Source organism: Cryptomeria japonica, chromosome 11 (assembly GCF_030272615.1).
Source record: "Cryptomeria japonica chromosome 11, Sugi_1.0, whole genome shotgun sequence".
Taxonomy (NCBI): domain Eukaryota; kingdom Viridiplantae; phylum Streptophyta; class Pinopsida; order Cupressales; family Cupressaceae; genus Cryptomeria; species Cryptomeria japonica.
In genome coordinates this window covers 54574462-54646550 of record NC_081415.1, presented here as the reverse complement: position 1 = coordinate 54646550, position 72089 = coordinate 54574462, and positions in this window count along the sequence as shown.

The following is a 72089-nucleotide window of genomic DNA, read 5'->3' as shown; positions in this document are numbered from 1 at the left end:
AGTAATATTCATTTATTGGCCAATGAGTGAATATTGCGGGTCACAAATCCCACCGAGGTTTTTCCCACACCGGGTTTCCTCGTTAAAAATATTGTGTTATGGTGTGTTTTCTATGTTGTGGTTATTGATCTTATTTACTGCATTATTTCTGGTTTATCGGTACAGTGTTTTGGAATGTAATTTGTTTAATAAGATTAGAAAATTTGTTAACTGGAAAGATACTGATTCACCCCCCCTCTTAGTATCTTTGGGAATCCTAACAAAATCAAGAAACGATTGTAGTTGTACTAATATTTCCTTTTATAACAAAAAGAAATAAAGTTCCTCTTGTTTCCACAGGGTCATGCTCTAAAAAGTAAAATCTAGACTCCTATCGTTTAGTAAATGTTCCATTATTACAAAAGTTATTTCATATTATCTATCACCAAGTTTATTTGGAAAGTTGTTATATTTTAAAGTTTAATTAAAAGATTAAAGTTTGAATAATGATTTTTATTTTTGAGTATATTTTTATTTTTTTGTATTGAACAAAGCAAAATGATACAAAGAAAATAAATAGCAAACCAATAAATGACTGCCTAGAAAGAATAAGATTACAATATCATAAACCACACATAACATCCAAAAACACTGGCTTACAAAACAAGTACTTGAAATTATACGCCTAGCTGATCCAAACATCTCCTTAACCATAACGACAGATACAAAAACTTCAACCATATACATGAAAGCATTGAAGGATATGACCAACAAAAAAGTGACTGATAAGGACATTAACATAATTTAGCACATGAAAACTCTTCAAACTTGAAACTTGAGAAACTTATGTAGTTGACTTGCACATTTGATCTCTCCCTCATGAAGCTACAAAAATTGGTATTTGATCTCATCCAGTTGCCTACTAAGCCTGCCACCATTTCTTTAACCAATCTTCAGCTGCAAACATTAGAAAACGAGTTGGAATAGGACTTCTCAGTCAAACATTAAAATATCTACTTCCTAATGCAAAACATAACTAGAAAAAATTGCTTGGCATCTACTTTTCCATATATGTAACAAATTGCACTATCTCATAGAGTTTGCAATCACATTCCTATGAAGACCAATGCCAAAAAATGGCTTTCTTCCATCTCAAAGCATGATGAAAAAAAGATGCAAAATGATTAAATATGAAATTCTATTTCTTTCTAACTCTAAAACAACCCCAAAAAACATGTTTTAAGTCTTCACTATGTTGACAAAATGGGCATTTAACTTAATACAACCTTAAAAAAAATCATTTATCTCCTACTACCAATCTATGATGAGTTAGAAGTACTATTGGCATGATTGGCACAACTGATGCAGATGTGGTGATACAGTTGAAGACTGATGACTGAATCGGTAGAGGATAGAAGACTATTTGTGATGAAGAGATTGAGATTTTGTGATTAGATGACTTGATCAGTTATTTATGTTGTCATTTATAGCAACTGGTGATTAATGATGTTATCTGATTTATGGCAAATGATTTAGTCTACCGGAGACAGGGTTTACCGACAATATACAGAAGATTGTGAAATAGGATTTTAACCGGTATATGAAGAGATGTTTTCCTTGAAGCGGATGAATGGTGATGATTGGTGATTTGAGGTTTGGAATGTAAGATTTTATCATGGAAATGAGTATTGGACCGGAACCGCATCTTATGATGACTATCAAAAGCCACGTTTCTAATTTTTTATGAAGTCTTGCCAGGGTTTTAGTAGGGTTTTAGAACCGGTGAAGAATTCATCAAATTAGTAATGATTTTTGGTATGGCGGTGATCGACATCAAGATGATAACGCGGCGCAAACCGTGTGAAGTGTTTGAAATATGTTTTGGCACGTTTGGAGAGTGAATTTCTTGGGAATGTGCAAAGTGCTTAGTAGAATGAGTTAAGGGTTTGACTTTGTACCATATCAACTTGCTATAAAGACTTATGATCATTCAATGATTGATATTGATTTGTAATTGATTGTAATGATCTATATGATGATCTGTAATAAGCTGTAAAGATCTGTGATGATCTATGATGTAATTTAGGGTTTAGTGGCCGACCTAGTGGAAAGAATTATTTATGTTGGCTTAGTTGATGTTGTTGGCAATATTGCATTATAACAGACAATGAAAGATTGTTGGCATTTCATAAGGATATTGAGAAGGTTGTTGATGATTATGGATATAACTGATTAAAGATGTTTACTGTCTTGATATTATTATTTTGTCATTGATGTCAAGAAATTGATTTTCTAATTCAGTATGATGTTGCCATATCTTGAGAAGTATGATTTAAAAGAGTATAAAGATGTCGGTAAAAGACACAGGAAAGAATATGATGAATAAGGGGATGAATAAGGTATTCAATGGACAACTACTACCGAGTCAGACAATGATGAGATCATGATGTTTAGATTGTTTTAACATCATACATATGTTGTAAATTGTAAAGGTTAATACTATACTATGTTACCAAGCAAAGAACCTAGTCGGTAAACCCTAAGGTTATCGCTATCGGTTAATGAAGTTGGAATGTCTACCGAGTGAAGTTTAGTATTCACTGAGTTATAACCGAGTTGCTACCAAGTTGTAACCGAGCTATAATAGAATGCATTAAATGTTTGCATGCGTTATTTAATGAAGGAAGCTGATGAGCTAGAACTGATTAAATGATTGGTGAGCCGTGGATGAAGTTTGTTAATGAATCTAAGGCAATGGAAAGTTGGCGTGAAGATCTACAGCGCAGATTGAACCGCAATACCTTGGCACAAGTTCCAAGAAATGTATGCAAGTTCCAAGGCAGGGTAAAACATTTTCAGATCGAAAGATGCATTGAACCTGGACAAGATTGAAGATCTAATGGCTATGATTGATCATGGGAAATGTGATCAAGGAGATTAAGTGGTTACCTAATTGTTTATAAATAGGAAACTATTGATAAACAATGCATGTGGGCAAGTGTATGCACAGGGATGCTACATAGTGATTACCGAGCACTGAAGCTTGAAGACCTATTTGAATAACAAAGTATAGAAGCCTAGTAGATAGACAAGATTAGTTCTATGTATAGATTGTATTGAACAAATAGGAATCTGCTTTAGCATTTTAGATGTGAAGCTTCAGATAGATTTTTATTACTGTTATTTTGTGTAAGTGACAGAAAATCTCTTAACCGAGTGGACTTAATAGTCTTATTTGTAAAACCCTCTAGCAAGGTGACATTCTGATTGAGTGTTTGAAATCCTTTAACAAGGTCACTTCTAACAAGGTGAAGATCCTAACAGATCCGAGGGAAATCCCTTAACCGGGTCACATCTAGCAATGTGTTTGTAATCTTTAACAGGATTTGCTTTTAACCGAGCATACTCTAGAAGAGTATATTTCTTAGTGGGTCCGAATTCCCATAGTGGTTTTTCCCTATTTGGGTTTCCACGTTAAATCTAGTGTTATGAGGTCTATAATGTTTATATGCTTTTGAGTTTGCATGTTTGACAGTTTTGGTTATATTACTGATTTATATGTTACTGAGGTTGAATCTGATATTTTTATGGATGATTAAGTTTGTATGATTCCCACCCCCCTCTCATCTTATTGGCTATTGGATCTATACTTATATTAAGTATCAGAACTATCAATTGGTATCAGAGATTTGGACTCCGGAAGGAAAAGTTTAAAGGCACTTGAGTTAAAGATCCAAAGATGTATAAGAGGGATGCACCGAAGCTGAACAGTCAAGTTTCTCTACATGGAAGAAGAGGTTGAAGCTACATCAATCAGGAGTTGGAGAATATGTTGTATACTATCTGGAGAATGATTTTGTTACACCGAGCACCTATCCATTGACTATGGAAGAGATAAAGGCAAAGAAAGAACATATTCAAGCAATGATTGAAATAACATCTGCATTGACCGATTCAGAGTTTAATGACCTAGAAGGCTACAATGATGCAAAGGCAATGTGGGACAAGCTCATATAAGTATATGGAGGAGATGAACATGTTCAAAGAGAAAAAGTAGATAGTCTAAGAGGACAACTTGAAACTATGAGGATGAATGAAGGTGAGAACATAACTCAGTACAGTACAAGACTAAAGGAGATTGTCAATCAAATCAAAGGAGTAGGTGGAACTATTGAAGAAAAGGATATAACAAGTAAGTTGTTGAGAACCCTTCTACCAGCTTATGCAATCCGAGTCTCTGCAATCAATGAATTGAGGTCTATACCTAATATGCCAGTTTCTTTAGATGCTACTATTGGTAGGCTACATGCATTTGAGTTAAGTAATTTTGATAACAGTGGATCTTCGGTAAATAAAGTTGAATCTGCATTTAGTTCTTTTCATCTTGATGAATCTAATGATTACAATGAAAGAAAGTATAAGTACTCTGAAGGAGATCACAGTGGAGCAAGTGAAAGATTTCGTAAGAACATGGAAGAAGTACACAAACTATATGAGGAGATCATAAAGCAAAAAGAGTTTGAAGCACTACTAGCCAAAAGGTTACCGAGAGGCAAAGGTAAGTATAAAGGAAAACTACCTTTGAAATGTTTCAATTGTGATAAGATAGGACATATGACTTCTAACTGTCCTGACAAAGATTTTACTGAAAAGAGAGATTACCGAGATGACAGACATAAAGATAATCATTACAGAGGACACCGAGACTTCAGAAGAATAGATAGAAAGACATGCTTAATAGCTAATGAGGAATCCAATGATGATAAATTAGATGAGACAGATACAGAGGAAGTAGTTTATGTGGCTATCAAAGATGGATCAGATGAAGAAAGGTATGAAGAAAAAGCCCTAATATCTCACATAAACACTAATGATTCGTGGATTATAGATAGTGGATGCTCACATCATATGACAGGAGATAAACACAAGTTTGTTATATTAGAAGATTATGATGGAGGCTATGTTAGATTTGGTAATGATGCACCATGTCTGGTGAAAGGTAAAGGATCTATAACACTTCTTGACAATGCAAGATGCAATGATGTATATTGGGTTGAAGGTTTGAAATACAATTTGTTGAGTGTAGCATAGCTAAACAACACAGGTTACCGAATAGAATTTCATAAAGGAATTGTCAAAGTTCATGACAAGAATGGAAAGTTAGCTGCTACCGGGGCACAAACAAAAGGTAACACATTTCAACTTGACTCAACTCGTAACAAGTGTTTGTATGCAAAGATAGATGATACCTAGTTATGGCATAAAAGGTTTTGTCATGTCAATTTTGATAATCTGATCAAAATAAGCAAGAAGCATCGAGTAAGAGGTCTACCGAGTCTTGAAAAACTTGAGAATGCTATGTGCCAAGGATGCCAGATGGGTAAGATGACAAGATCAAGCTTTACAAGTAAGTCTTACACTTCTAAGGGAATTTTAGATCTAGTGCACACTGATCTTTGTGGTCCTATGAAAGTTCAAAGTTATTATGGTGATAAATATTTCATATTATTTGTGGATGACTATTCAAGGATGAAGTCAGTAATGTTTTTAAAAGAAAAATCAGAAGCTTTTCAAATGTTTAAATGGTACAAGGCAAGAGTTGAAAATGAAATAGGAAGACAACTGAAATGTCTTAGATTAGATAGAGGAGGAGAGTTCACATCTGATGAGTTCAACTTATTCTGCAATGATCATGGTATTAAAAGACAAGTCTCTGCACTGAGAACTCCACAACAAAATGGAATAGCTGAGAGAAGAAATAGATCTATTGTGGATTGTGCTAGAACACTGATGATTGAAAAGAAGGTGCCACAAACATTTTGGAGAGAAGCAATAAGCATAGTAGTCTACACCTTGAACCGAGTTCAATTGAAGAAAGGTGCTTTGAAGACACCATATGAAATCTGGTATGATAAGAAACCTAATGTAAGTTATTTTAAAATCTTTGGAAGTAGATGCTATGTTCACAAAGATGATAGAAATGGCAAGTTTGATCAGAAAAGTGAAGAAGGAACATTTCTAGGTTATTCTTCTAGAAGCAAAGCATTTAAATGTCTGATCAAATCATCAAACAAAATAGTAGAAAGTGCAAATGTGAAAATTGATGAATTTGCAGAAAGAAATGATGAAGGAAATTCCAAGGAACCAGAAGACTATGATGAATTTGTCTATGTTCAACTGAGAAGTCTTACCGAGAAGACTGTTGAAGAAAATGAAGAGAATATCCAGTAACCGAGTGATGAAGAAGATCATATAGAGCCTATCGAGCCTGTATTAGCCAAGTATGTCAGAAGACAACATGCACCAAGTCAGATTATAGGAGATAAGGATGATCCAGTGATGACAAGGAACAAACTGAGACAGAACACATGTTTGATATCTGAATTTGAACCGAGAATAGTGAAAGAGGCATTTAACAGTGAAGATTGGATAAATGCTATGACAGAAGAGATTGATCAAATCAAGAAGAATGACACATGGACACTAATCACAAGACCAAAGGATAAAAATGTAATCGGTACAAAGTGGATTTTCAGAAACAAGCTAAATGAAAAGGCAGAGGTCATTCGAAACAAAGCAAGACTAGTTTGTAAAGGTTATGCTCAAGAAGAAGGAATTGATTATGGTGAAACTTTTGCACCTGTTGCTAGACTGGAAGGAGTAAGAACATTGTTGGCCTAAGTTGCTTTCAAAAACTTCAAGGTATATCAAATGGATGTCAAATCTACATTTTTGAATGGAATATTAGAAGAAGAATTTTTTATTGAACAACCTGAAGGATTTGTTGAAGACAATAATAAAGATCAGGTATGTAAATTGAACAAAGCTTTATCTGGTTTGAAACAAGCACCTAAAGCATGGTATGAAAGATTGCACTCTCATTTGATTAAGATTGGATTTATAAGGACAAGTGAGAACAACAACATGTACATGAAGAATGATGAAAATGGAATACTGATCTCAACCATATTTGTTGATGATATTATATTTTGTGGAAATGACTCTTTATGCAAGAACTTTGGAAATGAAATGAGCAAAGAATTTGAGATGTCATTAATCGATGAGATAAAGTATTTTATAGGTTTACAAATTCTACAAATGAAAAATGAGATTTTCATTACTCAATCCAAGTACATAAAGGAGATCTTGAAGAAATTTGGAATGGAGGATTCAAAACCAGTAAGTACTCCTATGACTACCAACTGTAAATTATCAAAGAGTAATGAATCTGCATTTGTTGATGAGACACTTTACTGATCCATGATTGGAAAGCTACAATATGTTGTTCACAGCAGACCAGACATAGCACATGCAATAGGTATAGTTGCAAGATTCTCTGCAGATCCTAACGAAACACACATGAAAGCAATCAAAAGAATTTTTAGATACTTGAAAGGCACTGAGGATTATGGCTTAGTATATCAGAAAGGAAATGATTTTGATTTAAAAGTTTATACTGATGCTGATTGGGCAGACAACATTGATGATAGAAAAAGCACAAGTGGAGGAGCTTTCTTTTTAGGAGAAAGACTAGTGAGTTGGCTTAGCAAGAAACAAGGATGTGTTTCACAGTCAATAGCAGAAGCTGAATACGTTGTTGCAGCATTGAATTGTACCAACATTGCATGGATCAAATAACTGTTGGAAGGTATAAATGAGAAAGTTACCGAGCCAATAACTATATTCTATGACAATACTAGTGCCATTAATATTTCAAAAAACCATGTTATGCACTCTACGACAAAGCACATCTCTATCAAATATCATTATCTTAGAGAAGAAGCTCAAGAGAAGAAAGTGGTGTTGGAGTATGTTAGTACAAAGGAACAAATAGTAGATATCTTCACCAAGCCACTACCAAGGGACACTTTTGAATATCTCATAAGTAAGTTAGGGATCCTACCCCTATCTTCTACTCACTGACCAAGTTTGGTGAAAGCAGCAATTCAATGACTCTATTGAATATCTTTTAGGAGTTGATGTTGCATTACACACTTTAGGATGTTTTCTAAAGGTGTATAGGAATTATTATAGGAAACAATACAGGGAACAGGAATTAAAGACAAAATGCTCTGACCGAGACTCAGTTGATACACAACAACAGGATATCACTTCATACAGGAAGAAATTATGCTTTAAGTTCTTTACTTTTTGGCATTATTGTCAAAGGGGGAGAAGACTAATATCAGAGGAGAAGACTGAGAGAAGACTGACTGAAGATTGGAAAGAAGACTGAAGAAAGAGGAGAAGTCTAATGTATGGGGGAGAGCATTTCGGCATTTCAGAATCACAACAATCCGAATCTTTTAAGGTCAAATCAATTGGTTTTGCCATCAATGCCAAAGGGGGAGATTGTTGGCAATATTGCATTATAACAGACAATGAAAGATTGTTGGCATTTCATAAGGATATTGAGAAGTTTGTTGATGATTATGGATATAACTGATTAAAGATGTTTACTGTCTTGATATTATTATTTTGTCATTGATGTCAAGAAATTGATTTTCTAATTCAGTATGATGTTGCCATATCTTGAGAAGTATGATTTAAAAGAGTATAAAGATGTCGGTAAAAGACACAGGAAAGAATATGATGAATAAGGGGATGAATAAGGTATTCAATGGGCAACTACTACCGAGTTAGACAATGATGAGATCATGATGTTTAGATTGTTTTAACATCATACATATGTTGTAAATTGTAAAGGTTAATACTATACTATGTTACCAAGCAAAGAACCTAGTCGATAAACCCTAAGGTTATCGCTATCGGTTAATGAAGGCGGAATGTCTACCGAGTGAAATTTAGTATTCACCGAGTTATAACTAAGTTGCTACCAAGTTGTAACCGAGCTATAACAGAATGCATTAAATGTTTGCATGTGCTATATAATGAAGGAAGTTGATGAGCTAGAACTAATTAAATGATTGGTGAGCCGTGGATGAAGTTTGTTAATGAATCTAAGGCAATGGAAAGTCGGCATGAAGATCTATAGCACAGATTGAACCGCAATACCTTGGCACAAGTTTCAAGAAATGTATGCAAGTTCCAAGGTGGGGTAAAACATTTTCAGATCGAAAGATGCATTGAACCTGGACAAGATTGAAGATCTGATGGCTATGATTGATCATGGGAAATGTGATCAAGGAGATTAAGTAGTTACCTAATTATTTATAAATAGGAAACTATTGATAAACAATGCATGCGAGCAAGTGTATGCACAGGGATGCTACATAGTGATTACCGAGCACTGAAGCTTGAAGACCTGTTTGAATAACAGAGTATAGAAGCCCAGGAGATAGACAAGATTAGTTCTATGTCTAGATTGTATTGAACAAATAGGAATCTGCTTTAGCATTTTAGATGTGAAGTTGCAGATAGGTTTTTATTACTGTTATTTTGTGTAAGTGACAGAAAATCTCCTAACCGAGTGGACTTAACAATCTTATTTGTAAAACCCTCTAGCAAGGTGAAATTCTGATTGAGTGTTTGAAATCCTTTAACAAGGTCACTTCTAACAAGGTGAAGATCCTAACAGATCCAAGGGAAATCCCTTAACCAGGTCACATCTAGCAATGTGTTTGTAATCTTTAACAGGATTTTCTTTTAACCGAGCATACTCTAGAAGAGTATATTTCTTAGTGGGTCTGAAATCCCACAGTGGTTTTTCCCTATTTGGGTTTCCACGTTAAATCTGGTGTTATGAGGTCTATGATGTTTATATGCTTTTGAGTTTGCATGTTTGACAATTTTGGTTATATTACTAATTTATATATTACCGAGGTTGAATCTGATGTTTTTATGGATGATTAAGTTTGTATGATTCCCCCCCCCTTTCATCTTATTGGCTATTGGATCTATACTTATATTAAGTATCAGAACTATCAGATGCTCATTGTGTCGGTGGTCTTAGAGAAGAGTGTGAAGCCATACCAAAGAAGAGTGAGATCTACCTGAGAGTTGCAGATAGTGGAACATAACTAGATCTAATTTAGCAAGCTGAGAAGTGCAAGTAAGAAAACACTTTTTCACTATTGTTTCCTAACAGTTGCAGTAGATTAAATCCCTTAACTGGGTAGGTCCTGATAGGCCTTAATATTATAAATCCCCTAACAGGGTAGCTCTCAAAAAGAGTGGTAAATCCTCTCACGAGGTTGATCCTAATAGGTCATTAAGCTCCTAACTGGGTTGCACATCCAAATCCCTTAACCGGGTGACTCCTAATAGGGTCTGCTCCTAATAGGGTGTATTGTAAGCTCCTAACAGGGCATACTTCGAAAGAGTACAAATCTTTGTGGGTACTAACTCCCATCATGGTTTTTCCTTATTTGGGTTTCCACATCAAAAATATGGTGTTTATGTGTGGAATGATTTTCATGTGATGTTATTGATTATCTTTAGTTTATTCATTATTTTTTAATACACCAGTTATAACAATTTATCAGAGATTTATCAATGACTATCGGTATTGTTTAATGAATTGGCATATGTGGTAAATGAAGTTGGATTTTTTATAAGTTTGATTTCGGTTTAAAGTTTCAAATTGATGTTAATACTAATTCACCCCCCTCTCAGTATACATTGTATCCTCATAGAATTAACAATTGGTATCAGAGCTTTGGTCCTCTGTGTGTAGAAATCCTAACCGCTTAAGGGAAAGATTATGAGGAAGTTAAGATGATGAAGAAAGAGGGTCCTAAGTTCAACAAGGATAACTACAAGATCTGGAAAGATAGAATGAAGATCTACATCAAAGGTCTTGGTGGACAATATTGGAAGCAAGTCGAAACAAAATATGTTTCTCCTACTACTACTCCCTTGACACTAGATGAACTCAAAGAGTATCAAGAGAACATGCAAGCCTTAGAAGCTATTGTAAGTACTTTATCTGATTCAGAATATATTTATGTTCAAGGATTGGATACTGTAGGCGAGGTTTGGGAAAAGTTAGATATAATCTATGGAGGAGATGGGCATGTACAAAGAGCCAAAGAGGAAAGCTTGAGAGGAAATTTTGATGACATGAGAATGCTTGAAGGAGAAAATATTGCACAACATGGTCAGAGAATCAAAGAAGTTGTTGGTGGCATAAAGAGTGTTGGAGGTAAAATAGATGATGATGCAATAGTAAGTAAAATGCTTAGAACTCTTCAACCTCAGTATGCTATAAGAGTGTCTGCAATCCAAGAACTTAAATCTATTTCAAAGGATAAGGTAACTGTTGATTCATTGATTTGCAAGCTTAAAACTTTTGAGTTGAATAGTTTTGACAATGGTGTGACAAAATCTACTGAATCTGCCTTTAAAGCCTTTGTTACCAGTTCATCTGCTAGAAAAGGAAAAGATATATGTCAAAATCATGAGTGTAGGTCAATTCATGGAAGTAACTAGGGAAATGAAGACAATGAAGATCAGGTGATCGAACTTGAGGCACTGTTAGCAAAAAGCTTTCCAATAGGCATCAGTAAGTATAAAGGAAAGCTACCTTTGAAGTGTTTTTCTTGTAGTAAAATTGGTCATATTGCTGCTAATTGTCCTAATGCTGACAAGAAAGAGAAATTTAGAAAATATAAAGGAAAGGAAAAAATTCAATGTTATGCTGCAGTAGATGAAGGTGTGACCGATGAGGACTCTGAAGATGAAGATGACATTGAGGAAATTGTGTTTGTAGCCATGAAGGAAGAACTGACAGGTGAAAAGGAATTGGTATTTCATATGGAGAATAGTGATGAATGGATTATAGACAGTGGCTACTCACACCACATGACCAGAGACAAAAGTAAGTTCATAACCCTTGATGAATTTGATGGTGGTGTTGTTAGATTTGGAAATAACTCTCCCTGCATGGTGAAAGGTAAAGGTTCAATTTCTCTAAATGGGAAGAGTAATGTTGATGGTCTAAAGCATAATCTTTTAAGTGTTGGTTAGCTTAATGATAAAGGTTATTTGCTTGAGTTTAAAAGTGGAGTATGTAGAATTCTTGGAGGTAATGGTGAACTGATTTCTATTGGGAAGCAAAATAGAGGTAACTTATTCCATTTGAATAGTAATGTTAATAATTGGCTGGTTGCAAGAATGGAAGACAGTTGGTTGTGGCATAAAAGATGTTGTCATGTTAATTTTGATAATTTTTTTAAGGTAAGCAAGTCAAGTGTTATAAGAGGATTGCCCCAACTTGTTAAACCAGATAATGTGATATGCAAAGATTGTCAAATTGGTAAGATGACATCTATTTCTTTCAAGAGCAAGAATTGTACTTCTAAGAATATTTTAGATTTGGTACATACTGATCTTTGTGGCCCTATGAGAACAAAGACTTATTATGGTGATAGGTATTTCATGATTTTCACCAATGACTATTCTAAAATGATGTGGGGTGACATTTTTGAAGGAGAAATTAGAAGCATTTAGTAAATTTAAATCATTTAAAGCTATGGTTGAGAATGAAACTGGTAAGAACTTGAAGCGTTTAAGATTAGACCAGGGAGGATAATTCAAAATCTAATGAATTTGTTAAGTATTGTGTTGAACAGGGTATCAAGAGATAGATGTCAACTCTGAGGACACCACAATAGAATGGCATATTAGAAAGGATGAACAGAACAATAGTTGAAGCTGCTAGAACTATGCTATTACAAGGTAAAGTACCTAAAATGTTCTGGAGAGAAGCAGTCAGCACTGTTGTATACACTTTAAACCAGGTACTAGTAAAATGAGGTAATAACAAAACACCCTATGAGATATGGTATGGAAAAACTCCTCGTGTAAGTTATTTCAAAAAAATTGGGAGTTAATGTTTTATTAAGAAAGATAATCACACTACGAAATTTGATGCAAAATCTAATGAGGGAATCTTTCTTGGTTACTCTACTAGAAGGCATACAAATGTTACAATAAGAAAACTAAGAAGATTATTGAAAGTGCTAATGTGAAGGTAGATGTTCTCTCTAGAAAGTCAAAAGGTACCAACAGATCCGAGCCTAAAAAAGATGATGAGAAACTTGTGATTGTTAAACCGGAAGCATAGAACAATGAAGAACCGGCTAATGGAGAATTAGGTGCTCAACCGGTAAGTGATGACAGTGATGAAGAAAATGAAGAACAAGAATTAGAAGATGTCAAACCAGTACCAGTATTGCCTAGGTATGTCAGATTAAACCATTCACAAGAGCAGATAATTGGTGATAGGAATGCTGGTGTGCAAACAAGGAGGAAAATTAGAGAAACTCTTGCTTGATATCTACAATTGAACCCAAAATAGTAAAGGAAGCACTAAAAGATGATGATTGGGTTAATGCAATGAATGAAGAATTAGATCAAATTAAGAAGAATCAGACATGGTCACTTGTTCCTAGACCAGAGGATAAGAATGTAATTGGAACAAAATGGGTCTTTAGGAATAAGTTGGATGAAGAAGGAAAAATTGTAAGAAACAAGCCGAGGTTAGTTTGCAAAGGGTATGCATAGGAAGAAGGTGAGGATTATGGAGAGACCTTTGCACCGGTTTCTAGATTAGAAGGAGTGAGGATGCTGCTAGCATTTGCTGCATATAAGGGATTCAAAGCTTATCAAATGGATTTCAAGTCAGCCTTTTTGAATGGGATTCTAGAAGAAGAAGTCTACATTGAACAGCCGGATGGATTTTCTCTATCTGATGATAAAGACATGATATGTAAATTGCATAAAGAACTACATGGTCTAAAGCAGGCACTAAGAGCATGGTATGAGATATTACATGCACATCTGATCAAAATTGGATTCCAACGTACCAGTGAGGACAACAACATTTATTTGAAGATAGATGGAGACATGATGTTGATAGAAGAAGTGTTTGTAGATGACATAATTTTTGGTGGAAATGATGTGTGTGGATTTTGCTGATGTAATGAGAAAAGAATTTCAAATGTCTCTAATAGATGAAATAAAGTTCTTTATTGGGTTACAGGTCCACCAACTGGATGGTGGTATCTTTATTTGTCAGGGCAAGTATGTCAAATAGGTGTTGAAGACATTTGACATGAAAGATTGCAAACCGGTAGGAACACCGATGGTGACAGGCTGCAATTTGTCCAAACAAGATGATTCTTTTGTTGTTTGTGAAAAAGAGTACAAGTCTATGATTGGTAAGTTGCACTATGTTGTTCATAGTAGGATGGGAATTGCTCATGCTATTGGGTTAGTTGCCAGATTTTAGAAATAGCCTATGGAGACACATTTGGTGGCATTGAAGAGAATTTTCCTGTACCTCAAAGTCATAGTAGACTACGGTTTATGGTATCCCTATAAAGGAGGTTTTAATTTGGATGTCTTTACTGATGCAGATTGGGCAAGTAATGTGGATGACCGGAAAAGCACAACCGGTGGAACCTTTTGTCTTGGTGGAAGATTACTGGCATGGACAAGCAAGAAACAAACATGTGTTTCTCAATCTACAGCTGAAGCAGAGTATGTTGCTGCATCCATGAATTTGCTGCAGACAATATGGATGAGACATGTGCTAGAAGGATTCAAAATACATATGTCTGAATCAGTGACTATCTATTGTGATAATACAAGTGCAACAAATATTTTTAAGAATCCTGTACTTCATGCTAGAACCAAGCACATTGAATTGAAGTATCATTTTCTAAGGGAAAGAGTTCAAGAAAAATAGGTCAAGATGGAATATGTGAAGAGTAAAGATCAGATAGCTGATATCTTTACTAAGCCCTTACCGAAGAGTACCTTTGAGTTTCTTAGAGGTAAACTAGGGGTTAGACCCCTACACTAGAAGAACTAGAATGATAGAGATGCAACAATCCTATGGATCTAATGTTTATTCTTCACTAAGAATTGATGAGGTGCAAGCTACTCCATAGGGGGAGCAAATCAGATATAAAGATTTGATTTAGTAATCTTATTTAATGATCTGATATAATGATTGGATATAATGTTCTGATTTGGTTAGCAAAGATGATGATGTCATAAGCAGCAGTAAAGAAGATTGGTGATGCACATACACCTTTGGCATTTTTGTCAAAGGGGGAGAAGAACAAGATTAGATTTGGGAGAATAACAAGATCAGATTTGGGAGAATAACAAGATCAGATTTGAGAGAAGAAAAAGATTAGAGAAGTTGGAGAAGTATTGGTTTAGGGGGAGAAGACAAAAGGAGGAGACCAATAGATGATATGATACCAACAACAAGTAGCAGTGATGGTGTAACAGTGATGACGTTGTAATCTGATTAGTATATGTGATTGGTGTTGCCATCAATGCCAAAGGGGGAGATTGTTGGCATGATTGACATAATTGATGCAGATGAGGTATTGCAGTTGAAGACTGATGACTGAACCGATAGAGGATAGAAGACTATTTGTGATGACGAGATTGAGATTTTATGATTAGATGATGTGATCAGTTATTTGTGTTGTCATTGATGACAACTGATGATTAATGATGTTATCTTGTGTTTGGTTTATCATCTAAGTGATTTAGTCTAGCAGAGATAGGGTTTACCGTCAATATACAAAAGACAATGAAATAGGACTTTAACTGGTATATGAAGAGATGTTTTACTTGAAGCGGATGATTGGTGATGATTAGTAATTTGCGGTTTGGAATGTAAGCTTTTATCATGGAAATGAATATCTAAACAGAACCGCATCTTATGATGACTATCAGAAGACATGTTTCTAATTTCTAATGAAGTCTTGTCAGGGTTTTAGTAGGGTTTTAGAACCGATGAAGAAATCATCAAACCAGTAATGATTTTTGGTATGGCGGTGATTGACATCAAGATGATAATGCAATGCAAACTGTGTAAAGTGGTTAAAAGATGTTTTGGTGCATTTGGAGAGCGAATTTCTTGGGAATGTGCAAAGTGCTTAGCAGAATGAGCTAAGGGTTTGACTTTGTACCAGATTGACTTATTGTGACGACTTATGATCATTCAATGATTGATATTGATTTGTAATTGATTGTAATGATCCATATGATGATCTGTAATATTGTTAATATGTGTGATGATCTATGATGTAATTTAGGGTTTAGTGGCCAACCTGGTGGAAAGAATTATTTATGTTGGCTCAATTGATGTTCATTGTGTTGGTGGTCTTAGAGAAGAGTGTGAAGTCATACCAGAGAAGAGTGAGATCTGCCTGAGAGTTGTAATTAGTGGAACATAACTGGATCTAATTTAGCAAGCCAAGAAGTGCAAGTCACAAATCAATTTTTCATTGTTGTTTCCTAACAATTGCAACAGATTAAATCTCTTAACTGAGTAGGTCCTGACAAGCCTTAATCTTGTAAATCTCCTAATAGGGTATCTCTCAAAAAGAGTGGTAAATCCTCTCACAAGGTTGATCCTAACAGGTCATTAAGCTCCTAACCAGGCTGCACATCCAAACCCCTTAACCGGACGACTCCTAACAGAGCGTATTGTAAGCTCCAAACAAGGCTAAGCTCCTAACAAGGCGTATTTCAAAAGAGTACAAATCTTTGTGGGTACTAACTCCCACTGTGGTTTTTCCCTATTTGGGTTTTCACGTCAAAAATATGGTGTTCATGTATGGAATGATTTTCATGTGATGTTATTGATTATCTTTAGTTTATTCATTATTTCTGAATACACCAGTTATAGAATTTTATTAGAGATTTATCAGTGATTACCAATACTTTTTAATGAATTGGCATATGTGGTAAATGAAGTTGGATTTGTTGTAATTTTTATTTGGTTTTAAAGTTTGAAATTGGTGTTAATACTGATTCACCCCCCCTCTGAGTATACACTGGATCCTCATAGAATTAACAGTTGCACCAAAATATCAACGTGTTAATGCCCGATACGACCACTAGACTTATAGAATCCACATGAGGTGATTTAGCCATGTCACAAACCCAAGCATTGCGCTGTACAACACAAGGAAACCAAGGCCGCACACCTTGCAACAATCCCCCCAATGCAAGCGAGGGGGTTTGAACCTATGACCTGAGCTCTGATACCACTTGTTAGAAGTATGATTATCGTTGCACCAAAAGATCGACCTGTTAATGCCTGATACAACCACTATAACTATAGAATCCATGGGAGATGGTTAAGCCATGTCACAAACCCAAATGCTATGTTGTACAACACAAGGAAACCAAGGGCATACACCTTACAACATGATGTAAAATTTTCCACAATAAAATTTGAGCATTATCTTCAAGGTTAAATGCCAAATTTGACTACTCAAACTCCTCCATGTCCTCTCTTGAAAATTGTAATTCCACTTAATGTTAAGTATTGGATTTAATATCATTGAAGGCAAAATCTATAGATAAATCTTTTTTAAAGGAAAACAGGAAAATAATTTTTTTCCAGCCATAACCAGTCTCTAAAAATACTACATTGTAACAAAGTACATAGCTTCATCAAGAGTTCCATGAGAACCAAAGACTTAACAAAAATTAGAAACCCCTTAGACTTGTTTTTTAAATTAAAGGCAGTTTTAGCACATTGCCAATTGATCCAATCCACAGTCTTGAAATCTGAAAGGTCATTGAAGTTGTGAAGATGAGATTTAGAATTGCAGATTTAGTTCAAGCAACTTTTTACCATAGAACTACATATACGCAAATGATCTCAATGATTACTTAAAGAAGGAAATGTTATGTGATGTTATTGTAATATTTTTGCCAATGAAAAGAATAAATTATTGGACAAGGTTTTATCTAAGGTAAGGTGATCAATGTTGCTTCTAGATTAGATTGTGTTAGAGTTTTTTTCTCGAGTTCTTTTATATTTTGATAATTAATAACATAATATAATCTAAAATATTGATGCCAAATAGTCAAAAAAATCTATTTTCCTAATGGTAATCTTTTTCCCTGAAGGTTGCATCAAGGAGTATGTGCAAAATTAAAGTATTGGACAAGGTTCTATTTAAGGTAAGGTGATCAATGTTGTTTCTAGATCAAATCATGTTAGAAATTTTTCTCTCAATTCTTTTGTATTCTAACGATGGATCAAGAACTGTGATTCGAAAGGTTGATGCAAAAAAACTCAACACAATCTAATTTAGAAACGACATCGAATTGATCAGCATTATAGACTGTAGAAAGTTGATATCATTAACAAAAGTAAGGTGTTAACTATGTTTCTATGGAATTCATATACATAGTTTGTATGGAGCTTGATTTAAGCTAAGATATTTGCAGCTTTGTGCCTTGCTTGAAATATGGCTACAAACAATTATTTTAATCCATGCTCTTCAAATGCGGCAACCCATTAGAAATGATGATGCAAAGAGATTTAAATAGTGGTGGTATGGTTATCTTCACAATCCTCTTTTATTTTAAAGATAATATTTATAATTATAAATTTAGTTCTAACAGCTTTTCACCATAGGACATCTACAGATATGAGATCAATGATCACTTAAACAATCACCTTTTAAGCTTAGATGTTTGCAAGTTTCTACCTTTCTTGAAACATGGCTACAAACAATTCTTTTAATCTATGCTCTTCAAATGTAGCTACCCATTAAAAATGATGATGCATAAGGATTTAAATAGTAGTGGCATGTTTTGTTGGAATTTGCATGAAGATTGCATTAATGATATGTTTTGTTGTCATTGATGTCAATTGAATCGGTAATGATATTGTTGATATTATTGTAATATTGTTATTGTAATTGGTAGGAAGAATTTGTGAGGAGAACTGGTAACCGGTGTAAAGGTGTAAACCTTATCTATTGTTGTAACCAGTAAACCCTACCAGTTGTTTTTGATAAACCCTAACCGATTAAGTTTGGTGAATTGGTTATATTGGTTTATGATCTGATGATGAGCAGTAATGATGATGACACGTTTAATGCCCCGCCAGGAAACCCCAAAGGGATAAAGATAAAACACACGAATAAAGTGCAAATAATTTTATTTATTTTTAAATAAGAGACAACATAATGATACAATGAGTTATCAAAAGCTCAGATAACACAGCGGAAGACTAAACAATACATAAGGAGTTTCCCAATGTGATTACTTAATTTAACATCTAACTCAACTCACGACATTTGACCCAATTAAGCAAGTTAACTTAATTTCATGATATTACTTTAAACAAGGATATAATTTGTTCAATAAATTAAGATTTTAGATAATAAGACACGTTCATCCATTATGGTTGAAGATGTAGCTAACATGAGGAAATTCACCCATTAAAGTTAAAACATAGATATCATGTAGTCATTCATCCATTAGAGTTAAAATATTGATAACTTAACGAAGTTCATCCATTAGAGTTAAAATATAGATACCTTAATGAGTTTAACCATTAATGTTATATTTTAGATAACATGATTAGGTTCATCCAATAAAATTTAACCATTCTTTACATTCAATATTACATTAAACATATGCCATGCATCTAGTTTCATAACATACTTTAGCTTCATCATAAACAAATGAACACGTTCCATGCCTACTTAATTGCGCTATCAATAACAGAATATATTCCATTAATCAAATCTACATTCTTTTATGATCCTAATTTATGCATTTAATAAAATGACTACATACATGCATGCATGATCAACTTCATCTAAACCACTCTACACATTCTAATAGCATAATGCCATCCATACATGCTGAACTAAAAGGAAACATAAGAATGTAAAAACACCACATAACATCGAAATGATCTCGGAGTTCACCCTTAGTGGGCTACATCTCTGGGTCTGCTCAACTACAAGACCCCACTGATAATTAAATAATAGAGAAGAATACATAAGGTTCACATCATTTACAATCCTACCATCAAGGTGAACATAACCAATAATACATACGACCTCATTGGTCAAATAAATACATGAATGATCCCTCAATAGGAAATGATCCAACTGAACATAATAAAAAAAACAATAATAACAGATCAACTGGAGCATCCACGAAATTAACTCTTCACAACCTATCATAAACATCCCATGGTGTAACATGAAAATCAAGTTCTCACGAGGGCAATAAACATCAGGATGACTCCACAACCGAGCTTCGATCAAAGGCAACACAACAACATACTGGTGATCATATTCAAACGAACTCCTAAAACCCAGGAATACACAAGGTCAAGCAAACAAAGTTCAGTAGGGTAGGATTACTCACTTGGTCAAACTAGACTTCATACGAGGTGCATTGACCGATGGTGCTCTGGCTAGAGACCTAACCAGCTATGGTCTACCACAAACCAATATTTAACACACGCACAAAGGACATGATCGAATGCAAACTATCACACGAAAACAATCAAGGACATAAACTGGTACCCAAATCAACAACCGACAATAACCAAAATTACAAACAAGGACTTGCCATTTCTTAAGCAAATGTGAATATAGAAGATTACATGCATAGGTAGAGATTAAGAAGGACAATCTATTCCACATTGGTTAAACATTAAAATCAATCCAGTTTTCTAACGGATCTAAGTTGACTGCAGTAATCTGCCACATCTAGGTATAGGTTGGTCATAGTTCTCTAACTATCTAAGTTCATTTTACATCCGAAGCTAATATAATCACTTCGTCCTGAGTTCTTATCCAAAAACCCATAATCATAAATATTTTATAAGCAGAACACCCAATGATATAAAACAATTATTCAAATTAATCAGCTAAAATAAGATATTTATTGTTCAAAATAAATCATCATTATTATTCTTTTTCGAAATAAATAAACCACTCTCATATCTCCAAAACCAGCATATACTTTCCAAAAATGGAAATATACATATAAAGAAACAAAAGAAATAGATAAACATTTCCCAATGAAATATAATTTCTCTTGCATATATTAAAACAAATACATGATCTAAAGATATTAATTAGTATATATATCTCTATATATATACCTAAATTAATAAATTAATGACTGAACAATAATTATTATATATTTGAAAATATACGCTAATTAAGAATCAACAATTAATATATAATTAATAATATATATTAATATATAAATTATCGCAATTAACATATATTTAGTAATATACATTAATTAATAATTAATAATTAATATATAATTAATAAAATATATTAATTAATATTTAATAATAATAAAACATTTTAAAAAAACAAAATTTAAATTTAATAAAAAATAAATAAATTTGTTTTAATGGCCACACAATTTCTATCATTTCTCAAAAACCCAGAACTTGATTTTTACGAAATTTATACACAAGTTATAATGTAAAGTCATCAAGAAACCCAAAAACTTTTGTAGAAACCCAGTTTGTAAATTTGGAGATATCATTGACATTATGAAACAGCATAATAAAAACTTCTACAGGGGTTTCATTTTGGAACAAAATTTGGTAGCATAACGACATGCCACGGAAGAATTTTTAAACCAAAATAATTCCTTACAACTTAAATTTAATGGAAGTAAAACATGAATCAAAAATATATTCAACCAGAAATTGGAAATCAAATAACAAAATCATGAAAAGTTTTCCTGTCCATTTCATTTTTCGCCCAAACTTTAAAAAAATGAAACTAATTAACTATTGGTAAAAGGAATTCAACCAGTCCAGAATTCTATGACAACACAAAGAGGGAAAAATACCAATAAGAATTTTTCAAACAAAATGAAACCCAAATTTCTTCAACCAAAAAATCATTTTAGGCAACAAGAATCATTGCTCACACATGATTCCACCATTCAGCCAAACTCTAGACTAATTTCTCAATCAAACATAATCCTGAGAGCTTTCAATGGAGATTTAAACCAAAAAAACAATACAGGGAGAATACCAAACCCAATCTTTGATTAAGCAGAGAACCAAAATGGTACATAGATTCCTACCTCATTTAGCAATCCTGGAAGAGATTTGTTAAAGAGTCCAACCTGCAAGCTCCAGATCAATTCTTCTCTTCCCCAAAATTTCTCCAGAACCTCTTCCCAAAATGTCTCTCTAGAAATTATTTCTCCAAAAATTATTCTCCCCCAAAATATTTTCCAACCCTAGGTTATATGGGAAAAGTTTTGACCAAAAATCCGCTTTTTGCATTTAAAATATTTTTATTTAAAATACCATCCCAAAATTCTTATTTTTGAATTTAAAATACTTTTACACCATTTATTTATAATTTAGAAAAATCGAAATGCCTCTTCCTCAATTAATTTCTAATTTTCTTAATTTTAAGAAAACTATCATTTATATTTCAAATTATTTAATGAGGGTAAAATATTTTTTATTAAAATAAAATCTCCAAATTCATTCTTTCAAAACTATATCAAATATAAATATAAATCTTGCTTTTCTAATTAAAATTGATTTTCTTTAAATAACTAAAATCAACCTTTCTATTTTTAAAAGGCAAGAGATTAAATTAATTCTATTTCAAATTAATTTAAATCTTTCCTTTCCAAAAGCATAACTAAGTAAATTAATCCATTAAAATTTACCATTTAATTTAAACTAGCTACTAATTTGCATTGAGCAATTCTAAATAACGATTAATCACATAAAGGAAACCTATTTAATTTAGTCCCTTAATTTTTAATGCATAAACATAACTTAATCAAATAAAATAAAATAAAGGATTAATCACTCAATTTCACTACACACACAAAACATGCAATCCAAGAAAGCCAACCAAACAGACGACCTGCATACCCAACCAAAGGAATACTAACAGACGATTGATGACACTCACTTGAGCACAACTAGGGTCAAATGAGGGTCTCCGGACCACCTAATCTAATTTCTAAGGGTTAATGAGGAGCACTCAAACCTGTGAACCCAGATGGAGTCGAACCTCGCACCCATGTGGTACTATACCTGCAATCTCCTGCAACCATGAATCACACTCTTATATATATATATATATATATATATATATATATATATATATATATATATATATATATATATATATATATATATATATATATATATATATATATATATATATATATATATATATATATATATATATATATATAAGTGTTAGCTCGAGATTAATAGCACAATTCAGGAGAATAATAAACTTACATACGAATTGATGTGACAACCACATTAACGGGTACACACATTAATTAAAACATTTGACTATAACATGATTACATGATAACTAACGAAGATTAAAATCTGATTAGGGCAGGGGTACTACAACATGCATGATTAATGTATGAAGACAATTCCAAGAGATTTTGGCGATTTGTTGTAACCATTTTTTGTCTAGGGAATGAGCAAATGTATTGCATCTAATGCAAAGCGAGTGATGAGTTACTAAGTTTAATGAAACGGTGATCAAGGAGTGATCAAGGTTTTCTTGATTGATATGCAGAGATTGCTATGTAATCCAATGGTCATACTTGAATCGAATTTGTTTGTAATCTCATCGAGAGTTAGGTTTTTGTTGTGTTACCAACCTGATTGATTTTAGTTTTAAAGAGAGTTGGCAAAGAGATAGACACAGTTCAGTTGAGTGTGTGGTTGTCTAACTGGATGATGTATCTGCAGTTTGAGTAAAGGCAGATAGGAGCATGAAATGGATCTGATCAAGCAAGTGTAGTGCTATTCAGACTGATTAGCAAACTCCTATTTTTTTCTAACAATTACAATAAAATTGAAATCCCCTAACTGGGCAAGCTCTAACAAGCTTGGTGCTATTCAAATCCTCTAACAAGGTAGTCCATTAGATTGGATTTTCAAATCCTCTACCGGGGTTACTCCCCACAAGGTATTGCTTCTAACAAGGCATTTGTATTCAATCCCTTAACCGGGTGATTCCTAACAGGATCAATTCTTAACATGTTTTTTTGTAAAGCTTTAATAGGCTAGGATCCTAATAGGGAAAACTTCATAAGAGTTCAAATATTATCTTGTGAGTCTCATCTCACCGTGGTTTTTACTTATTTGGGTTTCCACATCAAAAATATTTGTGTCAAGTGGTGAATGTTTTTGTGGTTATGTTTTCATGGTTGATTTACTTAACTACTTAACTATTTTTGATAAGTCATGATAACCGGAAGTATTGAAGATATGAAGTTGTTTACTGTTAAATTGTTGTAATAGACAACCGGTTTTATCTTATGAGTTCTTATCTTGATAGAGTTATTATTCTAAGTTTACTTTGAGAGATTGATTGGTGAAGTTTATTATCAATTTTTCTATCTACTGATTCACCCCCCCTCTCAGTAGTTGATCAAATACTTATTCTTTCATCATACCATCAATTGGTATCAAAGCATTACAGGTCCTCTAAGGTCTAAGCCTAACAACTTGAGGTAAAGATCTGATGATCATGATGAAGAAGGAAGGTCTGAAGTTTAATAGAGAGAACTACAGGATATGGAGTGACATAATGAAAATTTATATCAAGAGTCTGGGAAGTTAGTATTGGGAACATGTCGATACTAAGTATATTGCACCTATTGGGATGTTGACTGATGATCAGAAGAAAGAGCAACAAGAAAATCATCAAGCATTGGAGGCTATTATCAGTTCTTTGTTTGATGCAGAGTATGTAGATGTTCATGGTCTTGAAACTGCGTATGAGGTATTGAAAAAACTTGAAGAGATTTATAGAAGTGATGAACATGTTAATATTGCTAAAGAGGAGAGTCTAAGGGAAAAGTTTGATGACATGTGGATGGATGGAGGTGAGAATATCCAGTAGTATGGTCAAAGGATAAAAGAGATAGTTGGTAAAATTAAGTGTGCAGGAGGTAAAGTGGAAGATTTCATAGTGATCAGTAAGGTACTGAGAACCCTGTTACCGGTCTACGTTATCAGAGTTGCAGCTATTTAGGAGTTGAAGTACATTAACAAAACGAAGGTAACTCTTGACTCCATCATTGCCAAGCTTACTGCTTTTGAATTAAATGGTTATGATGGTAGTGTACAGAAATCTGAGTCTGCATTTAGAGCTTTTGTTTCTAACCCATCTGTAAGGAAAAGTAGAGATGCCAGTCACAGTTATGAATCCAGATCTAGCATAGAAGATGATGAAGACAGTTTAGTTGAGCTTGAAGCATTGTTGGCCAAGCGATTGCCTAGAGGTACATGTAAATATAGAGGCAAATTACTTTTAAAATGTTTTGCATGCAACAAGATTGGACACATTGTTGCTAATTGTCCTGATGGTGATAATGAGCACAAACGAGAGAAATTCAAGAAGTACAAGGGTAAAGGCAAAAGAGGTTGTCTTATTGTTGTTGATGGTGGTATCACTAATGACAAATCTGATGGTGATGCTAATGAAGACATTGTGTTTGTAGCCATCAAAGAAGAGATGCCAGACCATAAGGCATTAGTATCTAGGATGGATAACTTTGATTATTGGATCATTGATAGTGTTTGTTCACATCACATGACCGGTGATCGGTGCAAATTTCTTTCTCTAAAGGAATTTGATGGCGGAGTTGTAAGATTTGGTAATGACTCGCCCTGCATGGTTAAAGGTAAGGGAACTATTTCTCTTCATGGAAAGAGTAGTGCAGATGATCTCTACTGGGTTGAAGGTCTAAAGCACAATCTTTTGAGTGTGGCACAACTTAATGACAGAGGATACCCATTGGAATTTAAAAATGGTATGTGCAAGATCTATGATAATAAAGGTGAACTGATTGAAACCGGGAAGCAAACTAAATGTAACTTGTTTCATCTTAATCCTAAAGTCAGCAACTATTTAATTGAAAAGATAGATGATAGTTGGCTTTGGCATAGGAAATTTTGTCATATAAACTTTGATAATATTGTTAAAGTGAGTAAGCTCAAGACAGTGAGAGGATTGCCTCAGTTAGACAAACCGGTTAATGCTCTGTGAAAAGAATGTCAGTTGGGAAAGATGACACTTTCAAGAGCAAATCTTTTTCAATGGAACAGTTGTTAGATTTGGTTCATATAGATCTTTGTGGACCAATAAGAACAAAACATATTCAAGGTGACAGATATTTCATGATCTTCATTGATGATTTCTCAAGGATGATGTGGGTCACATTCTTGAAGGATAAGACTGAAGCTTTTGGTAAGTTCAAGGCATTCAGGGCCTTAGCTGAGAAAGAGAGCGGTAACAAGATAAAGTAGCTGTGGACAGATCAGGGTGGTGAATTTACTTCTGAGGAATTCACTAGGTATTGTGAAGGAAATGGTATCAAGCGGAAACTTTTTGCACCAAGGACACCATAGTAGAATGGTATTGCAAAGAGAAATAATTGGTTAGTTGTTGAAGCTGCTAAGATGATGTTGATATAAGGAGGTGTAGTGAAGACTTTCTGGAGAGAAGCTGTCAGCACAACTATCTACACTATGAGCTGGATTCTGGTAAAGAGAGGTAAGGACAAGACTCCTTTTGAATATTGGTATGGTAGATCACCTGATGTTAGATATTTTAGAATATTTGGAAGCAAATGTTTTATTAAGAGAGGTGATTATATTAGCAAATTTGAGGCTAAAAGTGATGAAGGTATATTTCTTGGCTATTCCACCAAGAGTAAGGCCTACAAGTGTTTTAACAACCGGACACAAATAATTGTTGAGAGTGTTGATGTTTGAGTGGATGAATTTCTTGAAGTCTCAAGAAACTAGTTTAGAGAAAAAGAATGAAGATCCTTGCATTTTGATTTTGGAACCAGAAACTATGAAATTTGAAACCGACAAAGCAAATATTGATGTACCAATCCAACCGAAATAGATAAATTCAGAAGAAGATGATGATATTAAAGAAGTTGAACCTGAAGATAATGATCATGTTATTCCAAGATATGTGAGACTGAATCACAATCTTGAACATATTATTGGGGATAAGGGTGTTGGAGTACTAACCAGAAGAAGACTCAGAGAAAATTCTTGCATGATATCCACTATTGAACCAAGAACTGCTAAGGAAACATTTGGTGATGATCATTGGGTTAAAGCTATGGAGGAGGAATTAGATCAAATTGAGAAGAACAATACATAGACCCTGGTGCCCCGGCCGGTAAATGAAAATGTGATAGGAACTAAGTGGGTTTTCAGAAACAAATTGAATGAAGATGGTGTTGTGGTTTGCAATTAAGATAGGTTGGTTTGCAAAGGTTATGCACAAGAAGAAGGAGAAGACTATGGTGAGACTTTTGCACCAGTGGAAAGACTGGAAGGTGTCAGAACTTTACTTGCATTTGCAACACACAAGAAATTCAAGGTATACTAGATGGATGTTAAGTCAACATTTTTGAATGGGATACTTGAAGAAGAAGTATACATTGAGCAGCCAGATGGTTATGCTCTAGCTGATAAGAAAGACATGGTATGCAGATTGCATAAAGCTTTATGTAGATTAAAGCAGGCACCTAGAGAATGGTATGAAAGGATTCATACACATCTGATGAAGATGGGATTTCTAAGAACCAGTGATGATAGTAACATATATCTCAAATCTGAAGGAGATCAAATACTAGTCAACAAAGTATTTGTTGATGATATCATATTTGGAGGTAATGATGACATGAGCAACAGTTTTGCAAATGAAATGAAAAATGAGTTTGAAATGTCTTTAGTGGGGGAAATAAAAAATTTCATAGGCTTGCAAATACAGCAAATGAAGAATGGTATTTTCATCACATAGTCTAAGTATGTGAAAGAGGTCTTGAAGACATTTGGCATGAGTGACTGGAAACCAGTTGGCACACCTATGGTTACAAGTTGTAAGTTGTCTAAGGAAGATAAGTCCAAATCTATTGATGAGAAGGAATGCAAGTCAATGATTGGAAAATTGCACTATGTTGTTCACAACAGACTAGACATAGCTCATGCACTTGGCATAGTTGCTAGATTCCAGAAGAATCCTAAGGAAACACATCTGCTAGAAAACAAAAGAATTTTTAGATACTTGAAAGGTATTGTTGATTATGGGTTATGGTATCCATATGGAGGAAATTTTGACTTGAAGGTGTACAGAGATGCAGATTGGGCAGGAAATGTTGATGACCAGAAAAGAACAACCAGTGGAGCATTTTTTCTTGGAGGAAGGATTGTTTCATGGAGTAGTAAGAAGCAGAGTTGTACTTCACAATCTACTGCTGAAGTTGAGTATGTTGCATCTTACACGAATTGCACATAGGCTATATGGATGAGGCACATTTTGGAAGGTTTTAAGATGAAGATTTCAAAACCTATAAAGATTTTATGTGATAACACATGTGCCATAAATATTTCCAAGAGCCCTGTTTTGCACACACGAACCAAGTATATTGAATTGAAGTATCATTTCTTGAGGCAAAAATTTTAGTGTAAAGATGTTATCTTGGAGCATGTTTCTACCAAGGAGCAGCTTGCAGATATTTTTTACTAAACCTTTGCCTAAGACTACTTTTAAATATCTTAGATGTCAGTTAGGGGTTGTCCCTCTTCATGAAGTCAGTTAAGTATGATGTAAATGACATCAGTCTTGGAGCTACTTGCAAGAATTTTACAGGAGGATTGGTGTAGAAGTGGATGTATTCCACAGGGGGAGCATCCAATTGCATATTGTTGATGATACAGAGTGAAATTTGACATTAAATATTTTACTTTCAATTTGGGATTGTTGTCAAAGGGAGAGAAGAATTATGTGATAAGGGGAAGCAGAACTAGCAACAAGCTGAAGACACAGTGAGCATGGTGAATACTTGGTAATGTAAACCCTATTCACAATCACACAACAATCAATGGTGTTGATATTTGTATTGCCATCAATGCCAAAGGGGTAGATTATTGGCATTTGCATGAAGATTGCATTAATGATATGTTTTGTTGTCATTGATGTCAATTGAACTGGTAATGATACTTTTGATATTGTTGTAATATTGTTACCATAACTGGTAGGAAGAATTTGAGAGGAGAACCAGTAACCAGTGTAAAGGTGTAAACCTTATCCATTGTTGTAATCGATAAACCCTACCAATTATTTTTGATAAACCCTAACCAATTAAGTTTGGTGAATTGGTTATATTGGTTTATGATCTGATGATGAGCGGTAATGATGATGACATGCATGATTATTGTATGAAGACAATTCCAAGAGATTTTGGCGAGTTGTTGTAACAGTTATTTATCTAGGGAATGAGCAAATGTTTTGCATCTAATGCAAAGCATGTGATGAGTTACTAAGTTCAATGAAGCAGTGATCAAGGAGAGATCAGGGTTTTCTTGATTGATGTGCATAGATTGCTATGTAATCCAATGATCATACTTGAACCGAATTTGTTTGTAATCTCGATGAGAGTTAGGTTTTTGTTGTGTTACCAACCTGATTGATTTGTATTTAAGGTCGATGAAGTTGTTTAGTTTTAAAGAGAGTTGGCAAAGAGATAGACACGGTTCAGTTGAGTGTGTGGTTGCCTAACTGGATGATGTATCTATAGTTTGAGTAAAGGCAGATAGGAGCATGAAATGGATCTGATCAAGCAAGTGTAGTGCTATTCAGACATATCAACAAATTCCTGTTGTTTTCTAATAATTACAACAGAATTGAAATCCCCTAACCGGGTAAGCTCTAACAAGCTTGGTGCTATTCAAATCCTCTAACAAGGTAGTCCATTAGATTGTATTTTCAAATCCTCTACCGAGGTTACTCCTTACAGGGTATTGCTTCTAACAAGGCATTTGTATTCAATCCCTTAACCGGGTGATTCCTAAGAGGATCAGTTCTTAACAAGACTTTTTGCAAATCTTTAACAGGCTAGGATCCTAACAGGGAAAACTTCAGAAGAGTTCATATATTATCTTGTGATTCTCATCTCACCGTGGTTTTTACCTATTTGAGTTTTCACATCAAAAATATTTGTGTCAAGTGGTGAATGTTTTTGTGGTTATGTTTTCATGGTTGATTTACTTAACTACTTAACTATTTCTAATAAGTCATGATAATCAGAAGTATTGAAGATATGAAGAAGTTGTTTACTATTAAATTGTTGTAACAAACAACTGGTTTTATCTTATGAGTTCTTATCTTGACAGAGTTATTATTCTAGGTTTACTTTGAGAGATTGATTGGTGAAGTTTATTATCAGTTTTTCTATTTATTGATTCACCCCCACCCCCCTCTCAGTAGTTGACCGGATACTTATTCTTTCATCATACCATCACATTTGATAATCATCTTCTGTTGTAAAGATAAGATTTAGAATTGTACATTTAGTTATGAAAACTTTTCACCAAAGAACATCTATGAAGATGCATTCATTGATTACTTAAATAAGGAAATAATATGTGATCATATGGTAAATGTTTTTATGATGGTGACATCAAGGTTCATGGAAGCAAGGAACACTGAGAAGGGGGGGTGAATCAGTGTTCTGCAATATTTAATTTTATTAACTTGAACTTTCAACCACTTAATGCATATGAACAAAAGAAAGATGCAAGAACATAAACCAAATAGCCACACCACCATAACACCAAGATTTTTATACGTGGAAACCTGGTTAAGAGAAAAAAACAGTCAAGATGAACCCATACTATAAGTATATTCTACATAAGTATATAAATATTACAATGGGGAATGCATGTGCATTCAAGCACACTTCCTAGAGCCCACTGCTCAAAAAGTTACGCTCACTGCCTTTAGAACAATCACAAAAGATTTAGAAGTACTTGAACTAAAAAGTAGCATCTACAAATGCCTGATAATAGTTTCGGTTAAGCACAATAATCAAACTGTCCACACCTATCTCACTCTGCTCCATTCCACTGTTCTGCCATGAATCCAGACCACAGATCTCATACCTCCACACATGAAACCATGTACACTCGATCACACATCCACCAATGTCCAAGATTATCATAACAATCGGTCTTATATATGTGCAACACACAATCATATCGGCTAAATGTCATCTCAATAACATTTAACATATTCACCAAACGTGTATGAATTGTCAGCTGAATCCAATCTTAAATACTTATGCGGACCAAAAATATTTGTCCACATGCTTCCCATATGTCAGCTAAACAACCTTGAACACAAAAACAATCACCAAGACTTCTCCATCAATTCTGCACAACAATCAATTATACAAGTCGGTCGTGCTATACTATTCAATCCAAAAAACCTATACACCAGATCTCCTAACTTGCTCAACAATTATCGTCGGAGGCTAAAATCATGGAATAAGGTACTATAGACATCTATCAAGATTCCCTTAGCTCCGCAACACAAAATATTCAACTGGAATGAAATATCAATCAAAATACTATACTCTATCGGATGCCCTATTCTAACTTACCAGACTTAACCAAATCTTCACTCAAACTTCTAGTATAAGCAAATCAATCACTGTGGATGGGAATTCTAACTCGAGTTTTCATCAATGACAATATCTAATGACCTGAGTAGTGTCTCTTGCCAACAATCTCCCCCTTTGGCATTGATGACAACACTTGTGAAAAATGAATAAGTGTCGGAGTTAGTACCAACATATGAATACACTGCCAAACTCAAAATCTCAAAATTCTGGAACTCCCCCTAAGATGAATACAACATTTTTCACTTCCTTATAGTCCCCCTTTGACATCAATGGCAAAGGTAGGAATCCACATGCCAAAAATTTACACAAAAATTCTATATAGATATGTACACATAGACCTTTACATGAACTTAAAGATATTTGAAGAAGTGCTCTTCAATGAACTCAAGTGACTATCTCAACCTTTCTTAAGGCACTCCAAAACTGAGATTAGGCCATTGAAGAGATATGATTGCATTTTTGCTAACTGAAGATCTGCAAGATCATTTGTGGCAATAACATCTTGAGCTTCCTTCAATGCACTAAGCATGGCATCTAACTTGGGAGTAATGAAGATTCAAAGCTCACCAACTCTACTAATAAACTTTTCCTTTTCATGGCTCAGATTATTGATCTTGTCGAGCAATGATATAACTTGAGTTTCATGACTGGCTGCCAAGATTGACAGAGGATCAAATGACTGATATACCTGCCAGTATCTTCTCATTCTGCATAATTTGTTTCTCAATGTCTGCAACAAACTTAGAAAATGATAAATAAGACTTGTAAACATTTTAACCTTAAGATAAGGCATCTTGGATACTTTCACACATGTGTCTAACAAGCTTCTAGTCATTAGAAATCATATTTTGCAACTCACTGAAACTCTTAGCATCAAACTCATTCTAGACCTTATTTTCTGTTGACTTCTCTAAAGATTTAAAATGAATACTCACGAAGGTAATTGATTTCTTTAGTTGCCTGGACAAAGAATCTAAAGAGTCTTTAACATATGTAGGCATTTTCTTTTGTAGGACATCGGAAGCAAGGGTTAGAAACTCACTATCCTCAATATGAGATTTTGAAATGTCCTCTCTAGCCTTAGCTTGCGCAAGTGCTGCTAACTTCAATTTTTGTATAGGAGAGAGGCTGGATAAGTTAATAGGCCCTTGGGATAGTGTTGGATCATCAAAAAAATTCTTATCCTTCTCAAGAAAATCTTTCACATCCTCTATAGTGTCTCTTGCTTCAACCCTTTTATCCTCAACATCAATTTATGCTTTGACCTCTTTCATACCAACATCATCAACCAGAGCTTGAGTCTCCATAGATGGTATTGAGTCCATAGGCTGATCCAGAGGATTCTATGTATCCTCATCCGCATTACCTTTACTTGCCTCCCCTTTACCCTTATTCAACTCATCTTGCTACTTATCTTAATCTACATCTACCTTTTCCAGAATAGAGGGAACATTTACATCAGCTTGATCATCTTTTAGTTGCTCTTTTTGTGTTGTCGGAGCACATGAGACAACATCATACTGATTCTATTCCAAAAGTGGCTTCAAAATCTTTTCAGTATCTTTTATTACTTCATTTATTTGTTCAATCGTAATCTTTTTTATTCTACTTTTTCACCTGAAATTCTTTTGGGCTTCCTTGAGCATTCTCTTCATTTCCTCTACTATTATTATTAGACATATATTAACTATTACATATTCTTTTAGTTTATCATCTTCTACTTTTGCAATATTTCTTCTCATTTCCAAGATATCATATAAGCTTTTAGAATTTTTTACATGATATCAACAAGAGCCATATTGAAAATGTTTAAATAATTTATCGTGGCTTCTTCTAGAGTTATTTTCCAAGCATCATCAAACTTGTCACAAAAATTAGAGAGAGGCTTTAGATTACCTTGCATTGTTAAAGCTTTCTCAGCCTCTTGGACTGTCATGTCAGGCTTATCAAAATCTATCTTCACTTTCTTGTTGGCTTTACCTTTATCGGAGGCCTTGTCCTTAGAATCAATCTTCTCTTTCTTCCTCTTTTCACCTTTATCGGATGGCTTGGCTGGTGATTTGGTTGACTTGGCAGAACCGGAGGAGGGAGAAGTGCTTCTAGTCTTCCTTGGCTTGGGAGTGGAGGCTTCCAGACCTGAGGATTCATCCTTCACTAGCTTTCCTCCAACACTTTGAATTCTGGATTTAGCAATTCTCATCAATCAATTCCTTATTGTAGAGATTCAACAAATGAGAGCTTCCTGATTCCTCAAATTGCAATGAGTTTAAACCCTAATCTCCTCGATGTGTAGAGCATCATATGGGACTAATGAGAATGCACTTTGTGGGTCATCTTTGACTAAAATAAATGGATGCTTCTTGAAATTGGGTCAATCCCTTTCAATAATATCGACAACCAGAGGGGTATCCATCTTCAAAATTCTAGAATAGAAAAGTTTTGCAGAGAAATACTTTATTACTCATATTAGTGTTTCATACAAGAATCACCTTCACGCTTTTATCTCTTGGATAATCCTCTCGCAAAGTGCTCTCCTCTTCTCATCTCAAATGCAAAGTGATAAATGAAGGTGTAAAGTTGCATTTTTGTTGCTTGCATATCTAACTTTTAGGGTGCATTAAATGTGTTTTTCCCTAAACCTTTCAGATACTTATTTTTCATAGACTGCTACATATATTTCATCTATGGATCTTCATTGGAGCTCAAATTCTTCTAGAGAACACCTTAAATTATCTACAATACCCTAACATCGCATCTACCAATCTACCGAATTCAGGTATCATCTACTGCAAGGGAGGGGTGTAGGATTTTCATGAAAACTCCCCCTAGGCCAGATGCCTTAATTCAATTCCCAGATGAATTTACAACACTAGATTTAGGTGTGAATCCATTCCCTGCATCATTATTTCTCTTCTTAACCCATGTCTTCTTCATTTGATTTTGGATCTCATCTACTTTGGCTTTGTCTTTACCATTTGCTTGCACATTCTTGTTCTTGTCTGCCAGACCATTCCTATTAATATTTCTGCTTCTGCGGAATCTTGCAATGTGACCGGATTTGTTGCAATTGTAGCACACAACATTTCCTTATCTAGGCCTAAAATTTCCTTGATTTCCTCTTGATCTGCACTAATTAGCAATGTGTCCAAAGCTACCACATTCATAACATCTAATATTCCTTCTATTGAAAGAGTTATTCATCACACTTCTACATTTATTTGACTTATGTTCATACTTATTGCATTCAAAACATTGATTGGAGAAAGATGGACCATCATGATTCATCCTGTTTCTGCACTAAATTGCTTTATGACCAAATCTATTATAAACAAAACAATTACCATTGAACTTTTGAGCATTAGGTTGTGTTACTAGAGACCCTTTAGTTTTGTTCTTTTGATTTGTTGACATGATTACTTTGACCAGATCTAGAGCTTTCATCCTTCTCAAATCCAAGACCTCTCTTATCATCTGTATCATTCTAGCTTCCAAGAATTTCATCAAGCTTAGTTGAGCTAATCTTTAACTTCTCCTTGTACTCATTTGTGGTAGCAAGTTCATCCCTAAGAATGATAATATGTCTTTCAAGCTCTTCCTCATTGTTTTTGGATTGTTGCAATTCAAGCTTGAGCAAATCATTCTCATAATTAAGTCTACAGGATTCTGTAGACACCTAAAATTGTCATGTCTAATTAAATAAATATTTTTATTTATTTAATTACTTTAGCCTAATTCTTCTATTAATTAAATAAATCTTTATCTATTTAATTAATTCATTTGTCCTCTTCTAGCCTTATTTCTCATTTAAATAAATACATTTATTTACTTAAATTATCCCTTTCCCCAAATTAAATAAATATCTTATTTATTTAATTGATCCCACTTCCTCTATTAATTAAATAAAATCTTTATTTATTTAATTAATTCATTAACCTTTTCTACCCATGACACATGTCATTCATCTCTTAATTCATACACTACCTACCCCTTTCATTATTTTATTATTTCTTTTACCTACCCTCTAATCATAGTCGATCTCCTTTTACACCTCTCAATCTTATCCCTCCATTTCATATAGTGTCTTCTATATAAGAAGATGCTTCTTTCATTATCAACCCTAATCAATCTATGCACCCTAATCAATCATCCTAATGACCTAACTACTTGATCAATTGACTACTTGGCATATGCAATCCTACTTGCAACCACATTTTGTTCTTTGTTGAGCTCTTGTGCACATAAAATCTGAGAGCAAATACATCAAACAAGATCAATGGAGATAGGAAGAATGCAGATCCAAACCCTATTGGACATGTGATGGTATAATCTTTGTGATTTTGTTTGATTTGCATTGTCTTAGGTAGTCTTCATATGTTATGGTGGATCTTTGTTGTTGTTAGGCTAGGCTTTTGTGGTTGAATTCATTTAGCCTTTCAATATCGTTATTATTGTTATCCATTTTCACCATATACATTTTGGCACGCCCCATGGGACATAGATTTTTGTTAGATCTATGTTTTTTTTGCAGATTTTTCTAACCCTATATTGTTGTTTTGTAAAACAATTTGGAGAATAATCTTGTGCAGCTAGGGTTTTGGACACAAAATCAAGATCTTGGAGAGATTCAATCATATCTCACAAACGGCTAGGACATTTTGCACTAAATTTTTTTTGCAGGTTGAAGAAAGTATTAGGAGCTCTCAATCCAAAATTCAGAATTTTTGGAGCATATTTTCATTTTCTATGAATTTCTTATGATGTTTCATAAAAAAATTAATTTTGAGAGCAAATGAGAGAATTTTTTGGATTTTCTTACATTTTTGGAAATCTCTCATAATTATACATAGGATCTGTTCTTTGTGATTTTAATTTTGATGCAAAATATTTCCCTAAAAATTGGATATTTAAAACTTAGGGTTTTTCCTTATTTTGATCAGATCTCACAAACGGCTTCGAATTTTGACATCAAATTTTTTGTGCAGGTCAGGAAAAGTATTAGAAGGATTCAGTAAAAATTTCAGATTTTTTGGATCATTTTATCAATTTATATGACTCATAAAAAATTAATTTTGAGAGCAAATTAGCGAATTTTTTAGATTTTCTTACATTTTTGGAAATATCTCAGAATTATACACAGGATCCGTTCTTTGTGATTTTAAATTTGATGCAAAATTATTCCTCAAAAATCAGATCTTTGAAAATTAGGGTTTTGCATTATTTTACTCATATCTCACCAACTACTTGGATTTGTTGTAGAAATTTTTTTATGCAGGTTTGGAAGACCATCAGGACTCTCCAGTAAAAATTTCAGATTTTTTGGATCGATTTTGCATTTTATATGAATTTTTTATGATTTTTCATAAAAAATTATTTTTTGGAGCAAATTAGCAAATTTTTTGGATTTTCTTACATTTCTGGAAATCTCTTGAAATTTTATAGGTGGTCTTTTTTTATGATGAATCAGATCTTTGAATTGGTCAAAAAAATGCATTGTTGAAGGCCCTTATTTCACAAAGTCTTTTGGATCTAAAATTTACCTAACTTGTGTGCTTGCAGGAAGGGGTGATTATTTCAAACAATCCAAACTACAAATAAATCTTTGTTGCAGGTCCTTGGCAAGGGTTTTTGGATTTTTATTGTGTGCCTTATTTTCATAGACTAGCAAACACTTCAATTGGTGCAATAAAATTGAATCATTGTCTTTTGTGTCTTGAGCAATAGGCTCTTTTTGTTTAATCTTTAGAGGGCCTATCTTCCCGTGCGGTCGTTAGGACTACTAGTGAGAAGAGAATGACCCAAGTGGTAGCGAGGAAAACCCACCTCTTCCGAACCACTATAAACAATTGTATTCATGGTGAAAACTATGGATAACGTGTGCTGATTAGTTCATACTGACACTATGTCTCCCCATAAACCCGTTTGATCAAATTTATTTGATCAGTTGTAGGGTGTAACCCCTACCGGTTGGGAGCCTTCTGTATTTACAAAGCTAAAAGTGCCGCATGTATGGCCACACGAGCGGATGCCCTTACTAACACCTTTTTGTTTTAGAAGCCAAAATCCTTCTAGTTGTTGAGGCAGGAGGTTGGACCTCTGGTAGCAGCCCACACACATATGGTTCTTAGTAGGGATACAAAGTTCACCACAAGGAGTTTTCGTGGGGACTGATGCTTGGCTGACCCAAGAAGTGAGTGTCGAGGGTGGAGCCAGTGAGGTCAAGCATCTAAGTATCTGCTCTGAATAGCGTAGCCTTGGAGGTAAAACCTCATGTGGGATCAACAACTATTGTCTTGGCTAGCCATAAGAATTGTGCTTGACTTATTTTAAACATTCAAAACATTCAAGACCAAACAACAAAACATTGTGTCTTTTGTGTCTTCCAGTGTGCAAAACATTTTTACATCAAACAACACACTTTTCTTAGAGTCATTTTGAGTCTAAACACTTGCAAACATTGAGTCCTCATCAACATTGTGTCCTCTTGTCACGAAAAATAGTCAAACATTCAGATTTGGTCACAACCAACAACTTCACAAATTGGAAAAATTTTACAGTCCAGCAAACAAGAACAATCAGTTTCGGAATTCTTGAGCTTCCTAGGTTGTTTCTCAAGGTTTTCATCTAGCATTCAACTTGTCTTTGGGTCTCACAAAGTCCTTCATTGCTTTACACCTTACATTACATTCACATTTGTCTAAACTTGAGTCAAAAGGTCACTTGCTTGTCCTCATCATACTTTGTCAACACACTACATACAACAACATTTTGCTAAGTGGTCCCTCGTCAAGGTCTATCACCTTTGGGTCTCATTTGGTCTTACTTAGAGTCAAGGTCAACTTACCTCATCAAGAGAAACTATCTTCTCTTTGGAAGCCACACCTACTCTACTACATACATACTTGGTCTTACACTTTGGACATTGCAAGTACACTTCAGATTCATTTACATTCCATCCAACCCTTGGTCTTCCATCCTTTTTCCATTTTCATCTAGTCTCACACATCTCGATCAATACCTAGTTCATGGTTGAAACTCATTCCCAAAAATCTAGGAGAGAAACTAAAGAGGCTCAAGAGTCCGCAAACATGAGTTCTTATGAGTATGACAATGATATCTTTTTCAATTTTGATCATACTACATTACCTGACATGGATGCCTATAGAAACATTCCAAATGTTGAGAACATGGACACTACAAACAACAATGATACACACAATGATGATATGGACAACTTTTCAGTACATTCAGTAGATGTGGAAGAATCCATTATGGATCCCCATTTCAATCGATTGGTTGAGGAAATAATGAGGAGGGATAGACAATACTTCTTACAAATGATGGCACAAAGTGGAGCCAAGATACCTCATGATTTTGACATGTCTCAAATAATGGAAAATCGGCCTTTGCAACAAACTCACTCCAACATGGATCAAAGAAGGCCTAATAGTGGAGGCAATAGAGGACCACATATGGTACCTGAATCACCATCATCTTTGTTTGAAAAACCAAAGGTCCCATACACACATGGTCAAGCATATGATACTCACCTTCGCAGACCATTATGGAAGTCTTATGCAGAGAAATATGCTCAATCACATATCAACACAAAGGATCAACCACCAAAGCAATTGGATATTCAAAGGCATGCTCAAAATTTGGACACAAGGAAACCCCGTGTCAAATTTGGGGGCAACACATTAGAACATGACATGCCTATAGAGTATGGTATACATGGACAAAATAGATATTGTGTTCCTCAACATGAATCTATACCAATTGGTCCATATATGCAGCATCACTATAGACCTCCTCCATATGAACATTTGTATGATCAATATCATCCATATATGCAACATGCTCCTCCTCTAATTGGTGCCTCAAGCATAGGGTATGGTCCAAGAAGTCGATCTCCAACTAAGAGCAATTTGGAGCAACAAATCAGGGACTTACAAAAGAAAATGGAGGACATAAATACACAAAAACCAACATACACAATGAGAGACATATGTCCTTATCCATTTGACAAGAGCATTCCAATGCCTCCTTTTCCTACACAATTTGTGACACCTAAATTTGATAAGTATAGAGGAAAAGGGGATCCTAAGGCACACATAAGACAGTTTTTTATAGCTTACATTGAGGTAGCAGCAGAAGAGACATATTTGATGAGATTATTCCCACAAAGCCCAGGTGATCAAGCTATGGAATGGTTCTCCCAACTCCCACCTGGTATTAAGTCATGGGGTGGTCTAGCAGAGGCATTTATTCAACATTTCTCCTACAACATAGAGATAAACATATCAGTCACTACTTTGTGCAACACCAAGCAAAAAGAGGGAGAGTCTTTTGCATCATTTTTACAAAGATGGAGGAATCTAGCCAGTAGATGCTCTTGTGAAATTCCAAAAAAATAAATGGTAGAGATGTTCACCCAGAATGTTAACAAAGACATTGGTTATGATTTAAGAAAATCTTGTTTGTCCACCTTTAAGGATGTCATTGAAAAAGGCTTAGCGACAGAAAAGGTCCTAATTGAACAAGTAGTCATTAAGATATTCAAGGAAAACAAAGATGACTTTAAAGGAAAAGACAAGCCAAGATTTTGGAATAAAAACAAGAACATAGTCAATGATGGTGTTGTTGATGCCAATACAATGCGACCTAAATTCATTTTTTTCAGATCAAATCAGGTGAATACTCAAACAACTTCTAAATCATGAAGGAAGTACACCCCATTGGGAGAACCACTTGAGTCAGTTTTCAAAAAGCTAGTGGCAAACAAAGTAATCACAATTCCAGATTTTCCTCCATATGAACCAAAGGTTAAACCAAATTGGTGGATTGATGATGAATATTGTGAATTTCATAAGAGCAAGGGTCATAAGACAAGAAATTACCATCGACTGAAGAACATCATACAAGATCTCATTGATAGGGGTGACATTGAGATTGAAGGACACTCATCCAATCAAGAACATGAGATGTTTAAGGAACCATTCCCAAAACATGACAAGGGAAAAGCTAAAGTCACAGATGACCAAACCAACTATACCAGAGCAACCTATAACTATGATTCAACTATCAATCACATTTCGATGGACAATTACGTCTCTACCATTATCATCAAGGACAAAAACCCTGAGAATTCTACCCAGAGACCCAAGATTGTCCTAAAAGGTGTTGGATCTTCTTCCGAACCTACCTCTGAATGTCATGTCACAACTTGTCGAGGTAAAATCACTTTGCAAGGTGCTCCAACTAAAAACACCACTTCATCATCAACCAAACCTGAGTACGACCTTGTAGAACAGTTAGGGAAGACACCCACACTTATCTCAATCCTTGAGCTCTTACGCATATCCCCCACACATAAAGCCATTCTTGACAAAATCTTGAGAGAAACTATTGTTCCTACTGATCTGAATGTGGACCAATTTCAAGCCATGGTGGGATACCTTTCCATTCCACACACCCTTACATTCACAGAAGTCGATGACGCCTCCGTAAGTCAGCCACATAATGCACCATTACACATTGAAGCCTTCATACACAAACATAGAATCAAACGAGTCTTGATAGATGGAGGAGTAGGTATAAACATTTGTACATTGAGCACTATTAAACAATTGGGATATTCTGATAATGCTGTGAATTCTACAAACAAAATTACCATCAAGGCATATGATGATAAAGAGCATTCATCCAAAGGCACAGTCACCTTGCCTCTTAGAGTAGGACTAGTTACAAAAGATGTGGTTTGTCAAGTCCTAGATCTTGATCTCACATACAACATATTGCTAGGACGTCCATGGATTCATGAGATGAGCGCAGTCCCATCTACATATCATTGATGTATCAAGTTCCCACACAATGGAGTTGAAGTGACCATCAAAGCTGATCCTAACCCATTCATATATTGCAACAATTTGTGACCTAGATCAGAAATAACAATTCCAATCAATCAAGAGGCTATTCCATCTTTAGCATATGTGGATCCAGAATCATTGAAAGCTTCTACATCAAAACAGACAGAGCTCAAAGAAAAACTCAAGGTTAAAGACCTGGGATGTGGTGAGTATATCTTTCATGTTGATCAACTCCCACTATCTCCTAAGGTATTCAGTTGACAAGAATAATCTATAAATAATTTGCAAGGAATTGGGTACGAAGCACCTAGTGTTGTGGCTACTAAGTCTGAATTGCAAATCTCCTCCAGTGGTGCAAGCATCTCTTGATATCAATAGTCCTAAGAGTGGTTCCAACAAAGAATCTATTGAGCATATCACCAACCCTCTTGAGAAATCACATAGCCTTACCATATCATCCACTCATTCCATTTCCACTCCACTTCTAGACTTGGATCAACAAGAATCACAAAAGCCCTTACTTATTGGGGATCAAAAATCAAGCTTTGAAAAGAAAAATCTAAAAGTCAAAAATAAAGAAAAATCTTTTAGTCCAAATCAAAATCAAAAGCTATTGGACTCTACAAAAATCAAAGTCAAGGATAAAAATCCTATGAAAGAAAAAGAGCAAGAGTTGATCTCCCCTAATATAAAAATAACTGGGGGCAAAAGTTCTATAATGTTTAGTCAAACAACATACTTGTTGATCCTAAGTCTCCATCATGCTATCCTACTTTCGCTTCTTTTCACAATCATAAGCCTTCATCACTCATCCACTTGTTCCGCACATCCTTTCCCTTTTGGCTATACATCATGGACCTTTAATGGAGCTTCTTCGAAGGACTTTTCTATCAGGGGTGCCCAAACTTCTTCAGGTGACACGCATATGGGCTTACGTAGTCTACACACTACTAATTATATCTCAGTTCCTTTATCAAGGAAGACAGTCACTCGAGATACACATCATTCAGTCAAGGAACAATGCAGCTACAATCATAAAGTCAAGCCTCGCACATTTGAGGTTGGTGACTTAGTTCTCAGAAAAAATCCTAAAAATCAGCAAGACAGAGAGAAGAAGGGCAAGTTTGAACCAAACTGGCTTAGTCCTTACATCATTACAACAGTCTATGGATCTAGGGCATATCAGCTCTCAACTACAAAAGGTGAACCTTTGGAGGATCCTATCAATAGCATGCACCTTCGCAGGTTTTACACATAGCTCTTCAGAGTATCGTAATTCAAAAAATACAAAAAAATCAAAAATTTCAAAAATACAAAAAAAAAATTATAAAACAAAAAAAATCGTTACTTGGTGAAAACCTGGCAAACAAGCGCCTTGTGACACAAAAAAATTGAAAAATCGAAAAAAAGTAAACAGAAATAATTTCGTCCAACGGTGAAAACCACTTCGGTGGTGCCCTGGGCAAGTACCATGGTGAAAACTGGGTCACCAGCGCCATGTGAAGAGACATTGCTCCTCCCTCCTTTAGGATTCTCTTTTATCACTTCACTTTGCACACACTCACGACCAATTCATCCATAATAAACTTACCCATTCCCATCATGGCTTGTTATTGATCTACCCAAGATTGGTTAGCCATTCATAATAAACCTCCCTTTTCACCTCCCTTTCCATCCATAATAAATCAAATCCTATATGTGGCTAAGGCAAATCCTACATCTAGTGATGGGTGTGGAACTAAGAACATCACATGTTTCGAGGAGTACAGTTTCTTCCAGCTTCCTTCAGTCTATCCGCACACAATCCGCAATAAAGCAACATTTGCATCGCAGATCCGCAATAAAGTTTCATCTTCTCCACAATAAAGTATTAGTTTTGTGGTTTCAGTCAGTTTCAGATGAGACACAACAGCAACAATGGGCTTCAACAAATCAAATCTTTCAACAGACTCAGACAACATTATGGTTCAGTGCTATCTATCCATTTTGTGAAAGTAAACATTGTGACCACAATCAAATAAGACTTATACAAGTGACAAGAGACACTAAACTTGAGGGCTACAGTGGATGTTGGTGTCGAGTCTTGGTTTTCTTTTGATTTCATCTTTTTTGGTGACATGTCTTTTAGCTTTTTCAGGATGTCTCTGACTAGAGATTCTATCTCCAGGATGTCTTTGACTAGAAAGGCGAGGATGGGGTATCGTCACCTATTTGTATTTGATGTCTGTGGATTGTCTCTTAGTAATGCTATGACTTGTCCAAGGATATGAGGACACTGTGAGTCTAGTATGAACTGGGGCATTCCTTGTTTCGACTGTCTTATCTCCATGCAAACAGGTACAATGACTTTCTGGGTCGAACATATGCCTCAATTGTCATAACCTACTTGCCATAATAAAGCTCAATGATGATAACGTGCAAGAAGCTCTTTCACTTCCATATCTTCTATCTTCCATCCCCCTTTCTTGATTGACTTCCATCATCCTTCTCGAGTCCACGTAGCCTGCTATCACATGACTGAGTATAATGACACACCAAAAACATTTGCATTTCATGTAGTTACACCTGCATTACCACATATTAAGCATTTCATACATACATATGGATATCACAATTGCATCACATCCTGCACACAACACATGTTAGCAATATTACATTTTTATCATGTAAATAGTTCTCCGCATTATCATATTCATTTGCATTTCATACATTCACATTCACATATGCATAACATATAAAACATAAAAGAACAAAAATATGGCATTTCATCATGTACATATTTGCATCCATATCATAACCATCACATAGAAGCATACATCATGAAACATCTCATCACATAGGTACACATGCATATAGCTGCTGCAACAATGAATCATCTCATATATATAATCATAAGTGTCATGATACAATAATGTCAAAATCATATGGCTACAAAATCACCCGCAGGTGTCTACATCATCATACAAAATGGTACAAAACTGATACAAAGGAACCCACTGATAACTCCTGCCAACACTATTGGTAGTGCTAATCATGTCCATGTCATGGTATCCCATGCCACATGTCCCACCCTCATCTCTAGTCCCGAATCCTAGAACACTCGTTTAAGGGCATCCCTTTCTCTGTCTCGATTGTATGGAATCCGCTCCCCATCAATCGGTATCCGCATAATCCTGTATACATCCTCCAGGGTGAATGTCATCTCCCCCATTGACGAATGAAAAGTGCAAGTCGCAGAGTGCCATCTCTCAGCTAGCGCAGTCAGCAACACCATGTTCGCCCGAAAATCAGACACATACATAATGTATTGCAAGCCCATGGCCTCAACTGTCACTCTATCCTCGAATGTCATCTCTGGTCGCAACCTTTGAGTTGACGGGAATCTCTCTCGTGACTCCAGCATAGACAAGTACTCCTGCAGTCAAGAAAATCAATCATGTCAATCCAAGTGACACTCACTGTTCATCACAAAGTGTTGCTATTTTTCCTAGTGACACTCAGTATTCATCACAAAGTGTTTCTATTTGTCCTAGTGACACTTACTGTTCATCACAAAGTGTTTCTATTTATCCTAGTGGTACTCCCTATTCATCACAAAGTACTACATGTTTTTGCACTCACTGTTCATCACAAAGTGCTGCTCTTTTTTTTAGTACTCACTGTTCATCACAAAGTGCTGCTCATATTAGTACTCCCTGTTCATCACAAAGTACTATGTCTTGGTACTCACTGTTCATCACAAAGTGCCTCAATCTATCCTGGACTTTCCTAGAGGACTTGCTTGAGTGTATCCTCTCAGCAGCTTATCCAATCGACAGCGTATGTTCATCACAGAACTATCGATTTGACCTTGAAGACATAAACACGCTCGCATTTTGCACAAACGCGCCTGGCACAAACACAAATGCGCTCTGACTTTTTTTGACCTTGTTTGACATATTCTAAAATGTGTTTATTGCACTACCTAGCATGCATTAATGACAACATTTATTGCGACAAAGTACAAGGAGGTTTTGTGGTACTTACTGGCTCTCCTACCTCTGCTGACCTTTGAAATCGGCGAACGCGATTGAATCTGTGAACCATTGCCATTGTTGTTGACTGCTGCTCTATCTCGCTCTGCACTCTAATCTCTTGGATGTGTAGATGACAATGAGGATGTATTTCCCTCGTGGTCTATCTTATAGATTGCCCTAGCCCTCGTTTCCCAAGTCAGTCTTCATTATCCCGTTACTCTGTCACTTTATCCGGTCAGTCCATTCTAGCCTCTCTTTCTTATCGAGAGATTGTCTGCAATCTTTTCAGACATTTCATCCAATCTCTCAAGGGGGCATATCATTCCCATCTTGGGGCAACACTGTATCAGTTCATATTATCTTCTTTGAATCAACGCGACAAGCCGCATTGTCTCAAAGAGGGGCAAAATGTAGACACCTAAAATTGTCATATCTAATTAAATAAATATTTTTATTTATTTAATTACTTTAGCCTAATTCTTCTATTGATTAAATAAATCTTTATCTATTTAATTAATTCATTTATCCTCTTCTAGCCTTATTTCTCATTTAAATAAATACATTTATTTATTTAAATTATCCCTTTTCCTAAATTAAATAAATATCTTATTTATTTAATTGATCCCACTTCCTCTGTTAATTAAATAAAATCTTTATTTATTTAATTAATTCATTAACCTTTTCTACCCATGACACATGACATTCATCTCTTAATTCATACACTACCTACCCCTTTCATTATTTTATTATTTCTTTTACCTACCCTCTAATCATAGCCGACCTCCTTTTACACCTCTCAATCTTATCCCTCCATTTCATATAGTGTCTTCTATATAAGGAGATGCTTCCTTCATTATCAACCCTAATCAATCTATGCACCCTATTCAATCATCCTAATGACCTAACTACTTGATCAATTGACTACTTGGCATATGCGATCCTACTTGCAACCACATTCCATTCTTTGTTGAGCTCTTGTGCACATAAAATCTGAGAGCAAATACATCAAACAAGATCAATGGAGATAGGAAGAATGGAGATCCAAACCCTATTGGACATGTGATGGTATAATCTTTGTGATTTTGTTTGATTTGCATTGTCTTAGGTAATCTTCATATGTTATGGTGGATCTTTGTTGTTGTTAGGATAGGGTTTTGTGGTTGAATTCATTTAGCCTTTCAATATCATTATTATTGTTATCCATTTTCACCATATACAGATTCATCAAATCTATCTTTTAGGGACTAATAAATATTCTCCCCATTCTTCTTCCTTTCTTCAATATCCTTTGTCAACCTCATCACAATAGTTTTCATCTCATGCTTTAAGGTTGTATTTGCTTTTGCAAGTTTCCCACATTCTTCTAATCTCTCCTTTAGGACTTGATTCAAGTGACCATATTCCATGCATTTTCTTTCCTTCTATTTTATCCGATCAACAAGTTCCTTTCTCTTTTCCCTGGACTTATTCAGTTGCTATTTCAATGATTGAATGAAATTATCAACATCCTTAAGATTTCCTTGCAATTCCTGGACTTCAACTTTGGACTAATCAAGATCATCAAGTGCAACAAGAAGTTGATTTTGAAGACCACCGGAATACATTGAGCCACCTTCCTGGATCTTCCTCAAGCTATTAAATTTCTTCCAAGGAACTAGGCTTTGATACCGATTGATGGAATCAAGGAACACTGAGAAGGGGGGGTGAATCTGTGTTCTGCAATCTTTAATTTTATTAACTTGAACTTTCAACCACTTAATGCATATGAACAAAAGAAAGATGCAAGAACATAAACCAAATAGCCACAACACCATAACACCAAGATTTTTATACGTGGAAACCTGGTTAAGGGAAAAACCACAGTGAGGATGAACCCACAATATAAATAATCTGCAGAAGTATAGAAATATTACAATGGGCAATGCACATGCATTCAGGCACATTACCTGGAGATCACTGCTCAAAAAGTTAGGCTCACTTCATTTAGAACAATCACAAAAGATTACAGAAGTACTTGAACTAAAAAATAGCATCTACACATCTTACAATACTTCCAGTTAAGCACAATAATCAAACTTTCCACACTTATCTCACTTTGCTCTATTCCACTATTTTGTCATGAATTTGGAGCATAGATCTCAAACCTGCACACGTGAAACTATGCACACTTGATCACACAACCTTTCGCACATCCACCAATGTCCAAAATGATCATAACAATCAGTCTTATATATCTGCAACACATAATCATATCGGCTAAATGTCTACTCAAGAACATTAAACATATTCACCAAATGTACATGAACTGTCGACTGAATCTGATCTCAAATACTTATGCAGACCAAAAAGAATTGTCCACATGCTTCTCATATGTTGGCTAAACAACCTCAAACACAAAAAAAATCATCAAAACTTCTCCATCAATTCTACACAATGATCAATTATACAAGTCGGTCATACTTCATTGTTCAACCCAAAAAACCTGTACACCAAATCTCCTAACTTGGACAATAATTATCATCGGATGCTAAAATCATGGAATAAGGTACCATAGACATCTAGCAAGCTTCCCTTAGATCCACAACATGAAATATTCAATTGGAATGAAATATCACTCAAAATACTATACTCTGTCGGATGCCTTGTTCTAACTTATCGGACTTAACCAAATCTTCACTCATACTTCTGATATAAGCAAATCAATCACTGCAGATGGGAATTTTGACCTGAGTTACCATCAATGACAACATCAGATGACCTAAGGAGTGTCTCTTTCCAACAAAGGTAACAAGGAGTATATGCAAAAACAAGTTATTGGACAAGGTTCTATCTAAGGTAAGGTGATCAATATTGTTTCTAGATTAGATCATATTAGAATTTTTTCTCTTAGTTCTTTTCTATTTTGATGATGGATCACGCAGTGTGATCTAAAATATTGATGTAAAAAATTGACACAATCTAATCCAAAAACAACATTGATTAGTCTTATATATTGCATGAAACTTTGATATCATTAACTAAAATAAGGTGTTATTTGTGTTTTCATTGTATTCACATGCATAGTTTATATGTCATGGCTTGAGTTACATATTCCTTAACAAATGACCATTCACATCTTCAAGATTCAGCTTTGTCATCCTACAAAAGGTTCTACAATGATCAATGAGATTTTATACACTCCTACCCATGTTATCACAATATGATCTTAAATAGCTACTTCAGAGCAAGACATTAATGAATAAGAAAGTATCCTACACAAATTCCAAAATAGGAAAAGTAGGGGAAGGAGTGCATTAGAGTGTCATTAAAAATTTTAGGTAATAGAATGTAGTCCCTTGTAAGCTATTATGACTAAGGATGGGCATGTAGTTCTCAATATAAAAAATAATCTAAAAGGGATTCATATATGAGGTAATACGATTTAATGTTTGACATATTTTTGTTCTTGATTCAATTTAATGAGAACTAGACCTAATATTACATATGTAGTAAACTTGGTCTCTAGGTTCGTGTTCAAACCTAAGTAGGAACCTTTGGGTGCCACTAAAAGGATTCTCAAGTATCTTAGAGGTACAATGAATTATGGTGTCTACTTTTCAGCATTCCAAGGAGAGTAAGTTGGTTGGGCATATTGATTTCAATTGGAAATGCTCTATAGATGATAAAAGTTCTACTTCTAGTTATACACTTAAAGTCTTGGTTTTATAGTCACTTCTTGGACATCCAAGAAGAAACCCATTGTTTCTCTTTTTAGTACAATGTAAATACAAATTTTTCACTGTTGATGCCTGTTTGGTTGCTTGGTTGAGGAGAATGTTACAAGATTTGCAATAACTCTAGGATGTTCCCACAATGTTGTATTGTGAGAATCAGAGTACTATTTAAATGAGTAAAAAATTTGTTCAATGGCAACACTAAGCACATTGACATCCAACACCACTATATTCATGAGTTGGTTCAACAAGGCTTGGTTGAACTTGTAGATTGTCCCATTGTGGCACAAATTGCATATATTTCAGTGAATCCCTTATTCATGATCCCATTTAAACACTTCAAAGTTTCCTTGGTGTTCTTCTCACCATTCATTATGGGGAGGAAAGGGATAATGGATATTTTTTCTTTTTTTTATCAATGTTCTTAATAAGAGAGAATGGAGGATAATAAATATTGTTATTAGTTGTTATTAGAGGATATTTAGATCATTGATTAGGTAGAACTTATTTGATTCAATTCTAGATCATCATGTATAAATTTAAACATTTTTAATTCATGATCAATAATAAGTTTTTTGATGTGTCTCTTCATTTTTATGTGTGTTGATAATCTACAAATCATCATTAAAAAAAATTAAAATGTTTGATAGCTTCATTACTCAATCAAGCGCATCTACCGGGAATTCAATTCAATAGAAACTTACTTGGCCAACCACAGTTGCAAGTAGGTAGAAGCAATTAAAGTGTCTAATCAGATTGAATTATAGGCCAACTTACGTTGAATCATAGAACTCAAGATGGTTGTAGAGTACAATCAAGTGAAGATTGGTACACCATGTGTGGTGGATTTCCCTAGATAGTTTTTGGAGATACTTTAATGAATGAAGGAATTTTAATGACGTCCGTGAGATGAACAATGTAAAGGACTAAGGGTTACATCCTTAACAATTGTTAGGTTTTTTTCAATGTTGATTCTTCTAATCTTGATCAAGGAACTCATTTTTTTGTGAAGTCTTGCCTCCTCAAGTAGCTCATTTAGACTACCCACCTTCAAATTGTTTTCATATTGTAAATGAATATCTTCATATGTTGCACACTCAATAAAGTGTCATTAAATTGCAACCACTTTTTTGCTATAGAAAATACAAGTTCTTTTTTCCTAGTCTTCTTTGGGGACCATCCATGATGAGAACCAATTCTCAAATGTGCAACTAAAAGTCTATACCTTCCTTTAATTACAACCCTTAGGTAGTCTTTTTCATAATGCTCCCATAAGGAATTGAACTCTTTGACAAAATGCACTTTTTTTCAGCTAGATTGTTGTCCATAATCCAATCCTATTTTTTTATAACACTTTTTTAATCTCTTTCATTGGTATTGTGACATTCTTGCAAATTGATGTCCCATTTGCTCATCCTCTTGTTTTTTTTTGCTTCATCAAAATCTTCTTCCTAGAATTTAATTCCTCCTCAACAATCATTTTGAATCAGTAGTGTATATCTACATTTTCAAATTTTTCAAATAACTTAATGAACAAATTCTTGTTGATGCCTCCATATGATAATTGTGGTGGATCTCTTAAAGAGGTTTTTTTCTTTTCATAAGAATCATTAAGACAAACCTTGTTTGTACCAATTCTAGATTTTTGATATATGTTGTGTAGTTATTGCCTCCTCTTTTCTACAGCCTTGGCCTTTAAGTGGTTGTAAAAATGTTTAAGGAAGCTTTAAAATCTTTGTATAGTGGTGTCTCATGTCAAGTATAAAATTAATGTATTAATGGTTGATTGTTTTATTGCTCTAATAGACATATCGGTCATAGGGAATTGTTAAAGACATCCATCTCCATTATCAAATCCTATTTTTCTTCATTGAATTTCAATTTTTTTGTTTGTAATAATGCCTATTTTAAATGTATTATGCCTTAACTAGTCCTCTTTCCCAATGTCATATACAAATGGGTCTCTTTTTTACATGCCCTCCATTTTTGTTTACTGTCTTAAATCTATATATACATTTTCACATTTTGTAAGCTTTTCGCAATGTACTGCCATTGTCCTATTTTCATGGGGGTTTTGTTGTAAAGATAAGATTCGGAATTGCAAACTTAGTTTTGGCAACTTTTCACCATAGAATTACATCTATGAAGATGAGCTCAATTCTTATTTGAAGAAGTAAATGTTATGTGATGTTATTGTAATTCTTTTTTTTATAGCAAAAAGTATAAATTATTGGGGAAGGTTGGTGATCAATGTTGTTTCTAGATTAGATTGTGTTATTAGAGTTTTTTCTCGAGTTCTTTTGTATTCTAATAATGGATCATGGAATGTGATCTAAAAGATTGATACAAAAAACTCAACAAAATATATTTTCCTGATGCTAATCTTTTTTCCTGATGGTGGCATCAAGGAGTATGGCAAAAGCAGGTTATTGGATAGCGTTCTATTTAAGGTAAGGTGGTCAATGTTCTTTTTAGATCAGATCATGTTACAATTTTTTCTCTCACTTCTTTTATATTCGAATGATGGACCAAGAACTATTGATAAAAACAAAAATCAACACAATCTAATCCAGAAACAACATTGAATTGATCAACATTATAGATTTTAATAATTTGATAGCATTAACTAAAATAAAATGTTAACCATGTTTCTATTGAATTCATAGGTATAGTTTTTATGGAGCTTGATTTAAGCTCAGATGTTTTCACGTTTTGTCCTTGCTTGAAACATGGCACTGACTGTTCTTTTAATCTATGCTCTTCAAATGCATCTACCCATTAGAAATAATGATGCATAGATATTTAAATAGTGGACGCATGGTTATCTTGACAATCCTCTTCTCTAGTAAAGATAAGATTTAGAATTGTAAATTTAATTCTGGCAACTTTTCACTATAGGACATCTATGAAGATAAGCTCAATGATTACTTAAATAAGGAAACGTTATGTGATCTTATGGTAATCTTTCTTTTGATGGTGGCATTAAGGTGACAAGGAGTATATGTAAGAACAAATTTTTGGACAAGGTTCTATCTAAGGTAAGGTGATCAATGTTGTTTCTAGATCAAACCATGTTAGATTTTGTTTCTCAATTCTTTTCTAATGATGGATCACGCAGTGTGATCCGAGACATTGATGTAAAAAAGTACACAATCTAATCCAAAAATAACATTGATTAACCTTATAAATCATGGAAATTTGATATCATTAAATAAACAAGATGTCAACCATATTTCTATTAAATTCACAAACATAATTTATATAAAAGTATCTACCTTTCTTGGAACATGGCTATAAACCATTCTTTTAATACATGTTCTTCAAATGCAACTATCCATTAGAAATGTAGATGATACCAGACATTAATGAATAAGATAGTACCCTACACAAATTCCAAAATAGGGAAAGTAGAGGAAGGAGGCCATTACAGTGTCATTAAATTTTTAGATAATAAAATGTGATCCACTTTAAGCTATTATGGCTAAGGATGGGCATGTAGTTTCAATGTAAAAAATAATTTAAAAGGGTTCATCATATGATGTAAAATGATTTAAGGTTTTTTTTTCGAGGGAACAAAAGATTATAATAATCATATCTCTTGTTTCATTGTATTTATGAATATATTTATGTTTTTGGTTCAAATTAACATAAATAAATTGGTCTCCAACTTCAAAAAGGTATTATTTGTTCAAATTTGTATATAGTATTAACCATATGTAAAATGTTCTTGGTTCAATACAACACAAATAAATTGGTCTTGAACTTCAAGAAGGCACTATGTGTTCAAATTTGTATTGCAGAATGTTATTTTATTCCTATTACAAGGCTAGAGGTTATTAGGTGATGATTTCTAAGAAATTTATTTATTAAATTTTGATTTTAATTAAAAGTTTGAAATTATATTAAAGAGTTGTAATTTAATTGATGAGATGATATTATTTTTTTAATTATGTTATTTATCAAATGTTAAATTTTTTGAAATAATGATTGAATCAAGTTTTTTTTTAATGATTTTCACACATTAAATTTCTTTTTTATGGCAGCTTAATCAGAAAATAGCTTCTAATATAGATGTATTCTTTCTAGACATATTAAAATTTTCTTAATGAAGAGATGTCAATATCTATATAATCTTATTATTTCAAAAAATAATTTATAAAAAGAAACAGTTAAATCTATAATATTTAAAAGGTAAAGTAGTATCAATATTTAAATATGCATTATTTGAAATTATATAATATATTGATTAAAATTATATTAATTATTATTGAACAAAGTAAATAATTTTATATTAATTATAATAATTTTAGACCTATTATATTTTGTAAATTACCAAAACATTTTTATTTTATGAATTGAATATTATAATTTTAAAATATGTCATATTCTAAAACCAACTTAAATTAAAAATAAATAGACCTATCAATTTGGGGTTGACCCCACATTGCAATGGTATGTTGAGTGCCTCCTATTTGGGAGGTCTTAAGTTCGATCTTTCTCAAATACCCACTACCTATAAGACTCCCCCAGCTAGCTCATGTACACAGTGTCTACCGCATCATTGACTGAGACAAGTGGTTGCAGAATGGAGGCCACACAACTAAGCCTGAATCGAACAGCAAATGAGTGTCGTTGTGGAGATGTTAATGTTTCCTAGGGAAAAATAATATGAAGTGTGTGGAAGATGTTGTGGAGAGATAAGGGTGCATCGTAGAGTGATAAGGAGAATTTGGAGTGATAAGGAGCCAACAGTGGAGCGATAAGGAGATATAGATAAAGAGATAAAGGAGTTGCTTGTTGAAGTGGAGGGACAAGGAGATATAGAGAGATAAGGGTTGTGTGATCTTGGAGGAATTCAGAGAGACAAGAAGCCTAGATAGCATAGAATCCTCGGCTAGAAACAAATATAGGAGGTGTTAAGGCCTTGGCATGCATTGTAACCACAAGGATGTGGTCCCCCATTGTGACCCCACTAGTTCAAAGCTCCAGTCAAAAGTGAGAGTAAAAAGAGACCCATTAACCAATTAAAAAAATAGACCTATCAATTTTTAAACTAATTTAAAATAACATATATATATATATATATATGGCTTCGTCCATCTAATATCATATCCCTAGGTAGATAATAGTGATCTAGCCTTTTGATTTTTTTAAATTAAATTTTATAATTCTAAGACGACCATCTCAAGATATGATAGTTTCTCATTGTCATGGGCTCTAAGAAGTTTAAATTGTGCATCTAGAGTTGTATAGTTAAAGACATCATCCTATGATACTTTAATCAATTGATATAAAAAAGTCATAATTGACTTTGAACATCTCACACATTGGTCTTTATAGGTATATCATAATTTTATCTTAGTTAGTATTTAACACAGCAATCAATAATCAAAATTCATTATCAACCTCATTACTGAGATCTCATTACAAAGTCACGTATCAACTGTATCTTGCATTAGATTCAACTAGCATTGAACATCAACTAATCAACATTTATTATCATCTCTTGTCCATTTTTCACTACTATTAAATTAACGTAAGGGCTTGATTGTGACCAGGAATGTTAGATTCTTCTCTTTAGACATAGGAGGCTCCCAACAATTCTCTTTAGCATTACATTATTTTATCAATATAATATACCAAGGAAAAAAAATTATGTAGGCCACCTCATCCAAATTGTGACACAATTGCATCCTAGTAACCAAAAAACTTCTAGATTATTTTATCTCATATCTCCATTCTCATACTGATTCCAAATTTCATACATCAACTTTCTATTACAACAGATCAATAATCAAAGTCAACATCTTTTTAAATAATTTATTTTTTCATCTCAACTATTTATATTCTCATTTTTATTCATCTCTCTAGATCTAAAATTTTCAACTCATTAATTTCAATTTAAAGTTTAATTAGGATAAAAAAAATTCGTACAAATAAATTACGACATTTGTTCATTGTAAAATCTTGTTTCAAATCAATATGTTAAAATCAAGTGATTAAAATATAGAGTTCTTACAATGGAGAACTAAGTTTAGAGTTCAAATGTGGAATTCTAAGTGATGATTATTGATCTTCTACTATTTAATTTCTAATAATATTCTAAATGATTACTCTTGAAAACTAAATATTACATTGCTCATAAAAATAAATATTATATTATTCATAAGAAACTAAATATTTCTATTTTGAAACAAATACTCATTTGAACTTTATTATAAACTAAAATATATATTTTACCATATTTTAAGGTGGTAATCACTTTAATATGTTTTTTCTCCTTATAATCCCTTTACTTTGGCTAGATATGGCAAGTGCTAAATGTCCACTTAACATGTTATGCAAGCAATTTATGTTGGCAATTTGGAGGAATAGATTAGCTGTTGCATTGATGTTTTGTCATTGATATCAACACTAGTTGCTTTGGCTGTTTACCGGTATCCTTTTGGTCCCGATAGGATGATTGGTTTCTGGTTGGTAAGATCATGTTGATCCAGTATACTCTGATATGCTTTGTCTTATGGAATTGGCTTGGATCTGCTATTCATGCTACTCAGATATATGTTCAATCAATTGGTATTGATTTGGTGATTGGATGCTATCTTATATGCTGGTAAGAATGGTTTATTGATCCAGTGAGGGTTTCACCGATAGAGCTTTGTTGAAGATCTTTTGATATTATGCATTAGTGGTGTTGGTGCGGATTCTAGAAGGGATTTGGGATGTTGATGGTGATCATGTTCGATACTTGACTGATTGGGATCATTTCTTTAGCGTGTGTAGACCTAAATTGGGTCTGACGCTATCTAGGTTATGAACCGGCTTAATGTAACGTGTTGTTGGGACTTCTCGATGTGTTTTTTAGGATGATTTATGGGTTGGATGATATTTGTTTGGCCTCAGGTCGACATGTTTTATAATTATGTAATTGGTTTTATTGTTTGGGTGGCCGACCTAATTGTTTAAGGTCTAGGGTTTGTATATATATGTGTATGATCTCATTCTAGATCATGGTATGCAAGTGAATAATGTAATAATCATTCATGCAGAGGATTTGGTCGATCATAAGTGATCGAGTTGGGTTTATGCAAGAGGTTTAAGACCTCCGGTATGATCTCATTCTAGATCATGGTATGCAAGTGAATAATGTAATAATCATTCATGCAGAGGATTTGGTCGATCATAAGTGATCGAGTCGGGTTTATGCAAGAGGTTTAAGACCTCTGGTATTGAGCTTAACCAGAACTGTATTTAGGCATAAGAGATGCTATTATTGCAGTTCAATCTTCCTTCCGAATTGTAGTATGGATTTCTTATGTAGTCAGTGAGACTCCTTTTGTAATGAGCAGTGTGCTCTAGGTTGTTGGCCTTCCTACAAGTGCAGACCCCTCAATTTGTAATCACATACTTACTGCAAAAGTATTATCTAACTGTGGGTAGGCTTCCCACCATGGTTTTCCACATACAAATCTTGGTGTCATGTGGATGGTAACTATTCTCTAATTGTTGCTTGTGCGTAATTGGTATATCTGTTATTTCAGTAATTAGTTTATGTATTCCGATATTGATCTTATGTGTTTTGGTAATAAAGTTTTAAATGCTTAAGGTTCTAGTAATCTGGTGACAACTGATTCACCCCCCACCCCCCTCTCAGTTGTCCTCTGGTTATTTGAATTGTTTAACAATTTATACATGTTTGCATGTTTGTTATAATTTTTATTATATTGATAATAGTCAAATATCTTGCTCATACTAACATCAACATGAGATCAATATAAGATCTTGTGAGCACAACAATGCAACTAATATTAGCTCCTTTTGAGAAACCACACTAAAAATCATCAACATTAAACCAATTTAAGCTCTTGTGAGCACAATGGTGAGACTATTATTAGCTCCTTTTGAGTAACCACAATCAAGAGTCACAATTAGGACATTCATTTATTTAAAAATCAGTTCCACACTAGAAGCCAACTATGGAAGAGCAAGAGTCATCACTTAGAATTCCAAATTAGATAGGGGAAGAGCACCAATTACCACCCATGTTCCAAATATCGTTCATTAGATTTTGCCAATTAAAAGTCCATTAAAAAATCATCTAGTGGATGAATAGCTGCCCATTTTCTAGGAAAAATGTTTGTAATAAGATCAATTGTGCAACTTTATTGGTACCAATAGTGCACAATTATTGGGTCATTTGTACATAAGTATTGGATCAATTGTGCATTTTTTTTGGTTGTCAAAGCAAATGGGTAATGGAGCAACAAGGAATATGTTTCGGATGACACATTGAAATTACCACTTTTTTACTCGAAAGCCAAAATAATAGCTAGAAGTAGTTAAGTCACATAGAAAGACAACAATTTTTTTTTTGTCAAAATCCAATGGACCATTTAGGAGCTTATCTCCTTTCACAACCAAATGTACTTGAATGATAATTGACACCTTTACACTAAATGGACCTACGCAAAAATATAATCTAAGGGGTACGTGTTTGAATAGTCATGATCTTTGAGTCATACCTATTTATTATTATTATTATTATTATTATTATTATTATTATATATATTGTAACATTAAAGTGACAAAGTGTGTGCAGGTCCATATGTATAAACACTTCTAGCTTAGTTGTAATTTAATGTTGTCATTGGTAAGTTTTCAAAATTATTTATGCTTTATACATACATACATATGAACACCACTGCATGTTTGTGTGTGTGTACAAATCAAACATAATACAAAATGATCCAATTGCATGCAATGTTGTAAGGATGATCTTTAATGTGAGAACATTACTACCCTCGATTATTATAATTTTTTTGCAAGCATGCGAGAGTGTTGAGCGCTGGACCAATTACATGGTCAACACATTCCCTGTAAATTTTTTTTTAAGACACCATTTTTTATGGGAAATTTAATTCATTAGGCTTTTTTAGTTTTGTATTTTGTGATCTTATTTTGCTCCTTAATTTGTTATTTTAATATGCTACTAGATACATGTATACATGAATCTATTTTGGTAGGCTTTAAGGACTTGACTAAAGTACTCAGAAGATAACAAGCCTTTGCAATAGGTAAAGTCTTCACGACTTTACTTTGCCAATGACCTAGCAGACATGTATTTATGTTTTTTTATGTTTTTATGTTTGTATGTTTATGTATTCATGTTATTTATCTTCTTTCTTTGTTTACGAATTGTTTTTATATATCCTATTTACTGAATACTACAAATGTACGTATGCATAACCATATGTATGGATATTATATGCATAAATATGTATGCATATATGTGTATGCATATACATATGCATACATATGTATACATGTGATTGTTTGTTATATTCTTTACTGAAATAATACAATTGCTCCCTTATATGTTTGTTATATTCTTTACTCAAATACAACAATTACAGTTGCACATTTATGTATTCATGTTCTTCCTCTTCTTTCTCTATTTATGAGTACTTTTTATATATCCTATTTACTAATACTACAAATGTACACATATGTATGGATATTATATGCATACATATGTATGCATATACATACCTATGCATATGGATACATATGTATGCATGTGCTTGTTTGTTATATTCTTTACTAAAATATTACAATTGTAATATAAATCGAGAATCATGCATATAAATTGAGAAGACGTGAAAAATAGAGGACACCATCAACATAGTCAATAAAGTGAGAGTCATCAATAAACAAATATGAATATAATAGGTCCAATATGTATAACAACTACAACATCATAGAATTTTGTACTCATGATAAATGGCACAAAACAACATTTGACGTATCAAAGGTGACATCTGAAATATTACAACATCGACAGTATTTTATTTTTTAATCATATCAAAGTTATATCCTAACTCTATCTACATGAATAGATTGCACAAAATCAGTAGATGCCCAAAATATGCTACAACGTCGATCAAAATGCCAAATTCAGTAGCCTTAATCAATTGTCCATAGAGTTAGGAAAAGGAGGAGGTGTCACGTAGCCATGTGTACCACTGTCTGATCCAATTGTATGCACAATTTGAGGCATATGAGGGGATTGAATGCAACTTGCTATATGAGCAAGTAGTGTCTAGTTTGCTTCTAAATTCAGTGGCAAGTGTTCTGAGCTACCAGGTGCAAGCCCAACATGCATATTACTGATAGTTGCAAAGGTCGAGGACAACAAGTTCATCATATCAATCAAAATGAGGTGTTGTAGGGGTAGAGGATCCTTAGTTGAACACACAAATATTCTTTTCTTCGCTTATTTTGCTTTCCTTTCAACTACCTTTCATTCTCAATCAGCCTTGGCATGTTGTTGCTTCCTTGCACTCTCCATTTTCCTAATCAATTTCTCCCTATCTTCTTACTCTTTTATTGCTAGTTTCTCCACCTGCATTGCCTCCCTTTGCATACCTGGTCTGCTTCACATTCTTCCTTCCTCTCCCTCATTTATTTCTTTTTACGCTCTTTCAATTTTTCATTTCTCTTCCTATGCACCTCTTACTCATTAAGAATTTTGATGTAGTCATCGAATGTTAGTATTTGGAACTACCTACTAAGGTGAAGCACTCATGCCCTGAAAGGAAGTTAAGTAGCGGAAACAACTTCCTACACTAACCTTGCGAGGAGGGTAATGCAAAACTTTTTCAGATCATTACAACAGTTACAGAAAATAGAAATAGATATAATAGCAATCATACCACAACACAATGATTTACGTGGGGAAAACCCTTTCGGGAGAAAAACCCCACCCTCCAAAAGCAGCTCAATATTTTATTCAGCAATCAAAAACAGATTACAAAATACTTGCAGAGCAAGCTCTTCGCAAGAGTACCACTAATCAGAGATTCAGAGGCAACTCAATAGCCATAAGACTCTTACACACAACCTCTATCTCACACACCTCATAAATAGGAGATACAATACAAGAAACCGTCAAACGGTATTACAAAACCATGGGCTAAAACCACCCAATAAGGTGTAGCCGACCGTATCTCCCTTCTAGATGCCCTATGACATGTTAAAGCACACATCAACACGTGTCGCTCCCTTTTTACAGCTCATTTATGTATTCGATACAAATTATTTTTCCTATTTCAGGAGTACAAACTTCCGGAGGCCATAACTTGAGAACCGGGTGTCCGATTGACGAACCGTTCGAAGCGTCGAAAAGCTCACGAAGTGCTCTATCACCTCGTAACCCGCTTCACTGGTTACGGCAACTTTTCAGGGCGTTTCGGAGCCTCTAAAGTCCCCAAAATTAAGTTTAAACATTTTATTGCACCCCTCCAAGACGAAAACTTTAATATCTTCAAAACTAGCTGTGACCTTGCGACGCAACTTTACCGGAATGCTTATCTAGCCAACCAGAAGCTTCAGGGAGAGTTTCGCACCATTTCATGCTCAAATAAAAACTTACTATAAATAGTAACCTCGCATAAATGCAAGGTTGAGACACCATTTTTCCCAACAAATCTCCCACTTGTCGAACACCTTGCATGAGCGGAAGGGAATGTCAACACAATGAATCAATTGCTAGGGGCCATAAGGCCCATAGACTCTGAACACCATCTGAACTTCTCTGTGCTCACAGCCTTAGTTAAAGCATCTGCAACATTCATCAAAGTGTCCACCTTAACCAGCTTCACCCTACCATCTTCGACCATATCTCTAACAAAATGATACTGAACATCAATATGTTTGGTCCGGGCATGAAATGTCGGGTTCTTAGCTAGGCTAATTGCACTCTGACTGTCACAGTAAACTGTCACTGTACCTTGTTTTATTCCAATATCCGAACACAGTCTCTTAAGCCAAATGGCCTCTTTACAAGCATGAGTAGCTGCCATATACTCTGCTTTAGTAGTGGATAAAGCAACCACAGCCTGTCGCTTACTCATCCAACTAATTGCACCACCAAACAAAGTAAACACATAAGCACTGGTGGATCTTCTGCTATCAATATCACCTGCCCAATCTGAATCCACATAACCATGGATATCAAGGGAAGTCATGTCTCCAACTGAATCACCATGATAACACAAAGAATACTCTGAAGTACCCTTCAAATATCTGAAGACTCTTTTGACTGCATCCCAATGAACTCTACCAGGATTAGACATATATCTAGAAAGTACTCCCACTGCTTGGGCAATGTCTGGTCTAGTACAGACCATAGCATACATCAAGCTTCCAACCGCACTCTGGTAAGGCACTCTGCTCATGTCTTCCATCTCCAATGGGGATGTAGGACAATCTGAAACAGATAGTTTCGTTCCAACTGTAAAAGGAACACTCAATGGTCTACAATTCTGCATGTTGAACCTCTGTAACACTGAATTCACATACTTACTCTGGCCTAGCCATAGCTTTCTGTTCACCCTATCTCTTCTAATTTCCATCCCAAGAATGTGCTTTGCTGCACCAAGATCTTTCATTTCAAATTTAGCAGCGAGCTGAGACTTCAGTTCTGAAATCATAACATATCATCAACATACAATGCAATGAATAAGAAATGATCACCATAAGATTTATAATAAACACAGTGATCTGATTTAGAACGTTCAAATCCCAAACTCAACACATATGTATCAAATTTCTGGTACCACATCCTAGGACTTTGTTTGAGGCCATACAAAGATTTCTTCAATTTACAGACCAAATTACTTTTGCCTTTCACCACATAGTGCTCCGGCTGTATCATATAAATATCTTCCTCCAAATCACCATGAAGGAAAGCAGTTTTCACGTCCATTTGCTCAACCTCTAAATCATAAGCAGTAGCAATAGAAAGCAAAAATCTAATGGACGTCATTTTTGCAACAGGAGAAAATATCTCACCGTAATCAACACCCTCAACCTGAGAGTAGCCTTTTGCAACCAACCTTGCTTTATACTTCTCAATGCTTCCATCTGAACCAATCTTTTTCTTGAACACCCATTTACAACCAACAGGTTTTCGTCCTTCAGGCAATGGTACAAGATCCCATGTATCATTCTTTTTCAAAGCTGCCATTTCTTCCTCCATAGCAATCTTCCAGGATTCTGCATCATTCATACCTAATGCCTCTTCTACAGATTTCGGTTCATCCACGCTAGTATTCAGAGAAAAAATACATCTCCAATCATCAGGTGAATACCTTTCAGGTGGTTGTCTATGTCTTGTAGACCTTCGAACAAGCTGAGTTGGAGGTTCTTCCTCCTCTTCTGAAGATTCAAAGCTAGACGAGCTCTCCTCAAATTCTTGCCTATCTAGGGGTCTCGATTCAACTCTTTCAGGTGTAGAAGGAAGTTGAATCACATCTTCTTTTTTAGTCTGTTTTGGCTGCAATGTAACAGAAGGAGACTTAATTTCTCTAAAAATAACACTTCTAATGTGAATTACCTTTTGTGCAACAGGGTCCCAAAGCTTGTATCCTTTAACACCATAACTATACCCGATGAAGATACATTTCACAGCCTTGTTCTCCAACTTTGTTCGCTTCTCCTTTGGCACATGTGCATATGCCTCGCAACCAAAAACTCTAAGATGTCTCAATGAAGGCTTGTGACCTGACCATGCTTCCATAGGCGTTTTATCAACAAGAGCTGATGTAGGAGACCTGTTAATCAGATAGCAAGCAGTGGCAACAGCTTCAGCCCAAAACTTTTGTTCAAGACCAGCACCACTCAACATACTCCTAGCCTTTTCCATCAGTGTCCTGTTCATTCTTTCTGCAACTCCATTCTGCTGTGGAGAATACGGAGTTGTCTTCTGCCTGTTAATTCCACAGTCTTTACAGAATCTATCAAAATCATTAGAGCAAAACTCACCGCCATTATCAGTTCTCAAACATTTTATTTTCTTTCCAGTCTGCAACTCAACCATTGCTTTAAATTCTTTAAAACGACTAAAAACTTCAGATTTACTCTTTAGAAAATAAACCCATGTCCTTCTACTAAAATCATCAATAAATGAAACATAATATGTGGATTTTCCAATCGAAGAGACATCTACTGGACCAAACACATCAGAATGGATAAGATCCAAAACACCACAAGTTTTATGAGAACTCGAGTAAAACTGAATGCGGTTTTGTTTTCCATAAATGCAATGCTCACAGAAATCAAAGTCAAGGTTGCAGTCATTCAAACCTTCAACAAGGTTTTTATTTTTCAAGGTCCTTAGACCCTTTTCTCCAATGTGGCCAAGTCTCTAGTGCCATAACATAGTCTTCTCTGTAGGTAACTTTGCTTCAGACGAAAGAGCACCCTTAGGTACCCAAAAACCATTTCCATCTGCTGAAGGTGAAACCTTCAAATCTTCCAGTGAAGTATCCGCAGATTTGCTTTTTACAGAAGTGCTATTACACTCAACAGTGTATGCTTCAAGCTTATACAAAGTGCCAAACCTGACACCTCTAGCAACTACCATAGCACCCTTAATCATCTTACATCCTGTTTCAGAAAAGACTACCTGCACACCCGCATCTATCAGTTTGCTCACAGATAACAGGTTTCATTTTAATCCAGGGATATGCAGCACACCATTAATCCCTTTTATTCTACCATCAGAAAACCTGATTCTAACCTTACCTCAACCAACAATGTCTAGAGGTGAATCATCACCCAAGTACACCTTACCTCCATTAAATCCTTCATATTCAGAAAACCAATCTATATTGGAAGTCATATGAAAAGATGCACCTGAGTCAATTAGCCAGGCATCATTACCTGCATGAGTCGCCAAAGCCGCAATAAATGCATCGCCATCTTCCTTGTAGGACTCAGAATCAGAATCAAACTTTTTCTTTTTCTTCTTCTTTTCTTCTTTGCAGTCCTTACGGATGTGACCCGGTTTACCGCAATTCCAGCAAATGACTTTGGACTTTCCAGGAGATTTCGATCTCCCTTTGGATTTGGACTTGCCGCGCTTCTCATTCTTCTTGCCTTTCTCCTTAGGTCTTCCACGAACGGTTAGGGCTTCCTTTGAACTGATGGATACCTTCCTTCGCATCTCTTCACCGAGTAGGGCACCCACCACGTCTTCAGATTTCAAAACAACAGAAGTACTACCGATAGCCATAACAAGAGAATCCCACGAATCAAGCAAAGAACAAAGCAAGATCTGACATTTCTCCTCCTCGTCCATCTTAACACTGACAGATACTAATTGAGCCACAATCATATTGAATGCTTCTAGGTGGTCTGCAATTCGTCCACCCTCTTCCATCTTCAAGGAATACAATTTCTTTCTTAAGAAAATTTGATTTAATAAAGATTTCACTTGATACATCTCACCAAGCTTAGTCCATAGCTTCTTTGCAGAGTTCTCTTCATGGACATTGATTAGAACAGAGTCTGCCAGGCACAGTCTGATTAGACCCTTGGCTTTTCGGTCCATAACATCATACTGAACTGCCGCAGTAGGATCTGAGGGCCTTTGGACATTCGCATCAACAGCATCCCAAAGATCTCGATCTATTAGCAGATCTTCCATCTTCAGCTTCCACATCTCAAAATTACTTCCATTAAATTTCTCCACCTCTATTCTCCTTGACGAACTCGCCATCTGAATATTCCTGCAACAAGATCAAAAAGTGTCTTCTGCACAAGCTCCCACTCAAATCTGGATTAGTTCAAAAAACCCAACTGCCCACAATTGAAACCAAAGGTGATCAGGCTCTGATACCACCTGAAAGGAAGTTAAGTAGTGGAAACAACTTCCTACACTAACCTTGAGAGGAGGGTAATGCAAAACTTTTTCAGATCATTACAACAGTTACAGAAAATAGAAATAGATATAATAGCAATCATACCACAACACAATGATTTACGTGGGGAAAACCCTTTCGGGAGAAAAACCCCACCCTCCAAAAGCAGCTCAATATTTTATTCAGCAATCAAAAACAGATTACAAAATACTTGCAGAGCAAGCTCTTCGCAGGAGTACCACTAATCAGAGATTCAGAGGCAACTCAATAGCCATAAGACTCTTACACACAACCTCTATCTCACACACCTCATAAATAGGAGATACAATACAAGAAACCGTCAAACGGTATTACAAAACCATGGGCTAAAACCACCCAATAAGGTGTAGCCGACCTTATCTCCCTTCTAGATGCCCTATGACATGTTAAAGCACACATCAACACGTGTCGCTCCCTTTTTACAGCTCATTTATGTATTCGATACAAATTATTTTTCCTATTTCAGGAGTACAAACTTCCGGAGGCCATAACTTGAGAACCGGGTGTCCGATTGACGAACCGTTCGAAGCGCCGGAAAGCTCGCGAAGTGCTCTATCACCTCGTAACCCGCTTCACCGGTTACGGAAACTTTTTAGGGCGTTTTGGAGCCTCTAAAGTCCCCAAAATTAAGTTTAAACATTTTATTGCACCCCTCCAAGATGAAAACTTTAATATCTTCAAAACTAACTGTGACCTTGCGACGCAACTTTACCGGAATGCTTATCTAGCCAACCAGAAGCTTCAGGGAGAGTTTCGCACCATTTCGTGCTCAAATAAAAACTTACTATAAATAGTAACCTCGCATAAATGCAAGGTTGAGACACCATTTTTCCCAACATGCCCGACCTCCCTATGATGTTCGATGGACCCACTAAACTGGAAGCCTCAAGAATTGGGTGGTTGATCTTATTGATTGTTGTCCATCCTCTTAGGTACATGGCACAAAATCAGCTTCTTTAGCAGTAACATTATTCTCATTTTCTTCTTCACCATCACCACCAGTATGATGGTCCCAGTTTGCCCCATTGTGAAGTAATGGATTACTTCATCTAGGTCAATCTCTGGTGGGCTTGGCATGGAAAGGGACACTTCCTCACTAATGTGATTTGTTTGCAGTCCAATATTTTTTTCTACTTCCTCAATCCATTCTAGTTGGCTAGCTTGGATTGGCAATCTTAGACCATTTGATGTAACATTTGTACCCTCATTATAACCTGCTTGTACATCAAGGATGTTTGTTTAAATGGTTTTTGGTGGTAAAGTGTCACCTTTAGCTTTAGGTTATGTACCAGTAATGGAAGCATTGTATCTTTCAACAAATGTATTAATATCAGCCTCATTGTATCCAAATAACCACAAGCATGCCTCTACTACAATGTGCTCTGGTTCAGCCTCCATTGTAACTGCATCGACATATGTTCTAAGAGTGACAACATCATCTTGAACATCAAAGGCCTCGCTTGGCCTCATATCCCTTTCGAGAGAACACCTATTTAGTGACCAAATTCTTGTCCTATGGAAGCCACATATGATGTTACATGGTGTCATAGCCTGGCTAAAAGCTTTGCTGGCAAGAGTTGCTAACTCTTCCCATCCTATTTCAATGTGTGGATTGTTTTCCAACCATATAGCCCTTTGTTGTTTGAAGTGATTCTTGAAAGGTGAGAAAACACTCACATCCAATGGTTATAGCTTATGGTTGGTGTGAGTAGGCAATGTTAGCAAGTCAATTCTTAAATTTCTTACCTCTTCAATTGCCTTGAAGGCCACATGGCTTCCATGACTATCAAAGATAAGAAGGGCCCTATTATATGGTGAAACCCCTCCAAGGATTGAAGCTACAAAATGTTGTAACCAGTTAAAGAATAGCTCCTTTGTCATCCAAGCATGTTCTTGGACTTCCATGCATTCCCTTGGCTCAAATTTGCAATGTAGTTTCGCATGTGCCTTTTAGATTTGAACTATTAAAAGCCATGAATACTTTCCCCACATGCACTAACACATGCCAAAACTGTTATCCACTCTATAATATTTGATATGAGGTGTGGTACATCTTTGCCCCAATATAGAAATCACTCTCATGCCATAGTTTCTACCAGCTTGCACACCAGTATCATCATAGTTCCAAATTCTGCTTGAACCATAGTGGTGCAAGTTGTAAAGGTTGTTGAGGTTATCGTAAAAAGATGTCACAATTGAAGGACATAGAATGATTGATCTATCAGTATCCACTCCTTCAGCTATTCTAATTGTCAAATCAGGGTGCCTTTGTCAAAAATTTGTCCATCATGATCTCTCGGGCATCCCATTTGTGAAGGGATTAGCTCTATTTTCACAAATTTGGGCAACGGTAGATTGAAGTTGGTTGATCTGCAACCCATGGCTAATTTCAACTATGTCCTTGCACCATTGGAGAACTTAATCCTCCTCCTCTAGATATAAGATGGTATGTGGCCCCCTCATCTTTATGGTTGTAGTTCCCATCACCCACGACCTCAAGGTGGTAATGGGAATGTCATACTTGACTGATGTTGCTATGACCGGTATGTGTTGTCTTCTACACATTGTAGTGATTTTTTCATGTCATCTAATGACCAGTTTCCATAGTGAACATGTGAGGGCATTAGATGAGTCATTAACATGTTCAGCAATTTTTTGAACAGGTGGTTGCAGTTTAGCAGTAGGATCTTGTTCACCAATATGCTCTTGTTCACCAATATGCTCTTGTTCACCAATAGGTTCTTGTTGAACAATAGGCTCTTCTTGAACAATAGACTCTATACTCACCTCCTTAGTGAAGTGCACCCCATGGGTCACTCTAACTCTTGGCCTTCCTCATGACCTTTCTCTAAAAGTGTTTCCCTTTTTACCTCGTGTCATGATTTCACAAAACCTGCAAACATACATTATAATATAAAGTGTGACATATAGTGATATATTTATGTGAAAAGAGCAATATGAACTCTAAAAAAACCCAGTTACAATATTAAATAAACAAATATTTCTAAGTGTGTATCCATATGGGCCCACTCACATTTATCACTTTAACGTTAGGACTATGTGGCCATTTAATTATGTGACCACCCTTTTATGTCCAACATCAGCCATGCACATAGCTTTGTTGGCAAGCATTTAAAATATTAACTGAGCCTTGAAAACATCTTATTTTGGCAAATTTGGGGCATATGTTTGTTGTATTCTTTACTAAAATGTGTTTCATATTAATATGTATGTATACATATGTCTGCATATATAATGTGGAAAATAGCAAATGGAAGGTACAAATATGCATACATATATACCTTGTATTATTCAGGCCTAAAATCTAGTACACAACACCAATGGAAGAAAGACACATAGGCAATTGTTTGTGTTAGAATCAAGGAACACCGAGAGGGGGGGTGAATCAGTGTTCAACAATTTTTAACTTTATTAACTTGTTCTTTTACTCAATTAATACAAAGAACCAAAAGAAAGATGCAAAAACAAAAAGCAATCAACCACAACATCATAACACAGATTTTATACGTGGAAAACCCAATCAAGGAAAAACCATGGTGGGAATAAGACCCACAAAATGAGTATACTCAAATATAATGTGTACAATGGAATGCACGTGCATTCAAGTGCACTTCCTAGAGCGCACAGCTCAAAAATGAGGCTCGCTACCTACAAAATCTTCAACAAGAGATAACTAAAATGTTTGAACTGAATAACAACATCTATAAATGCCAAAGTACAGTTTTGGTTAAGCGCAATACACTGATTTCTTACACTTGTCCCTTACTGCTCTGTCACATATGCAGAGCATAGATCTCAAGCCTACGCACATGAAACTGTGTATAATCAATCACAATCACCTTCCATATACCCACAGATATTCAAAATGATCATATCAATCGCTCTTATATATCCACAACAAGAAATCAGGTTAATTACATGTCGGCTTCAAGAACACTTTACAAATAATAAAACGTGCACATGCAGTCGGCTCAATTTGAATTTATAAAACAATGCGGACTAAAAAAATTATCCATACGCTACCAAAAATCATAAGGAAAAACATTTGAACCACAAAAACCATCACCAAAAATGATCCACAAAATTCTCATAAGGATTATCCACACAAAACTACCATATTGCATTGTCGAAGTAGAAACCGGTACACAGAGGCTTCTATCTCACAAACCATACATCACCAAAGGCTAAATATCTAGAATAAGGTTTTCCAAACATCCATCTACCTTCTTGAATATCCGCAACACAAAATGATAACCTGAACTTATATATCAATCAAAAAGCTAATCTCTACCAAATGCTTTGTTCTAACTTATCGGACTAGGACTAATCTGCAATCTAACTTTAGGGATGATGAACTCACATACTATGTATGGGATAACTGACTAGGGTTGCCATGAATGACAACACTAGATGACTTGTGCAGTGTATCTTGCCAACAATCTCCCCCTTTGGCATTGATGGCAACACTTAGTGAAAAATAACTAAGTGTTGGACCAATTATAAACATACATTGTAACACTCAAAAACTCAAAATTCCAAAACTCCCAAATACTCCCCCTGAGATGATAATAACATTTTTCACTGCCCTACACTCCCCCTTTGACATCAATGGCAAAGATAGAGTTTTGCATACCAAAAATCATACAAAATTCTTACATATGTATAGACAGACTCTATCAACTTACAAAAACTTAAATACATCTGCATAAATGTTTTTCAATGAGCTCAAATTATTGTCCCAACTCTTTTCGAGACTCTCCAAAATTGAGATCTTTCCACTAAAGAGGAATTTCTGCATCTCTGTCGCATGAAGGTCTGATGGGTCATTTGTGGTTGTGGCATCTTGGGCTTCCTTCAAAGCACTAAGCATTATCTCCATCTTCAGACCAATTAGACCTCGGAGCTCACCAACTCTACTCACCACTTTGTCCTTGTCAAGGATTAAGCTTTTGATCTTATCAAGTGGAGCATTTATTTGACCTTCCTAACTAGCTACTGAAATAGTCAAAGAATCAAAAGCCTGAGAGATAATAAACAATGACAAATAGGACTTGTAGATACTGCCACCTTTAGATAATACATCTTGAATTATTTTGACATATATATCTAACAAGACTCTATCATTGGCAATCATCCCTTTCAGCGTACTAAACCTATTTACATCAAATTCATTTTTGACCTTGATTGCAACAGACTTCATAAAGGGCTCAAAATGAGTTCTTACCAAGTTGATAAGGCTCTTCAATTGGTCGGATGGGGAATCAAATTTGTCCTTGACATATGTAGGCATAATATTTTCCAACACATCGGATGCCAGAGTGAGAAATTCATTAACTTCAATGTGAGACTTTAGCAGATCTTCCCTCGCCTTGGCTTGAGAAAATGAAGCTAATTGCAGCGTTTGAATGGGAGACAGAGAGGCAAATTTGATAGGACCTTGGAAAAATTCAAATCAAACACTTCTTGCTTATCCTTTTCCAAAAAGATCCTTCACTGCCCCTACAGTGTCTTTTGCTTCTGAAACAGGTTCTATCTTGACCTCAACTTCCTTCACTTTTGCTACCTTCTCTACATCAACCTTAGAGGTCTCAGTCTCCATAGGTGTTTCATCTTTAGACTGATATGAAGGATTTTGAGTATCCTCAACTACATTTACTACCATCTCAAGATCTTCTCCGTATCTTTGATCACTTCTTCTAATTTGCAATTATAAGTTTACTGATTCTTGTTTTGCTTCTAAAGTCCTTCTTGGATTCCTTTAGGATTATACCTATTTCCTCTATAGCTATCATAGGACATATATTAACTCGGACAAACTCCCTTAGTTTTTCATCTTCTTCTTTTACACTATCTCTCCTTATTTCTAAAACATCATAAAGACTTTTGGGAATTTCTGACACAGTCTCTATAAGAACCCTATTGAATTTGTTCAAGTATTGTATAGTGGCTTCTTCTAAGGTTCTTTGACCGGCTTCATTAAATTTCTCATAGAACTCAGAGAGTAATATTACTTTATACAGTGACAACTTTTTCCACTTCTTCTACTAACATATTGGATCTGTTGAAATTAGTTTTCATCTTCTTGCTTTCTTTCTCACTAGCGAAGGGCTTGTCCTTGAACACTTTAGAATATTTGGTTCTCTTTGACTTCATTTCCTTTACAGCTTCATCGAATTCAATTTCCTCATCATCAGGAACAACAACATAGACTTTAGTTCCCTTAGCCTTCTTCCTTTTGCCTTCTTCACCGAATGATTTGGTTTCAAATTTCAGAGAGCTTGTTGGCTTCTGAGAATCAGAGGAGGATGCGGAGTTCCTAGTTTGTATTGGCTTAGTGGCATATACTTTCAGACTAGCCTTCTCATTGACACGTTCCTTTATAGCTAGTATATTTATCTTCCTTGCCTCCCGGACTACCTCAGTTGTAATCCTGATACTCTTTGCATATGCCTCTACCTCTTTCCTCACCTTCCTCACAATTTTTGGTTTCTTAAATTGACTATGAAGTTGTAAATCCTATTCGACATATGTGCCAAATCTTTCCTCGGAGGTGTCCACTGGCTTACTCAATAAGTGTTGAGCATACATCTCCAAGATTTTTTCTTCAACTTCATACACCATGGGCATGATCCATACAATTCTACATTCAATTACCTCCATCAAACATTGGTCAATCTCAACCATAAAGCAAATGGTATCCTGATATTTTTCAACTACATATTTAAGGATCATTTCCCTGGCTTGCATCATGCTTTGAAAGTTCTTGAAATATCCCCAAAGTGCAGCTCTTCAGGCCTTGTTGTCTCCAATTCTATATAGAAGATCTCTTATTTGGATTGCTATCAGTCTCTCACTAGCCCATTCATGATATAGAAGAATAGGCATAACACCCAAGTCCCATACTTGAATTTACTATTCTTATCCTTCTTGATTGTTGTGAGATTCTCCATCAACTGGTTCTGGAACAATTCACATAGGTCATAATCCTTGTTTTCCTTAATCACCTAATATGCAGCATATATTGTTGTATTGGATACCGAATTTTCTCTACTAGAGTGATAGACTTTGTATCTGACAACAATAGAATAAAATTTCACATCTAGTTGAATGATATCATTTATAGTCATGTCCCTTTTATCAAATTTGGAACCGGTTGCATCAGTGATCATTTGATTTTTCATAGACCAGAATGCAAGCAGACCACCGAATGAGCTTAATTCATTTACAATTTGAATCACATCCTTCATGATCCTGAATGGCTTGTTTAACTACATGAATTCATCATGAATTCGACTCAGAACATATCAGACTCACTCATTTTCATCAAACACTGAAAACCTAATGACCTATGTAAAGTTAGTCTCCTTCGAGACATTAAATTTAGGCTTGATCTTAAAATCCTCTCCCAAAATGTGTTTAGTAATCAAATTCAGCAACTAGGATCCTCCCAACTCTTCAAGATTCACATGAATATATGCCCTAATATCTTCCACATGCAGAACACCATATGGAATGGAT